Source organism: Diospyros lotus, chromosome 13, assembly GCF_014633365.1.
Source record: "Diospyros lotus cultivar Yz01 chromosome 13, ASM1463336v1, whole genome shotgun sequence".
Classification (NCBI taxonomy): Eukaryota; Viridiplantae; Streptophyta; class Magnoliopsida; order Ericales; family Ebenaceae; genus Diospyros; species Diospyros lotus.
This window is the reverse complement of record NC_068350.1, coordinates 37,149,457-37,221,545: the sequence shown is the minus strand read 5'-3', so window position 1 is coordinate 37,221,545 and position 72,089 is coordinate 37,149,457. Positions and strand designations below refer to the sequence as shown.

General features: G+C 33.3%; 4 protein-coding genes across 5 annotated transcripts in view; 3 read left to right on the top strand and 1 right to left on the bottom strand.

Annotated features, from left to right (window-relative positions):
* Positions 1–12,331: 12,331 nt before the first annotated feature.
* LOC127789358 (uncharacterized) lies at positions 12,332–13,958 on the bottom strand. Its single transcript, XM_052318334.1, has one exon. The coding sequence runs from the start codon at positions 13,803–13,805 to the stop codon at positions 12,408–12,410; it is 1,398 nt and encodes a 465-aa protein (XP_052174294.1). The 5' UTR covers positions 13,806–13,958; the 3' UTR covers positions 12,332–12,407.
* Positions 13,959–32,751: 18,793 nt separating this feature from the next.
* On the top strand, positions 32,752–36,009 carry LOC127788685 (exportin-2). Its single transcript, XM_052317254.1, is given in 3 exon segments — positions 32,752–32,891; positions 33,074–35,936; positions 35,939–36,009. Coding segments are annotated over 2 exon segments (2,919 nt in total). The 5' UTR covers positions 32,752–32,891; positions 33,074–33,076; the 3' UTR covers positions 35,998–36,009.
* Positions 36,010–46,132: 10,123 nt separating this feature from the next.
* On the top strand, positions 46,133–64,962 carry LOC127788552 (pentatricopeptide repeat-containing protein At2g41720). 2 transcript variants are annotated; one of them, XM_052316966.1, is made up of 10 exons: positions 46,133–46,606; positions 48,004–48,176; positions 51,336–51,441; positions 53,124–54,233; positions 54,328–54,430; positions 54,512–54,716; positions 57,608–57,740; positions 60,354–60,458; positions 60,854–60,974; positions 64,419–64,960. In XM_052316966.1, exons 1-10 carry the CDS (start codon positions 46,199–46,201, stop codon positions 64,550–64,552), a joined length of 2,598 nt encoding a protein of 865 aa, XP_052172926.1. In that variant the 5' UTR covers positions 46,133–46,198; the 3' UTR covers positions 64,553–64,960. The 2 variants fall into 2 exon arrangements, with proteins under 2 accessions (XP_052172926.1, XP_052172927.1); XM_052316967.1 differs by lacking the exon at positions 60,354–60,458 and having other exon boundaries at positions 64,419–64,962.
* A 2,326-nt stretch (positions 64,963–67,288) lies between these two features.
* The window catches only part of LOC127788551 (uncharacterized), an 11,502-nt gene continuing 6,701 nt past the window's right edge, over positions 67,289–72,089 (top strand). Inside the window, exons 1-10 of the mRNA XM_052316965.1 lie at positions 67,289–67,431; positions 67,592–68,143; positions 68,219–68,472; positions 68,573–68,662; positions 69,075–69,209; positions 69,337–69,455; positions 69,809–69,973; positions 70,376–70,481; positions 71,502–71,607; positions 71,697–71,810. Coding sequence (XP_052172925.1) covers positions 67,384–67,431; positions 67,592–68,143; positions 68,219–68,472; positions 68,573–68,662; positions 69,075–69,209; positions 69,337–69,455; positions 69,809–69,973; positions 70,376–70,481; positions 71,502–71,607; positions 71,697–71,810 — 1,689 coding nt within the window. The 5' untranslated portion in view covers positions 67,289–67,383. The remainder of the gene's footprint in view (positions 67,432–67,591; positions 68,144–68,218; positions 68,473–68,572; positions 68,663–69,074; positions 69,210–69,336; positions 69,456–69,808; positions 69,974–70,375; positions 70,482–71,501; positions 71,608–71,696; positions 71,811–72,089) is intronic.

Here is a 72,089-nt window from a genome sequence, read left to right as displayed (position 1 = left end):
TGGTTTATCTAAACTAAGCGAATCAAATTGATCGAACTTGTTGGTTTAATTAGGTTTTTTTCTTGTATCGGTTCAATTTAATTAATTTTTCTTAAAATTTTGATTTTCGATTCGATTTTTTGGTTTGAAGAACCGAACTAGCCGAACCGATTGAACTTTAAAACGATTTTATTTTGATATTTATAAAATGACATCGTTTTCTTCGATTTTGTGTGTTTCTATTGATTATTTTGATATTCTTCAATTTCCTTTTTTACGTTTTTTTTATTTAATTAATTTGATTTGGTTTAATCAATTACTAAATTTTAGTTAGTTCGATAACTGAAGTGACCGTTTATACACTCCTAATTATACTTATTTCAATTAACTTAGATTAATTTGGTTCTAGCTTGTAATTATGTTAATTTTGAATTAAAAACTATAAACTCGATTATAATTAAATTAAAATTATATTTATATAAAAATATAAACCAACCCAACTCATAAACACCGAACCATGAGTTTGTAGGAGTCCTCCAATAATGCATCATGCATGCATAAGGGGAGAGGTAAAGCATCACTTTCATGATTTAAGGCGGGCTTTGTTTGGAAGCAGCCCCCATGTACATCGGATATCTGGCTGAAACTACCACTCCTTGCCAAACAGTGCCTTTCTGATCGGGACTGCTTTGGATGTAGAAGCTCAACCACACCACTCCCAATCATTGTCTCATCTTCTTATCCAAACCATCACCACTTATCAAATAAGAGTTATTTAGGTTATATTGTTATTTTGGTCGCATTTATTAAAATAAATAAAATAAAATTATATTAAAATAAAATTAAAATATGTTTTGAATTAAGATATAAAATATCAAGATAAAGTTAAAAAATATTATATAATTTTTATTAAACTGTTTCTTAATTTTTTTTAAAATGCACTAAATGATATATGGGATAAGCATATTTGAAAAATATCAAATAAGAAGTCATATAACTTTTTTTTTCAAATATCGTCAGATAAGTTTAATAAACAGATTGCAAAAGATAAAAGTCTGAAATATTTTTTATATCTTAACTTTTTCGATCTATCTTAATTAACAAACACTATATTAAATAATATTTTCTCATTAACCTTATTTGTTTATTTTGTAAAACAATAAGCTTTTTATCGAGATATCGTGCATCTAATTCACTTTGTATTTCTCAATCATCTGAGTGCCTTTAAACTTGACAAAATAAGAGTTATAATATAGATCATATTTTTAGCAAAAAAAAAGTATTCTCGTTAACCCTGTTTGTTTATTTTGTAAGAATAAAAATTTCTTATCGAGACATCGTGTATCCACTTCACTTTGTATTTCTCGACCAAGGTCAAATCTAGAATTATGTTTTATCTGGGTGTCTTTAAACTCGACAAAATAAGAATTATTCAAGTTATATTTTTAGCAAAAAAAATATTCTCATTAACCCTATTTGGTTATTTTGTAAGGAGATGTTTGTTAACCAAGATAAGAGGAAGAAAATGTCAGATATGAGAAGAATTCCAGATGTTTGGCCTTTTCAACGTATTTGTTAAACTTATCTGAACATCTCCAATGAAACCTTCATGTGATCTCTTATATCTTTTTTTCAAGATAAATTTATTTGAGCTTCAGTTAATGCCATTTAATCCATTTTAAATATTTAAATTTATTAAAAGAACTTATTTATTTAAATCTTATAATTAATATTATTTAATAAAATTTTAAATTATTATATGTTTTCACAATTTTTAAAATTTAAATGACATTATTCCTTTCATTGATTCTTAAAATTTAAATTTCTATCTCTATATATATTTTATTAACTAATACAATTCCTTTCACCAATTTTTAAATTATTTTATTTAATTTTATATTTTATTATCTATTATGAAAATATATTTTGACTATTTTTAATTATTTAGATGGAATTATTGTAATTCCAACAATAATTATTTCTACTTTTTAACTCTTTTTAAATCTATTTTTGAACATGAATTCAGAAAATAAAATATTATTTTTTATTTTTATTTTTTTGACAATTCATATTACTCATAAAATACTATTTTAATCATAAATTTGTTATTGATGTTAACAAATAATTTTAAATAAATTTTATAATAGAGATATTTTGGTAAAAAAACTTATCTTGGTGCTTATCATATGCATATTAACAAACACATAAAAAGAAAAAGTACAATTATTAGTGAATTTTAAAAAAATTAACAAATATTTTGAAAGAAATCTTGAAATACTTCTTAATTTTATCTTGACCATTCTATATCTTGATCGGAAAAATATTTCAACCTTATTTTGATGCCTTTTATGTTGCTTATTTTAACAAACGTCCTCTAAAACTAAAAACCCACAACTGCACACAGGTGTCTTTCGTGAAAAGACAATCAATAAAATAAGATGGTTGTTAGGATACTACCCATCATGAGGATGCATGCCATTTGGGAATTAGGTTTCTTGAATTGCAAATTCATCAAATTGATGGATTTGGATAGGTAGGACCAAGCTACTACTAACAATGCTTTGCCATTTGTTTTTGTTGTCTTACAAATTATGGCCTTAATAGTGATGTCTTTTGGTTTAAATTGGGTAATATTACATATAAAAACGACCCTTTAAAAATTAAGGTGTTCAAATTTTAATTCAAATCGATTAGATCTTGATCCACTTTTAGGCTTCAACTGGGTTTTGATTCGATTTACATTCGTCCAAGACTAAAATTGATTGTAATTAATAGAATATTATTATTTATTATTAATATATATAAAATATATTAAATATATATTATATGCATTTTTATTTTTTTATATTAAAGACAAAAATTAATATTTAGAACCTTAACCAATTCGATCTTCGGTTCAGAATTTTAAGAATTCAAATTCCAATTTAATCTAATCTAGAGTTGATTTTATTTGATCTAGACTGAATAATACCCTTATTTAAAAATAAAAATAACCGTCCAGAGTAAAAGTCACAATCCATTGTAGGACACTTTCCCATCACAATCAATTTCTTAGGTCACTTATGGACCTCTAAAATGTCCTTTATCCTTAAAAAAATTGTCAAATTTATCCAATAAATGGCATCCTTTTCATCAATCCGTGTAAGATAAGGCGTGATTACTTTATGGATTGGTGGAAAATAGTACTTTTAGGTCGTAAATATTATTTTGGATCTCAAATCATGGATTTTTGGTTCGAGAAATAAAAATAAGAGGATCGAATTATTTTTTTTGACTTTTTTTTGATAAATATTGATTGATCATATATTTTATTATAGTTCTCTATGATTCAGAGTATCTTTCATGTCTTTTTGAGCAAGAGTTAATGTGGCTCTTAAAAATACTACTATTATACCTATCAAAGAGATTAAATGTATTATATAAGGTATAACTATGAAACGAGAAAGAAGTTAGGCTACAAGATCGCTCAATGGGACGAACCTTGAGACTTTTCTTTTACTATCATGTAGTCAGAAATAAGAGAACCTAACTCTTTCCTTTCAATGATACCTAATTGGCTCAAAATCTATAGTTGTCAAAATAATATCAAGCACGTGGGAAAAAAGCTAGTTAACCACCTAGAATCAATCCATGATTGCCAAACAAAAGGAGTCATTTACTAAGCAAGCTAGGCAACCATCTTTACCTACCTCAATCGATCTTAGTTCGAACATGCCAATAGCCACTACTTTGATTCCCATCTTTCTTCTCGAGTCAAAACGTCACTTTTGGACTAAAAACCCTCACCTGCCAATTGGAAGACAAACGAGGAAAAATGCCTAACCTAACTAGTGCCCTTCTTTATTTCCTTCGCTTGTTAAGGAGTTGGAGCAAGTCTTTTCTAATAAGTTCTTTTGAGACATGAACAAAAACTCATTTTGGACAGAAAAATCCAATGACGTACATGATGATATATCGACCTTTTTTTCCAAATCATTTAGTAATAGGGAAAAAAAAATCACTAAAGTAAAAGATACATTGGGTCACTTAGAAATCCCAAAGCCAAAGATCGAGACTCACTCAAACACACTTATGACAAATAATTTTTCTCTTTATTGATTTATAGAACTAAAGAGGAGTTCAAACTATCAATAAGACAAACGATATCCTATAAATATAAACGTACAAAATATCAATATAAAATGTCAATCAAAATATCAAATTTAAATATTTAAATAATATATGTCCATTTTCTACACTATCATCGCTTTTTACAAAAAAAAGATTAGAATAATGTGTCATTGTTTATAGAAAAAAAATGTGTCATTTGTATTTTTTATGATTATGGTTATCATTTATATAGAATTTTACATTTATATATTACTATCATATTTTTCTCCCATTTCACAAAGCCCACCTTATCTCGTGACATATTAGGTGACAACACCATTACCCTTTCCATAAATAAATTTGTCCCAATACTACCTAAGTAATATATATTATTTAAGAATAGTATTCTCTTAATAAAGTACCCTAAGATGGGACAAGTGTTTGAGGGGGCCATCCATCACACACTTGAATTCCAACATCAAAAACGAATCTTGTCTCTTGACACATAAGTGATGGGATCCCACCTATATTTTTATTTATTAATTTAATTGATTGGGATCATAAATATATTGAAATATATTCACCATACCCTAATTAAATAGTGTTTGGTAAATTGGGTTGGTGGTTGTGTTTGTTATATATGTTGTTACATTTAATAAATCATTTGATATAGATATGTGATCATTGAAAATATAAAATTAAAAATAAAATTAGTCACATAAAAAGAAGACTAATAAATATTTACACTTGTCGTCGATGAATGGATGAAATGGAGGAAGTCGGCATGAAAATTTGTGGGTACTATTCAAAGAGTAACATATGTAAATATAATCATGTATAAAAATAAATGTCCTTTTGCCCATTTGAATGTATTCTTACTTACCATTATTGAAAAATAAAAAAATAAAGATAAATTATTTAAAAAATCTTTGAACTTGTAATTTATGTAGTCAAGTCGACCCGTTTAATAAAATTAAGACTTACGATGAGAATCGTGGTTGAACGAGGACTAGAATCATACGACAATTAAATTTATAAAAATTCTTAAACCATCTAACACATACACACATTTATAAATAATTCTTATTATAAAATTCTTGTTAAAGTGTGTTTAATATAATTTATTTTTAAATAAATTAAAATAATTATTTATCAATTTTAGCACTTAAAAACTCCTATGAATTGGTAATATATCATATTTTAAAATATTTTATTAATTATTAAAATATTAAAATAAAATATATATATGGAGCTTTAACACACAATCCATATATAAATGTGGGACACATAGCCCAACTTCAAGGGTAGTGGCTCACCCTTTGCGCCCTTTGTTTGCCAACTCGCAAAGGGTGAGTGGGTTCCCAACAAGTTTCCATACAAATCTTAGATTTCCATTTGTTCGGCTCTCCCTAATTAATGTGAGCCACTAAGGTCTCTCCCAATATCAAAAGGAATTGTTTTTTTTAACTAAGAATTTATTAAAAAAAAAACCCAAATCATCTACAATTTTACCTAAAGCATACCTCAAGCATCACAGAAAAAATTGAATTAAAGCGATACATTTTAATCTAAACTATCATTGAGATGATACATTTCTCTCAACATAATAAAAATAAAAAACATGTCGGGAAAAGTATTCAGTTAAACTGCACTTGCAATCTCGAGATCACTATCCATACTTTTCTCACATTGCTTAGCATTATTAGGCTTTTAAGGCGATTTAGGTTGGTGGTTTTAGAGTTTCGAGTTTAAAATTTAAGATTTAAATTATAAATTTTAAATATTAAGAGATGGGTGATATATACGAAAATAGTGCTCTTTTATTTTTATTTTTTTGTTATAAAAATAAAATTGTAAGGTTTAAAAACTTTAATAAAAAAATTTAAGTTTTTATCAATGCAAATAAATTCATGTAATGAGTTTTATTCATTTTGTCATTTTTATTGTTAAAAGAAATTTCTAACTTCGCTATAGTTTGTAAAATTTTATGCATGGAAACAAATTTATTGGGTGTTCTTTTATTTTCTATTTTTGATGTTGATAGGAAGTTGTAAGATTGAAGTAAATTCAATAGAGTTTGTAAAATTTATTAATATAAATATTATTGTCAAAATACAATAATAAATTTATAGTTGTGGAAAAGTGTTCATCTTGAACCTCTAGTATCCGAGAGACCTGTAAAATAAAGATAGTCAAGGGTATTGGGTGTCTCCCGCTTAAGCCCTTCAAATACTTAAGTTAATCTCACCCGAAAAATAGATAAATATTCAAATAGTTTGTGTAAAAGTTCTTGCATAGATAACTCCCTATTTATAGAGGTTAAGATTAACAAATGGAGGAGTATTTACATCTTTTGGGGTTGTTTATTCCTAACCTTTAGGAAAGATCTTGAAAGTAAGTTGATGCATTCTTATTGAGTCATAATCTGAAGGGTCCCCATATTGGGGTTTGGGAGAGGCTTCTAGGAGGGTCTCCTGGGTACAGTGTACCCAGGAAATGGCTCTAAAAAGGTCTCCCAATGACTACTCTCTCATGAAGATTTTTGAAACCTCCATTTTTGAACTTCTTTCTCTTGAGTCTATCTTAGTTTGACCTATTTTCTTGAGCATAGTCATGTAAAATTTATTGAGTGTGCTTTCATTTTTTTATTAATTTTTTGCTATTCAAAGGAAATTGTAAAGTTTAAATAAATTCAATTGAATTCATAAAATTTATTAATGTAAATAAATCATTTCATCTAATAGATATGTAGATAAAATAAATGGATGTTTAATTGTTTCAATACATAGAGTGCCCTTTATAGAAAGATATATAAATATATGTAACTAATATGTTGTTGTAAATACTTTAGGTTGACATATATATATATATATATGGCTTAATATATAGTTTTTATGTCAACAATTAAAAAATATGGCATTCGATTTTTTATGTGCAAAATGTCATAATTTCATATTTTAATTATTAAAAAATATTATTTTACATCTTTACTATGAAGGAATATTAATACATGTATAAACACACTTATTTTCACTAGTGATATATGTCACATGGAAATGTAGTTGGTAATATTTGAATAGACTGACTAATTATTCTCTTTTTCTTAATAAAAAATATGAAACTATTACATAAATACTTAATTGTGATATTTTTAATAATATTTTTATAACAATGTGTCGTCTTTTGCATTGATATGACACTAAATATAATACATTAATGCGTGAATATCACCAAAAATATTACAATTAATGTCTAAATAGCAATTTTTAAAAGATATGAGAAGTATTCAATGAAGTTGCCTTCAATGATCTGTAATTAATTTTTTAGATATTTTAAATGGCTAATATGTTAAACTTTATTGAGTTAGGAGACAATACCACGTTTTTGTGGTCACCCAAGCTCTTTTTTTTTTTTTTTTTTTTTGCTTAAAAAAAATTAAAGATTAACAGAAGAAATTATAAATTGAAAAAGAAATATGTAATTAAAAAATATATGCTTATGTGTATTTAATTTGTCAGAATGTATTTAAACAACGTCGATCACCCATATATTTGTATTTGAGAATCGAAACTATGATCATTGAGGATATCGGCTAAACTCTCACCTACAACCAAAGGAACAATGCGGAGCACCTTAGTGTAGGTTGGGAAAGTTGCTCTGATACTAAAGCTAAAAGTTTGTTTTGTAAAATGCGAAAATGCAGAAAATAAGGTGTGAAGGATGAGTGTGCTAGAGGTTAAGAAGAAGAAGATATAAGTTACCATTGCCGCTAGTCATGGGGCCTAAGAGTGTTCACGGTATAGTTTGGTCAGTTTAAACTCTTTTTAACACGTCAAATCATATGTATGATTTTTTTATTACTCCAAATCTGATTTAGTCTTCATAAATCACACCAGACAACATCACAAAATACGATATGGTTCGATGCAATTTTTGCGATTTGTCTAAATAAGCTTTCTATTGGACTTGGTAGATTAATAAATTGATCTTAAAACTTTTTTGGTTAATTATTTTAACAAATTGGCAGTTTTTCACTTCAAAATTAATTTTTTTACAAAAAAAAAAAGAGAAACTGTATTAGTAAATAGTTTAAACAAACCACAACTTAATCAAAAATCAAAATGCATATTTAAATATTTTTTAAAACATGTCGTAACTATTAAAGTCCAAACACCAAGCATAATCAATTTAATTAATTTTTAAATCAACTTAAATGTTCATATCGATAAACTATATTATTTTTTTAAAACATATCGTACTCTCGATTACACCAGTTTAAATTTTTAAACCATTCTCCTAAAAAAACAGTGCAGTGCGAAGCAATCGATTTTAACTATTTTTTTAAACACTCCCAATGGGACCAAATTTATATAGTTCGGTAGTGATTATTGTACCTTAATGATAGTCTAGGATTGCACGGCCCGTCAATACTAATTTTTATATCCCTTCAAGATTGTCTCCATCTACCCAAATATGACACCATTCTAATATTTGAGATGTATTTTAGGGATTGAAAGCATTGTCGATTTTTGGTGGCATCATATTGAGATGCCCCAAGGTCAAAGATGGCCCATTGACTCCAAGAGTGTGTATGCTCAATCTTTTGAAGCTCCACAAACATGACTTACAAGACTAATTAATATTTATGATAAAAATTAATCTTTAATGATGTAATATACACGTGTCACCATCATTCGTGCGACCCTTGAACGTAATCAAATGATTTTCAACTTCATTCTAAATTCATAATTGTTATTGTTAAAATACAATAATAAATTTATTTGATTACGAAATGTCGCCGTCAATTTGTCTGAATTTGCAAAGGAATAAAACAGTTAGAGGATGCAGGAGGGTCTCCGCACAAATATGTCAATGCTTAAATCAAACACTAAGAGTTATAAATGTCCAAGAGTAGTATTTATACCAGTATAAGAAACAAACATTTTTAAGTAAGTGTCTGCTTATTTATAGAAAAGTATGGAGCAATCCAAAGTACGTAACATGGGATTAGAATTCTTATAGATAATGCCTATCTTAATTTGTATTCTTAGTTTGGTTGGGATTAGGATTTCTATGGATGATGTCTATCTTTTTAGATGATATTTATCTTGTCCCTTTTGGGGAAGAAATTTCTTATAGATGCTTGACTATCCTTTTTTTTGAAGGATTTTCAAAAGTTGGAATTATCAAGTTTACGCATTGTATGGAACCCTCTTGTATTCGAGAAAATACTTTAAAGGTACACTGGATCTTTCGTGCACCTCGATGGATGGAGTGACTGTGAGCCCTTGGCGTTGCGAATCCTTTACAGCCGTGGGCTAAAGCCACGAACCATGGCCAACAACCATGGTCTTTTGGGGGGCCACTTGCTGAAGCCACAGTCACGAGGTGTTTGGGGTTGCTTGTAGGCCCGGACCTTTCATGAGGCCCACGAGACAGTTGCCTCAAGGCCCATAAAAATTTGAGTATTTAGGGGCCCATAGATTGGAAATATTCCTATTTGTATAGGCCCATTGTCCAGACCCAGCTGCCCATCCCCTCTCCCTCTACAAAACTTTGCAACCCTTCTCCTTCTCTTGTTTTCGCTCGCTGCCGTAGCCTTATCTCCCTCGCTCCGTCACTCCTCGCCATTGCCCTTGTTCTTGCCTCTCGTTGCTCCGTCGCCTTTCGCCTTCGCTCTCTCACCTCTCGCTGCTTAGTCAACGGTCGCTCGTCCTCGTGGTTGGTGGCTCGCTGCTCTGTCACTCGCCTAGCAAGAATCGCCTCTCGCTTCTCTGCTCGATCGCTTGCTGCCTCCTGCTTAGTCACTCGCGGACGCTGGTGGCTTGCTACCTCTCGAATGTACGAGGGCCTATTTTTTCATTTCATCTCAGAACCCCAAAATCTCAGATACAACACTAGATGCTTGGGTCGCGAGGATTTCGCGTGTCTCCCTTGTTCCATCCAATTGGGTTGATAAAAATTTATTTAATTAATTTTTTTATTTTTTTCTTTTTATACCATAACGTATCAATAAATCTTTTCAAAAATGGTAAATATAATCCTCAATGAAAACAAATAATAAAATTTTCGAAAATCATTAATAAAATTATAAAAATTATAGATTCCGTGGTACAATGCAACTCAAATGAGAAAAAAAAAAAAGGGGCAGCAATTGAGTCCTGCGAATGGAGTGGTGCCACGTGGCAAGCATTATTGGTGTCGGTGGGATTGGCATATTATATACCCTGAGGTTGGATTTGATCAATCGCTTTATTATTTGTTGGCCCACACCCTCAAAAGCCATTTACTTTTCTTTTTTTTTTTTCAGAATTAAATCATCTCCCCCTCACGCTTAAATTTGATCCATCGCTTCTTTTTTTTTCTCAAACAATGATTAGATTGATTTGATTTTAAGTTTTTTTTTTAACTCAAATTTCTTCTAAGTTAAAGATTATTGAGTTTACCGATGCTGACTCGACGTAACTTTGATGAATAATTAGAACTCTTATTTTTGTTTGTGCATGCTTTTGTTGTTTTTCTCAAAAATTTAACCTATCCAACTGAACTTAATCGGGTCGACTGTCTTTGTTTTTAGAATAATTTATATAAAACGTAGACTAATTAAAGTATTCAAATCATAAATATCCCACGAACAATTGTTTATTTTCGTAATCGTATCTTCTATAAAACTATTATAATCACCACGTTACATTCACATATTTTATAATTTTATATTATTTTTAAATAATTAAAAAAAAAGCATTCGATCTATTCGATTATTCAAATCAAATAAATTGAGTCCGTATCAAATTAAAAAAATAAGTTAATTAAAAATATCAAATATTTCAAACAGTTCAATTATTGATAAGGGGATATTTTACTAAGAGCAAAATTACTATATTATCCTCAGATACTACTAACCTGGTACCGTTACATGCCTGTCTCAAAAAACGTCACGTGTCATCTAGATCTTCATCCCGTATTTGATTTTGAACGAGGTTGACTCGGTCAACCGAGATTCTCTCCAACGTCTTGTTCAGAGGTTATCTTATCTTTTCAGAGTATGCTCTACGACATCTTTAAATAGAGGTCAACTTCTACAGGCATGGATCATCTGACTACTGTGTGACTTTCTATTTTCGAGTATTTTCTTTTACTGACTTAAGCGTCGGAGTTCTCCCAGAAGATTAAAGACCCCGCCCTTGCAGGTACTTGTTTCGAGATAGATCTCAGTGATCGGTCCAATATCATCAATTATTTTAATTTTTTTATATAAAAATTAAATTAAATTAACTAAAATTATTAAACTTAAAAATGGAACCGAAATAGTAATTTCTGATGATGGAATCCTTAAAAATAATATTTTATAAACATATTAAAAAGACATTATTTTGTATATTTAACGAAGGAGTTGTCACGCTCATAGAGAGTTAGAAGGTCAACAGGGAGTGTTCGTGTCAGGCTGTAAAATGAAATGGCAGAAATAATATAATGATTGTCGAATTTGGGAAGTTTTCAGATTCAGGTGACGTGTCAAATTTTGATTGGTGTAATAAATACTAAAAGTATAAAAAAATAAAAAAGGAAAAAAAATCAGCATACGGAGTCAGAATTCGAACTCCAAGGTGCTAATTTCTAAATACGGCTAAATAAGGCCTCGTTTGGTTGGGCAAAGCTGCCACCCCCCCCCCTCTCTCGGCTTTTAAAGCATCAAACAGATGAAGCGCAGTGGAAGCACATGCCCTTAATCAATGCTCCCTCTCTAGTTGCCTCACATTCTCTCCATGACCCCCTCTCTCTCTCTCTCTCTCTCTCTCTCTCTAGAAAGATGCGAAGCAGCAGATCACGCTCTCTGCCTAAGATCTCTCCTCTTTAATCACGAAAGCTCAAAATCAACTATTTTTTAAAATTATTTAAAAAATAGTAAAAAATTCATTCCCAAGAAAGAAATTCTGGGTTGCCAGTATTTTTTATTATTGTGAGAAAATAAAACTGGAAATTAAGTTTTAACGACATTAAACAAAAAGCGCAGCCAAACGGAGCCTAAACAAAGTATTTACTGCTACGCGTGGGCGTGGGAGCGGAGCGGACTGCGGCCGGTGGATCAAATAAATCAACGGCTGTGATGCACAGTGTCCAGCCCGTGCACGCGTGAACAGATAGAAATGAAAGTGCACCGTCCGTGAGGCTTCAACATGTGACAGACAGCATCAGACGTGAATTCATTAACGTCACCGACGGCCGTGATGCGACTGTCTTGAATTTAAGGCGACAGTTGGAATAATTCAAAATTGAATATTTATACAATTTTTATTGAGATAAAAAAATATATATAAGAATTTGGAATTTTTATATCTCTATGTATTTTTGCCTTTACGTTGGCAATCACTATAGACGGAAGAATCTAATTCTAGTTTACATATTAACGTGGCAATAGTGGAAGTGATGTTATTGCTATTACCACGACGCGCCACGGCGGGCTTTGATAGAGACAAGGACGAGGCCGGGTCGGAGCTCCACCAGGTGAGTGAACTCGCGTCCGCCAGTGACTCGCCCGACTTGACCACGTTCACGTTCCTCAACACGAACTCGTTGCCGACGAGTTGGCTGAACAGGGTCGACTCGGTCACCGAGTTCTTCCTCCGTTGCTGGGTCGCGGCCCGGACTATCTCCACCAGCATGGCGCTAGACAGCCGCCGGACCCCCCGAGCGCCGCCCATCACCACTGCCGAGCTCGCCGGGTTGTCGCCGGCGCGAGGCTGAGTTCTCGCCGGGTTCCGCTTTGCATGCTTTGCGGGGGGCGCAGAGGATACGACGACGACTGTCTCGGGGCTCCGGGCCCTGACTCGGCCGAGTGGGTCGCCGAGTAGCAAAACTTCCTTCACGTCGACGAGCATTACGTGCTTGAAATTCTTGCGAACTCGGCCGAGTAGCATGGGGTAACACGCCCATCGTCGGAGACTCATCGGGACGTGGTCGAGAAACCCGGAGAGCGAGTTCTCCGGGTCGAGCTCGCCGACCAAGAAACTCACCACCGATCCGTAACTCACCCGAATCGACTCAGCTTCGCGGCCTTCACTGTAATTGGTTTTAATTCTTCTCCCCCAAATCGGCTCAGCCCATTCCTTCCCCTTCTTCCGCGACAAACCAAAATTGGCCGTGGAATTCGAACCAATGAGCTTGAAGAACGAGAGGTTCTCCTCGCGGATCACGGCTTCGAAATCGGAGGAATGGGATTGGGAGGGGAAGAGGAGGAGGAGGTCGGAAGTTGCAGCGAGAGGCGAGCGGTGGAAGAGTCGGAGAAAGAGGCGGAATTCTTGGGGCGAGACGGATTCCGAGAGATGAGCTAGGACGAGGTCGTTCATGGCGGCGGTGCCGCGGCGGTGCAGAGCGCCCATTCCCTGCAGGGCGTGGGAGGGGGTTTGGTTGCTGGGTTTGAAGGGAAATGGAGCAGTGGAGGAGAGGTGGCGGCGAGGAGAGAAGCGACGGGAGGGGGAGGGTTCGAAGGTGGAGAGAGTGAAGAGGAGGAGGGAGAGGAAGACGAGGAGAGCACAGATGAAGATGGTGGATTGGGCCTTGGAGAGTATGAGGTGGCCGCCGCTGGAAGAAGAAGAGAAGAGATTGGGAAGCTTTCTCTTGGAAGTGGAGATGTGATGATCAATGCCTTCGCGTTCGTCGTCGTCGGGGAAGAAGATCAAGTAGAAACCCATTCCCCAGCCTTCGCTACTGCTCTTGCTCTTCGCCGTGAACCTCATCTCTCTCTCTCTCTCTCTCTCTCCCTCTCCCTGTCTCTCTCTCTCCACAGAGTGACAAAGTACAAATATATCTCTTCGTCTTCTCTCTTCCCTACGTAGCTTTCTCTTTCAAAGCACCTTCCCTTCTCTGTCTAGGCTGTGCCCCTCTGTGTGGTTGTGTGCTTTCTAGGAAGGTTTAATGAATTCGTTCTTGTCAACTTTTCTTTTCTTTTTTTAATTACCTAAAAACAATTACTAATTTTTTTTTACCTAAAAACACTTACTATTTTTTTTTTACCTAAAAACGTGAAGGATAAAGGTATCTAAAAATTGGATTTAATCCAACTATTCGAATCAAATTGATCCAAATTGTTACTTTGATTCATCAGATTTAGTTAAGGGAAAGTTCGATTTGATCATTAAATATGATAATTTTATTATTTTATATTAATTTTTATATTAAAAAATTAAAATAATTAAATCAATCGAAGATTTTGGATCTAATGAGAATTATGAGGTGATAAGAATTAATGTCTAAAATTAATAAAATTCGTTATTGGTGTAAGAATCTTGACTTAAATGAGAATATTATCGAAATTTTTGAGCTAAAATCTAGCATGAAAGCCGGGTTAGGTGTCAAATTGTGGACCTGTTATCTGGGCACAGCCCAATAAATTAATACAGTTCATATTTTAATTTAAATTTTATTGATTGAGATATGATTTATATATTAAATTTGAATTATTTTTTTTTTATTTATGTTAGTTGATATACGAATCGGGCCGGTCGATCCGACTACTAAACCGTAAACAAAACCCTTGGGGGCAAAGCAAATGTCTTACCTTTCCCCATTAAAAGGGAAAAACTAAAAGAAGAAATTTTCACTTTTTTTTTAAAAAAGAAAAAAGAAAAAGAGAAGAATAAAAAAAAGGTGAAAAGGTAATTAGCGGATGAGATTAGCATCGTGATATCAGCCAGAAGTCACAGCGCAGGAGCTACTGGGAGTGTCGTAAGTTTTGTACCATGAAGGGCAGGAATGTCTTTTCATTTCTGTTTCACTGGCGACTTGGGTGTACCACGCACGGGCCACGGTACAAGCCGCGAAGCGTCGGTAGCTAAAGGACAAATGAATAAATAAGCACATGCTTTTATTTTCCTTTTATTATATAAAAAAGGGACATTTTTTACGTTTTTAATAATAGCCACATCATAAATTGATATTAATATATTAAAATATTTACAAAAAATCAATAATTTAATTTAAAATTAGCCAACGTCGTCGAGAAATGAGTGGGTACCCATTGCTATTTAAAATTTGCAAAAAAGAAAATGCTCAGATAATATAGAAAATTTTTACACAAACACTTTGATACTTAACTCGAACATTAAATATTTAAAAACTTGAAAGACGTATTAAAACTAGTATTAGAGACGTATTTTTTTTTAAATGAATATTTATCTATTTATAAAAGAATATAAAATTTTACAAAATCTACTAAAATCAAGATTTTTCTTAACATCTTAAAATACGTTAAAATTAATATTCTTATAGATAATATATATCTTAATATTCTAAAATTCACTTAGATTAAGATTTTTATAAATAATATCTATACTTTTTGTAAATTTTTTGGAGGACCTTTTGAAGGATTAATTACACTAATAATTACTCAACTTTGTATTCTGTTACTATTTGGTCATTGAACTTTAAAATATTACTTGTTAATCACTAATATTTTAAAACTATTATTGCTTAATCACTGAACTTTAAAATATTGCTTGCAAGTTATTAATATTTCAAAATCATTTCTCACTTGTCGCTCATTAGTCACTGAACTTTAAATTCATGAGTAACAGATAAGAAACAGTTTTGAAATATTAATGACTAGTAAATAACATTTTAAAGTTTAGTGACTAAACAGTAACAGTTTTGAAATATTAATGACTAACAGGAAACATTTCAAAATTCAGTGATCAAACAGTAACATATTGCAAAGTTAAGTGATTATTGGTGTAATTAACCCATCTTTTGAATGTCTAAACTATCTATTTGTGCTTTATTTAAAATCTCTCCCCAATTAAAAAAATATATATATTTTTAGCCCAAAAAACTATTTTAACCTTTCAAATTTTTTTAATTTTTTAATAGACTTTTATCTATGAGAATGAATAGAAGAATCTCTTACCTGTTGCCATCCTTACGAAACGTGGCCTTATGAAAAAACACGTGTCACCAAGTTAGCATTTAGTATGTATTTATTTATTTTTATCTCTAATAAGAAAAAAAAGAAGAGGTTGGTGGAAGTAGCCAAATTGAGTGGACCCCTTTAGATAAAGAAAAAAGAATAACGAAGGATTATACAAACAAAAGCAATAAATAAAGGAAACTAAAAGATAAGGTAGCACTATTAATTAGTACTATATATATATATATGTTAAATTAGTAATAGATTTATCCCTTAGTATATAATTATTAGCCTTATTATAATATATAGAGAGAATTCTTTATTTTATATGTTAGCTAATTGAAGAATGTGTAATGATTCCTGTGACCGTTGATATAAGAATGGCAATGGATACCTGACGATTCAGTATTTGTTTGATTTGTCAATCTTAAACGAAAAGTGTTTTTAAGGTAATGTTTGTTAATTAAGATATAAATAAAAAAAATAAAATATAAATAATATTTTAAATAATAATATTTTTTATTGTATTCGTTAAATTTATTTGTTGATCCTTAAAAAAAATTACGTGACTTTTTATTTAAAAAATTTTAAATAAATTTATCTCTTTTTCTAGATAAATTTATCTTAAATTTTACAAATAAGAAATAGTGACTCATATGTCTTCTAGTGTATTTTAAAAAATTTAACCAACAGTTTAACAAAAATTGTAGAATGTTTCTCAGATTTATCTTGACCATTCTATATTTTGATCAGAAAAATATTTTAATTTTTTATTGATATAACTTTATTTTACTCATTTTAACAAACATTATCCAGAGAGATAAATAAGAACAACAAAAAGGGTTTCTCATCACGGAATTAGTGTCTAGCTTACATAGAAATAGAAACGAGGAACGAATATAATATGAAATAGAAAGGGAGAAATGACATTTTTCAAAAATATAGAAAATAGAAATGTGAGAAAACGTATAAATAAAAAATATATAAAGATTTTTTGTAAATATAATATTTAATATAGAAAATTATTAAAAAAAATTATTTAATTTAAAAATAAATATAAATTCCATAATGTATTCAAACAAACATAAACAAAAATTCTATCATCCATAAATCATGGCTTACTAATTAAAAACAAACAATAAATTTAAGAAAAAAATTATGTTTTTTCATCACTAATCGCTTCGTGGATGGAAACACATTTTCAGATTGAAAACATATTTTTGATATTTAATTAATATTATAAAACGGGCTTGAGATGTTTTTAAAATTGTAGAAACGGCTCAAAAATAAATTTTTTCTATGTTTTGACATTTTGATACAAAAAATATTTTAGAAACGTCGAAATAACATCCTAAGACATTTCCCTTCATCATAGGTTAATGTGAGATCTTTCAATTTGAACATATTTTTAATAAAATTTATTTTATTCTATATTCCAATAATTTTGTATTTTTATCTTGTATAAAAAGAATAATTTTTTAATGTTTAGATTTTCTCCTTTTTGTAGAACTCTATTAGAACACGAAAAAGTAAATTTTAACTAAAAACAAACGAAATGAATATATTTGGTTTGGGATTTCCAAAAAATTGTAATAATCTAAGTTCAGACTCCATCATACATTGGGATGTCGCTTTTAAACTCAGAAGAAATTGATAAGGAATACTCAATGGGTGAAATTATTGAACTATTCTCAAAGAAAATTGAATCTTAGTTTATTGTATATCCTTATCCTCATGTAATAAAGGGGTGACACAGGTCTTTTATCTGATTAAGATATAATAAATAAGTCAATAAATTCAACATTTAGAGGATCCAAAACAATTTTGAGAGAATCGCTATTATTTTAATTTGACTCAACGAATCATTTATCAACTCATAACTATTAAGTTTGAAATCGCAGAGATAATTTCGAGAGTATCTTGTCTCACTCAATCTATATAAATAGCAAAACCCCCACATATAAAGGTATTTAATTCTAATTCATCTTGCTCCTTATTGGTATTCAATAGTGTTAGGTCCAAGAAAGTATGTCTACAATTAGCTTAAGATTTAAGGAAAAAGATCCACAGAACAATTTTATTGTAAAACTTGGCGGAGAGACTTGTGGGAGACTTGTGTGAAAGGATAGTCAACTAACCTCTTACCAAGCCATCACGAGACCTAGCCGAGGGGTGTGCGAGAGACTTGGTCGAAGGGCTTGCAAGAGACTTACCCAAGAGGCTTACGAGTGACCCTCAGCCCAAGTGATTGAGATCGAGATCGAGTGACCTTACTCGGAAGCCTCTCTCGATGCCTTCAAGAGAGTTACTCAATAATTGTTATTCAAAAGACTCTTAATCGATTCTTTTCCTTACATATCATTGGGATACTACACGTGAGACACTCTCCCTTACAAAAAAATTCATTGTTGTATATCTTGTACAATAACACACATTAACTTAAAGATCGAAAAATATTCTAAGACATCCAAACTCGCCTACTTTAGTAATAAACCCTCAACCATTATCATAAAAAATACTATTAATCTTTCATGTTAATTTGACATTATTTTTTTTAATATAATTTTAAATAATGTAATAAAAATTAACTTAAAACAAGTGTAGTATGATATTTTGAAAGTAATAAAGAAATGCTCTTTAATGTTGTTGTTGTTGTTGATATTATTATTATTATTATTATTATTATTAGGATTTAAGGTTCAGAGCTAGATATTTTAATTTATTTTTTATTTATTTGTCATTAAAAAAGAGGGATACTGCTGGTACTAAATTACTAATCATTATTGGTTTGACAATAAGCACTTTAAGTTGGGGTAGACAAATAGGAAACAATGAATGGGGCATGAAACTATCAGTTTGCCACAGTTAGTGGCTTTCCCATGGTGAATGATGGCAAAGAGCCTAGGGGTTGGCGGGCATTGACCTTCCCAATAGTAAATAAATGATGGGTACTTATGAGTTGATTAAATGTTATTTCTACATCTAGTTATGATATTTTTTTTGTGATATTTACATAATGATTTATAACAATATTTTAGTATTATGTTTATATAAAATGTATAACACTTATATTGTTACATCCCGAAATTTGAGATAATTCGTAATTTTTAATTTCGGTATTTGAAGTGATTATTGAATATTTGAGAATTTATAGAAAATATTTAATTCTTGGGTTTTAGGGTGATTTATTGAATTATGTGAGGTTTTATGGAAACTAACGAAAAATATTAAATTTGGTATGTTTTGGGATTAAAATAATTATTTGAGGTTATTTTGAGGAAATAGATAATTAATTATTTTGTTTGAAAGTATTTATTGAGAGAATAGAATAAATTAATTTGGATTAATTTTTAAAAGTTATTGGGGTTAAAAAATAATTTTGGAAGCTGGATGTTACCTTAAAAAAATAAATGGCAAGGATTATTACATAAGGAGGGTTGTAGGCGAAATGGTTGGAAGTGCAAAAAAGGAAGGGGAGGTCGTGAGATCAAACCCTGCGTTCAAGCAAAACAAAATCTAGGTTTTTGAACCCAGCTGGGCGACCAGGCCGCCCAGGTGTGCGTAAGCGGCTACAAGCCCACTTTTTGTCACCAGAAATGATGCTCCATTGCTGCCTTGATGCTTCCACCAAATTCCTTTCTTCTTAGCCTATAAATAGGCAATAAATGCTTAAGGAAATGGGGGAAATTGGAGAGGGAATTAAGGATTGTTTTGCCTCCATAATGCTCACCAACCTTCTTTCTCCGTGGCCTATATTTATGAATGAATGCTTGAGGGAAATAGGAGAATTTGAAGAGATAAAGGAGATTTTGGTGGTGTGGGCTTGAATAACGAGTCTATTCTTGCCAGAGTTAAGAAAAAATAATTAAGACAAATTCTTTTTCTAGTTTTTGCAAGTTCTTCTTCCTCTTTGTTTCATTTAAGAGGCAAAATCCCAATTTTCTTATTAATATGCAAGTTCAGTTTCTCCCTCTTATCAAGTTCATGTTTTAATTTGTAAGTTCTTATTCATATTAAGACAATTTCTTCTTCCTCTTTGTTCCACTTAAGAGACAAGATCCAAGTCTTTCTATTAATGAGCAAGCTCTTATCCCTATCTTGCATTGTTATTTTCCTATTTTACAAGTTATTTCCCTTTGCTAGTAATTTATTCCAGGATTTACATTTATACCTATTGAATCTCAAATAGGGTTTTATGTCACCCTATCTTTCTTTGGGAATGATGTTTTATTGTGAACATACAAGGGTTTGATGTTGTCTTGCATGAATGTTGTGTTATTGTGCATACTGTTCCGTTAATTGCATGTCAGTTATATATGAGAAGTTATTACGAATATGCATGTTATGATAATGCATGAAGCATATACATGAAAATGGTTTTTAAAAATATATAAAAGCCTCATGATGCGTGCAGCGGATGAGTCTGCAGGATATATCCGCAGAGAAAATGTTGAGCTCAAAGTTGGACTTCGGTCCCAAGTTTATGTTATGGACTTCGATACCAAGTTTACGTTATGGACTTCGGTCTCAAGATTTCGGACTTTAGTCCCATGTTTATAATTCTAAAAAGTATTACATACGAGCATGGATGCATGTATCATCATTTTATCATGTGAAAGTACCTTAAATGGCATTCATGTCTCTTTTGCTTCTTGATGCCCATTACTCTTATATTCGCTTTCTTCCAGTTATACTTGCTGGGTCTTATGGCTCATATTTGCTTACATCATTCCAGGTAAGGGTAAGGCTAAAGTAGAGGGTGAGCCAAGTAAATCAGGATTCACGGGGTAGCAGTGTATATAGAGCCGTCTCAATCAAATGTCCTTGGGGAGTGTTTTGTGGTGTGTAATATTAAGTTTTGTTTGTTTATGTTGTACCCCTGAGGAGATATGATGGGTTCATGAACCCTGATGTGGTGAGTAATATGGGATTATTGTTGTTTATGTAAGCATGTGAACACTATTGTATTGTCTATGAGTAAGAACGTATGAGTATGGCTTATGTTGTTAATGTCAATAAGGATGTGTAATGTTTTAATGAGTTTTAGCATTTGTGTCATCTTGTTGTAGGTCCTTAGCTAGGGGCCTACATATATTATTAAAAGTTTTATAATTAAATGTTTCGATAATATTTAGGCTTTCGTAAATGGGTGATTTATGTGTGTGTTAGATAGAGGTAATTTAATAATATAAAATTTCATTTTTGAAAGGTCGTAGGTAGAGGCGTACAAAAATTCGGTTTAACTGAAATAATCGAATCGAACCAACCGAAATTACTAGTTTAATTTGGTTTCAGCTAAAGATCGATTTGGTTTGGTTATCAAATTTGGCAATTTTGATTATTTTAATTTGGTTCTTTTTTTATTAAAAAAATTAAAATAACTAAACTGACAAAAAAAATTGATTTTTTTGTTTTTTCTTTGGTTTTGTTTAGTTCATTTTTTTGGTTTCTTTTGTTTTTTTTATTTGTTTGGTTTTTTCGATTTATTTTTTGGGTTTTTTCATATTTGTTTGATTTTTTTAATTTTCTATTTATTTGATTTTTTGATTTATTCGATCAATTTGATTTGATTTTTTACACAATTTTAGTATATTTGGTTTTTAGCATTTTGGTCAATTAGTAACCGAACCGACCGGATGCTCACCCCTAATTATAGGTCATTGAATATAGGATACTAGAGTGTTTGGTTAAGTTTGAGGTTAGGTTCGAATAAATGTGATTGAATTGATTTAATTTGAGTTTTTTATTTAATTTTATTCTTTTATAATTTAATTGACATTAGGTTGCATTTGAGTTAAACTATGAAAATACTATACTCAAATTTAATGCAAATTAACAATGATATTTTTATAGTTATAAATAAACAAAAGACATCATATTATATAAAAATTTAACCAAAAAAATTGTGGTATAAATCAAATTATGGAATTAATGGTCAAATTGCTCATCCAAAGTAAAATAATGTGGAAAATATCGGTCCCTTGTAATGGGGACAGCCACAAAAGATTGAAAGCAACCCTACATTCTTTCACCTACCAATTTTTATTACAATGTGGGGTAGGGAGTATCTAATTTAACACATATTTCATGTCTCCCTTGTCTCAAACCCCACCTAGGATTAGACCCCATATATATATATATTCGTCCAAAAACAAACAAAACAAAAAAGGGGCCTTTTTTGGGGTTTCTTAAATGTCGATTCAAGTTGAGGTAATAGTGAAGTAAGACATTGTTAATAAGAATTGTAGTTTATTAGTAGACGATAGTGTTAGTGAGACTAACTCTCATGTCGAGTTTGAGTCTTGTTAGTGTTAATTGTTCTCAAGAGTGCTAAAAAAAATAGAGTGGGAGAAATAAGATATTACAATTTTTGACATCATCACCATTTTGCCGACAAAAAAATAGATAAAAGAGACAATAAACATTGATAATGGGTGTGAAAATGCCAATAATAGCATCACAAAGAGTTGTGATTGGGCACTAATTTTATTTTTTCCCTAAAACGTCATTCTAGATATGTTGAAAATAATATAGAAATGCTTAAATGGTCCTAGAAAATTAAGAGGGCCAAATCTATGTTTTTATCTTTGTACTTTTATGTTTTTTTCACGTGGTCAGTTAATCTTTTTATTATTTCGATTATATACCTAAACTTGATTTTTGAGTTAACTTAATTTTTATGTATTTTAACTTTTTTTTGTGCAACAATTTAGACTTTTCGTTGCTTCGATTACACCTCTGGACTTACATTTTTAAGTTAATTTAATTCATGTGCTTTCATGTGTAAAAAATAAAATTTGAATGATCACATAAAAAAAACGTAAAAATATAAAGATAAAAATATAGATTTGATCAAACTAAAAGAGACACTAATAAAATTATTGAAAAACTAAAACTTAGTGAAAAATCCTTAAACATATTGCGGGTGTGCCTCGGGTGAACCCATATGAAAACTATGTAAAAAAAATTCTTAAAACATAGATCATGGGTGTGCCTCGGATGAACCCATATATTGAAACACCCAAGAAAAGAAACCCAAATAAATGCTGCTGTCTGGCTCTGGAAGCAGTGACTAAGATCTGGCAATGTGTGATGCAACGCAACGTTTCAAAGGATTCCAAGTTTAAATTGGTCGCAGGGTGTGTAAATGTTGCATATTGAATGTACAAAACATCTGTTGGGAGTGTGAACTTTGAGGTTGGTTACTGTCCACTTCAGCTTTTATTGCCTAGGCCATGCATGCTCTGCTGCCCTGTCTCAACCCACCCACCAACCATAGTCTCTCGCATAGAGGTGGGTAAAATTTTAATTCAATCCAAAATAACTAAATCAAATAGATACAGAGACGGATTCAGAGATGAATCTGAGAGAGAGCTGACCTCATATTTATAGGTCGTGCTAGTACTCCTTCTCCCGAAATGGGTCGAATCCAGGAGCAAATCTGGAAGGACGTTCGGACTGGCACGGGCTACAACCATTGCCTCCCCACCCTGGGATCTACCCCTAAATGGATAGAAATTGTAGGTTTGATTTGATTTAAGTTAAGGGTCAATTCGATTTGATTTTTAAATTTGACAATTTTAGTTATTTCAGTTAGGTTTAGTTTTCTTATTTAAAAAATTAAAAATAATCGAATTAATCAAAATATTATTTTTATTCGAATAACAAATCTTTTTAATTAAGTAATATTTTTGAATTAAAATTTGTTTATAAAGGTTAATCGAGTAAAAGTTGTTCTTAATTAAATAATATTCTTTTTATTCGAGTAACAGTTATTCTTACTCGAATAATACTTATTTTCGATGTTTTTCAAATTTTTTAGTCAATCTAATTTTTTCGTATTTGTTCGATTTTTTTTATTTTCAATTTATTTGATTTTCATATATTTGTTCTGTTAGTTTAGTTATTTTAGTTTTAACACTTCAGTCAATTTGATAATCGAACTAACCGAATACTCGTATCTAGTCTCGTGCGTGTGTGTATATATATATATATTAGACACTAAATTATGATACTTTCAATGATATTTATGTATTAATAAGTGAGAACTAGTGGCGAGGGATTTATAAAAAATATATTTATTTGCACCTTTTCGTTATTGGTGTATAATTTCTGGTAACAATAATTTGTTTTCGCTGAAATTTTCTTTGTGGAAATATCATGTGCATAGTTCCAACCCATTTTTAAATAGATTTGGATCCGCTCTTGTGGGCCAAATCTAGATCGAATGGGTCTACTTCAGATGTGATCCATTGACAAGTCTATCACTTATAATGCATGGGAATATCTCGGCAGCAACGTTTCGTCGTTTTCAAAATATTTTTATTTTTAAAATATAAAAAAATATTTTAAGGCTATTTTATTATATTATAAAAATATCAAAAATATGTTTCTATCCACAAAGAGCTTAGAGACGAAATTTTTCGAAGCTTTTAGAGATGAAATTTTTGTTCTCTAACTTAAATTTTTAAATTTAATATTTATTTTTAAAAATAAGTATTCGATTCTTCCAATGGAGCACTTAGCTGTCATGAATGACAAAACTTATTTTCATGTTTGTTTCAATATATTATGGAATTTATGTTTATTTTTTTTATTGAATAGCTATTTTTATATTAAAAATTATATTTATAAAAAAGTCCATATATTTTTTTATTTACATATTTTCTCACATTTCTATTTCATATTTTTTTTGAAAAATATCATTTTCTTATTTCTATTTTTACGCAACCTAGTCTATCATATCCCAATACACTCCACCATAGGGTAATATGCCCATATAAGTCTACGATCGATTGGACTTGTCAAAAAACTCACATCCAAACGTAGCATGCTAAATTGAAAGAAATGAAACGATTTTATTAAATAGTTTAAAAAGTGTAGTATTTTGTTAAATTTATATTTTCTAAAAATTTCTCATCACATATCTATATAAGTACTTTATCTAAGTCTATATTTCTTTGTTATTTGAAACATGAATGTTGAGATAATACATAGCGGTTGCGAAAAAAAATAAAACATAAGTTTTAATCTCTCTACATTAATTAATTAATAACGCCACTAATAAATTCACTTAACACCCAAATTTTAATCTCTATACATTAACTAATTAATAACGTCACTAATAAATTTACTTAACACTCAAGAAGAAACTGTTCTCTCTCTCTCTCTCTCTCTCTCGGGATTTTAAGAATCTCCCATTGCACATGATCACGTTAGTGTTCTTAAACACATAAACTAACAATTCCTTAATGTTTTTTTAATGTTATATTATGTTAGGTTTGGATTTTTGTTGGGCCAAGTAGTTTGTTTTTTTGTTGCTGATTTAAAGGAAATGTTTGAACTCAAAGCTATAAACAAGATGAACCTTTTGTCTAGAATAATATTATAAATCGATTCTCATCACATACTCACGTAAGTTTATCTAAGTTTATATTTCTTTATTATTTGAAACATGAATGTTGAGATAATACATAACAATTACAGAAAAAGATGAAATAAAATTTTTAATCTCTATATATTAATTAATTAATAACGCCACTAATGAATTCACTTAACACCCAACAAAGAAGCAATGGCTCTCTCCCTCTCTAGTGTTTTTGAGAATCTCCCACTACATATGATTAAGTTAGTGTTCTTAAACCCAGAAATTAACAATTCCTTAATTTTTTTTTAATGTTATCTGATGTTAGGTTTGGATTTTTGTTGGATCAAGTAGTGGGTCTTTTTGTTATCGTCTTAATGGAAATATTTGAACTTGAAACTATAAACAAGATGAACATTTTGTCTAGAATAGTATTATAAATCGATTCTAATCACATACCCATATAAGTTTATCTAAGTTTATATTTATTTGTTATTTGAAACATGAATGTTGAGATAATACATAACGGTTAGAGAAAAAGATGAAACGGAAGTTTTAATCTCTGTACATTAATTAATAACGCCACTAATGCATTCACTTAACACCTAACAAAGAAGAAACTGTTTTCCTCTCTCTCTCAGTCTCCCTCTCTAATGTTTCTGAGAATCTTCCTCTCTAATGTTTCTGAGAATCTCCCACTGCACATGATCAGGTTAGTGTTTTTAAAACTAGAAATTAACAATTCCTTATTTTTTTTAATCTTATTTGATGTTAGGTTTGGATTTTTGTTGGGCAAGTAGTGGGTTTTTTTGCTGTCGTCTAATGGAAATGTTTGAACTTGAAACTATAAACAAGATCAACCTTTTGTCTAGTATATAGTATTATAAATCGATTCTCATCACATACCCATATAAGTTTATTTAAGTTTATATTTCTTTGTTATTTAAGATATGAATGTTGAGATAATATATAACAATTGCAGAAAAAGATGAAATAAAAGTTTTAATCTCTGTACATTAATTAATAACGAAACTAATGGATTCACTTAACACCCAACAAAGAAGAAATTGTTCTCTCTCTCTCTCTAGGGTTTCTGAGAATCTCTCACTTCACATGATCAGGTTAGTGTTTTTAAACCCAAAAATTAACAATTCCTTAATTTTTATTTTCTCTTATCTATGTTAGGTTTGGATTTTTGTTAGGCCAAGTAGTGGGTTTTTTGTTGTTGTCTTAATGGAAATGTTTGAAATTGAAACTATAAACAAGATGAACATTTTGTCTAGAATAGTATTATAAATCGATTCTCATCACATACCCATATAAGTTTATTTAAATTTATATTTCTTTGTTATTTAAAATATGAATATTGAGATAATATATAACAGCTGTAGAGAAAGATAAAACAGAAGTTTTAATCGTTGTACATTAATTAATAACAAAATTAATGGATTCACTTAACACCCAACAAAGAAGAAATTGTTCTCTCTCTCTCTCTAGGGTTTTTGATAATCTCTCATTGCACATGATTAGGTTAGTGTTCTTAAATAAATTAATAATTCTTTAATTTTTTTTCTCTTATCTATGTTAGGTTTGGATTTTTGTTAGGCCAAGTAGTTGGTTTTTTTGTTGTTGTCTTAACGAAAATGTTCGAAGTTGAAACTATAAACAAGATGAACATTTTGTCTAGAATAGTATTATAAATCGATATTGGGTACATGGTCTAGTTCATCTCTTTTTCTTAAAAACAAATTTATAGTTATTTTAAGAGAATTACAAGAAAATTGATCTTTCACGATGACTTGACTTAGAGTTGGTCACGAAAAATTAAAATTTCATCACATGATATTTTTAGTGAGAAATCTAGGTGTAATGTCTTTTCTTCGCTATTATGTTTTATATGATTATTTTTTATACAAAAAATGACTATCTTGAACTATTTTCATATATTTCGAGTTTGGCATACTCTTTCTCGAAGTTATGCCACTGCATATAACTATCTATAACAATTGAGATATACAGCTCTACAAATAGCTAGTTATTCATAAGTAATTAATAGGTTGTGTTCACTAGTCAAGATGATAGTTTAATGATAAGTAATAAGCACGTGATATTGAAGTCTTGTACTCAAGTCTCGTGAATTTAATATTTCATGCCTAATAATTTCAACTTTTCTTACCAAAAAAATCTTTCGTGAATTTAATATTTTCTCTCTTGTGGGTTTTAACTTTTAACTGTTCTTTTTGTCCTAATTCTCTACTTTCAGGGAGGGATCAATGGCTTCCAATCAAAAGCTTCAATCAACCAACTTTCATGTCATCTTCTCACTACTTCTCCTTGCTCATCTAATGGGTAGCCCTTTTGTTGTCACTTTCTTTGCCTCTATTGTTGCAATTCTCCTCGAGTTTTCATTCATTTGAATGAACATTTTTTTATGTAGGAACAAGTGGTGATCTTCTTGGGACGAACTGCTTCTATGCCAAGTTATGCCACACCGTCGCAGATTGCATGCCAAACCTCTGCGAGTACTTAGCTCGACCATTTGGGCTTCCTCGTTGCATTCGATTTGGCAACCAGAACCATTGTTGTTGCATTCAGCCCTAGCATGGTTATTGGCATACTTTGGGTGTTTATGAGTTTGAATAGACTTGAAAATAATTAATGGATTTGAGTCAATTGGATCGAGTGACTTTTTCAATTTAGTTTTCATTTGGGTTGTTAGTTTGGTTTTAGGTTCAAATTTTAATTTGGGGCCATTGATTGATCATGATCAGGGGGTTTATGGTTCGTGTGAACTTAAAATTTGACTGAATCAATGAATTTTGGGTTGATTTGGTTCAGCTTTCTCAATTTAGTTTGAATTTAGGTTTAAATTTCATCCTACGACTAATATTGACCATGATAAGGGTGCTTATGGATTCTTATAGACTCAAAAACTGATTAAATTAATATATTTGAGTCTATTCCATTCAAGCTCAAACTCGACTTTCTTTTCTTAGTTTAATTCGAGCTTGACGCAAATTTCAATTCAATTCTAAGTTCAAAATTAGATTTGATTGGTTGTTTGTTACATAACATCAATCTCGACTTTGTTATGTTGTAGTTCTCAACTATTGATTAAGCTCCCAATCAATTCAATTCTTGATCGTATTCAACTGTCGAACATTTTTTCTTTCAAGTCGAAGGTAATTTATTTAAATTTATATTCAAATAATAATATATCAAACGCATTTTGTTTTATAATTTCATTAGATGGAATCAATTATATGAAATTTAGCTTGATAATAATAAAATAATATTTTTTATTATCACTATTATGTATTTTAATTACAATTTTGAATTTCATGTTTTTGCATAAATTGATCCAAATCTTAAACTAAACCCATGTGATTAACATCTAGATAAACAAATTGGTTGAATAAAAAGTGAATTTAAAATATCAAAATCAATAGATCAGGTAATTTTGTATAAAAATTAATTTCATATATAATTATAAACATCTTATGAATTTTCATAGACTCGACTTAAATTGAGCTTTTCATAAGTTTTGATTGTTCTTTTTATAAGTTATGAATGGTATAATGACTTTAGTTCGAGTTGGTGCTCGAGGCTATCCAAAATTATGATCACCCTTATTTGTTATATAATAGGGAGACGTAATACTTCTTCTAATCTAATATAATTAAATTATCTTTATATATATATTATGATTATTTTTAATATTTTTAGTCTATATGGTTTTTGATTTTTGTACTAAAAAAATCGTGATAATACATATATAGGAAAAATTGTCATCTAGTGTTTCCACCACCACCACGACTTTTCAGATAAAATCACATTTTAATTTTCTCTCCAAATTATTTGTGTCAAATTAAATTTTGATAATAAATTCAAATTCGAAAATCAAGACATATTTTGAACACTTTTTTGATGGTCACATCTACCTAAAATCAATTATATTTGTGAAATTTTTTGAATTTAAATCATTATGTGACCAATTCATTTTTTTTATTTTATATTTTTTAATAATAAATATTAACAGGCATAATTCATTTAAAATTAATAGCATATATCATTTTTTTTTTAAATTAGAGCAGACTAGCCAGCCCAAGTGATTGAATCATGAGTTAGAGGAAAAATGACTTCGAATCGAATAAAAAAAGTGATTTTCAAAAACTAATTAAGCTATAGTTAAACTATTAATTTAACTGTCGACTAAACGAATAAGAGTGGTTCAACTGATTCACTTTCAAGGGTTGGTAGCTCCTTAAAATATTATCGTTTTGAGCAACATAAATAGCTCAAAATATTGTTTTTCTGCGAACCCTAGTGCCCTCAACACACTTCAATGATCCACCACTCCAAGCTTCTTCATTGACTATTGTTCCCTTTTTCTTCATTTCCAATATTCCACATTTGTTTTTTCTCTGATCTTTCTTCTCTTTTTTTTTTTTCTTGCTCTCTTATCTTCCAGTGTTTTTCTCCTTCTTCGATCTTTCCTCCTTCTTCTTCTCTAATTTTTCATTGTTCTTTTTCTTCTCCAATCTTCCCTTCTTCTTCTTCCTTCCTTCCTTCCATTCATCTACAACGATCAATCTTCTATTTTCTTTTCTTTCTCCATTCATATCCAGTTATCGCTAACCTCTCAAGTATGTAATTATATAATATATTAGTATATTATCATTAATTATGTATTTTTATATGTATTTTTTATGAATTTATTTATTTAATAAAAAATAAAATAATTCAACCCCAATCCGGCCATTAAACCGTGAACTATTCCCTTTTTCAGTTCAATGTCTAATCTAATTCTAATAATATTAGTAGATATGTTAAATCGTACTGAGCCAGAAGTAGTTTTCAGCCCACAGAACGGCCCATGGGCCTATGTGGCTCACATGCAGTGTTGCAGTGGCTACAAACAACGCAACCCCTTTATTAAAAACTTGGGCCTAAGAGGGCTGTGACAAATGGACAGTGTGGGCTGGACCTTAGGCCCGGCCCATGCAGTGCAGGTCGGGCTGATTGTTTTTCATCAACTAAATGGGGTTTTCTATTAAATTAGTATTGTTTTAGTTTTATTTTTACCCCATTAGAATCGGTTTTGTAATTTTTACTAAATTAAATGTCAGATATATTCCGAGCCTACACAAAGAAGACCCTCTAGTCTAAGTGGAGCATGGAAAAAATATAAGGCTGCGTTCTTTTTGATATTTTCAAATCATTTTTAATTTTTTACAATAATAAAAATGTACTTTTTTTACTATGTTTAAAAATATATTTTTAAAAATAAAAAAAAATTATAAAGAAAACTCAAATTAACAAAGTTTTGAATATTTTCATTCAAAATAAACTCTAAACTAAAAATATATTTATTTATTTTTTATTCATATTTTATTATTGTAATGAAAAAAAATTACAAAATTCATTAACTTTAAAATTTATATATTTTTTAATAATATATTAATATTAAATATTTATAATTTACTTGATGATCAAAGTTTATTGAATAAAATATTATTAAAAATTTATTTTCAAAATTTTAAAGAGAATGTATTTTCTAATTTTTTGTTTTAAAAAATAGTTTTTCAAAATGACAAAGAGAATACGTTTTTTATTTTTTAAAAATAGACTATCAAAACATAAAACTGAAAATGAATTCAAAACTCAAAACTGAAAATTAAAAAGTAAAGAAGACGCAACCTAAACTTTGTAAAGGCAAATATACTCTAAGTTGCACGGAGACATAAACGATAAATGGATACGATATGAAACGAAAACAGGAAAATGACATTTTATAAAAAAAATAAGAAATGAAAAAAATGAGAGAAACACATAAATAAAAAAGATAAATAAATATTTTTGTAAATATAATTTTTAATGTAAAAATATATTTTTTAATATAGAAATAAACATAAATTTCATAATACATTCAAATAAATTTCACAAACAAAATTTGAGAAAATTTAAATTTTTTGAATTATAGATAAAATTTTAGCATATTTGTGGACAAAAATGTATTTTCGATCTTTTTTTAATATTACAAAATAATTTTTAAATATTTTCAAAATTACAAAAACAGTTCATAAATATTTTTTTTTATATTTTAAAAATAAAAATATTTCAAAAACATCGAAATAACACCCTTGAAACATTTCCATGCATCATAGAAGATACATAACATATATTTATTTTTTCTATAAGTTAAATTGATAGATCTTTTTTAAATATCAGGATAACATCAAATATTATTTTAATAAAAATTATCAAATTCATGGCCTCTAACATATATTATTATTTTAATAAAAAATTCATACCCACAAACACCGAGTCAACATATCTTAGATATTACGCTATATTATATGTTCATGATAATGTGCTTACAAAATAATATGGTATTATCTCTGAATGTTGGTCCACCATGTACCAAATAGTTATGATTGTGTCACACAATTCAATAATTTGGGATTTAAGTAATCTTTATTTTACTTTATTTTTGTGTTTAAATAAATTTGAAATTATTGACGAAACACAAAAATAAAGTCAAATAAGTATCAGGTAAATTTAAAATTGTTAAATAAAGAGAAATAATCTTAACCATCGCCCTTATGACATATATCAAATGGTTGGGCCACGATAAGGTGGGTTTTCACATTAGTAGATTATGAGTTCAATTTATTGTCTTGCACAATGAGATAAAAAATTTCATCTGCTATTTACCTCTTATGTCGAAATTGAGGACACGAGTGACGGGAAATCACGTAATGACGATAATCCCAATAATCTTAGCCATCATATGTATGAGAGAGTCCAAATAAGTGCATCGTACTTAAATATTCTCTATTTAAAAATGTTCTTTGTACACGTGAATTTAATGTTTGTGATCGTATTTTGTATTAATGTTTTGTATTATGTATTATATTAATATAAATATACAAGACATTAATATAAAATATCAATAAAAATATTTAACTTAATTGTCTATTAGATTGCAAAAAAATTAGAAACGAAAAATAAGTATGATAAGAAATGTAAACAAGGAAAAAATATTTTTTAAAAAAGTAAAAAATGAAAAAATCAGAAACACGTAAATAAAAAATATATATATTTTATAAATATATTAATATATAATATAAAAATTCCTCTATATTATATAAAATAGAGAAATTTTGTCTGTTTCTATTTTTTTTTTATGGAAACGGATTTCAAAATTAAAAACGAGTTTTTGATATTTTTTTAAAAATTATAAAATAATTTAAAAATATATTTTTAATATTTCTTAACGTTTTAATACAGAGAACGTTCTGTGTAACGGGGAGAAAGATTTTTACTATTATCAGAGTAAGGTGGAACCTCCACGTAATGGAAGGAGTTGTTGTACACTTTCTATCAGTAGTGACAATTGCCCTGGCAACAGCCACTTCGAGCTTTAAAAGTTGAGGGTCCGTGAATCCCTCGCTTCGCCTCCTCGTTTGAACTCCCTCTCTCTCTCTCTCTCTCTCTCCATCTCTCTCTCTGTGCAGAGGGTTTTCGACTTCATTGCTCAATCTCCATCATCAGGTAAATCTCTTCCTCTCTGCTAGCTTCCAAACTCATTGTATGCATCTATATAGACACGCATTAATAAGATGTAAACGCTAGTTTCTGATCAAACAAAACCCTAGATGTAGACATACGAAGAAGTGTTTAAGCATTCAAATTCAAACCCTTACAGGAACTTTTGAACTTCGTTTTGGATGCAGGTAATGGAGTGGAATCCAGAAACCCTGCGGTTTCTCTCCGAGTGTTTTCTCCACACTCTCTCTCCTTATCCCGAGCCGCGCCGCCGAGCCGAAGCCAGCCTCGCTGAGGCTGCCGACCGCCCCAACTATGGTCTCGCCGTTCTCCGACTCGTTGCCGAACCCACAGTCGACGAGCCCGTTCGCCAGGCGGCCGCCGTTAACTTCAAGAACCATCTCCGATCGCGGTGGGGTTCGGACCCCAATGCTCCGACGCTGCCCCCGATTTCGGATTCCGAGAAGGAACAAATCAAGGCTCTGATTGTCCCCCTCATGCTCTCCGCTGCTCCCCGGATTCAGTCCCAGCTCAGCGAAGCCCTGGCCGTGATCGGCAAGCACGATTTCCCGAAGTCGTGGCCGGCTCTGCTGCCGGAGCTCAAATCGAGCCTGGAAAAAGCAGGCGAGGCCTCTGATTATGCCACTGTTAACGGTATACTCAGCACTATTAATTCGATATTTAAGAAATTCCGGTATCAGTTCAAGACCAATGATCTGTTACTTGATTTGAAGTATTGCCTTGATAATTTTGCCGAACCCCTTCTGAAAATTTTTAAGCGCACTGCGGCTTTGATTGATAATGTGGCGAGTACGGGGGGCCAAGCTGCAACCCTGCGGCCTCTTATTGAGTCACAGAAGTTGTGCTGCAGAATATTTTATTCTCTTAATTTTCAGGAATTGCCTGAATTTTTTGAGGATCATATGGCGGAATGGATGGTTGAGTTTCAGAAGTATCTTAGCGTGAAGTACTCTGTACTTGAAGATGGGGGTGGTGATGGGCTTATTGTTGTTGATGAATTGAGAGCTGCAGTTTGTGAGAATATTAGCCTTTACATGGAGAAGAACGAGGAAGAGTTTCAGGGCTACTTGGGTGGTTTTGTGGAAGCTGTGTGGAATCTTCTTGTTGCTGTGTCTGCATCTTCAAGTCGCGAGAGGTTAACAGTGACTGCAATCAAATTTTTGACTACAGTAAGTACGAGTGTTCACCACACTTTGTTTGCCAGGGATGACGTTTTGCAACAGATATGTCAGAGTATAGTTATCCCAAATGTGATGTTGAGGGATGAGGATGAGGAGTTGTTTGAAATGAATTATGTGGAGTTCATTAGAAGGGACATGGAAGGAAGTGATCTCGAGACAAGGAGGAGAATTGCTTGTGAGCTTCTGAAGGGAATTTCAAATAATTACAAAGAAAAAGTGACTCAAATGCTTTCCAGTCAGATACAAAGCAGTCTGACTTTGTTTGCTGAAAATCCAGCAGTGAATTGGAAACACAAGGACTGTGCAATTTATTTAGTTGTCTCCCTGGCAATAAAAAAGGCTGGTGGTACATCTGTCTCCACTGATCTGGTAGATGTTGAGAGCTTTTTCAGATCAGTCATTGTGCCAGAATTGCAAAATCAAGATGTGAATGGATTCCCGATGCTAAAGGCTGGTTCTCTGAAGTTTTTCACTATGTTTAGAAATCAGATTTCAAAACCAATTGCATTGGCATTGATCCCTGATGTGGTTCGCTACCTTGAATCAGAATCAAATGTGGTTCATTCTTATGCAGCTAGTTGCATTGAGAAGCTTTTATTGGTCAAAGATGAAGGGGGCAAAGCAAGATATATGTCATCAGACATCAGCCCATATTTTTCTGCACTCATGACCAACCTTTTTAGTGCCTTGGGAAAGCCAGAGTCTGAGGAGAATCCTTATGTAATGAAGTGTATCATGAGGGTTCTTGGAGTAGCAGATATTTCTCGAGAGGTTGCTTCACCTTGTATCACTGGATTGACTTCTGTACTCAACAAAGTCTGTGAGAACCCAAAGAATCCCACCTTCAATCACTGTCTCTTTGAGGCAGTTGCTGTTCTTGTCAGGCGGTCCTGTGAAAAGGACCCTTCTCTTATTTCTGCCTTTGAGGCAAGCCTGTTTCCGAGCCTCCAGTTGATATTGGCAAGAGATGTAACTGAATTCTTCCCATATGCATTCCAGCTTCTGGCTCAGCTTGTTGAGTTGAATCGACCCCCGATCCCACAACACTACATGCAGATCTTTGAGATTCTCCTCTTACCCGATTCATGGAAAAGATCTGGAAATGTTCCAGCCCTTGTTCGCTTGCTCCAAGCATTCCTTCAGAAGGCACCCCATGAACTTAACCAGGAGGGAAGGTTGACGCAGGTACTGGGGATATTCAACAAGCTTGTTTCATCTCCTAGCTCTGATGAACAGGGATTTTATGTGCTGAACACAATTATTGAGAACCTTGGATATGATGTTATTGCACCCTATATGGGACACATCTGGGCTTCCCTATTTACACGGCTCCAAAATAGCAGGACGGTGAAGTTTGTCAAGTCCTTTTTGATATTTATGTCACTTTTTCTTGTCAAACATGGTTGCCAAAGCCTTGCTGATTCAATAAATGCTGTTCAGCCCAATATATTTCTTGTGATCTTAGAGCAATTTTGGATACCTAATCTGAAGTTGATCACAGGTTCCATTGAGCTTAAGTTGACAGCAGTTGCTTCAACCAGACTTATCTGTGAATCTCCAATATTATTGGATCCTGCATCCAGTGGACTTTGGGGGAAACTGCTGGATAGCATTGTTACTCTTCTTTCTCGACCAGAGCATGATAGAGTTGAAGAGGAACCAGATGTTCCAGAGTTTGGGGACAATGTGGGTTATGGTGCCACTTTTGTACGTCTATACAATGCTGGGAAGAAGGAGGAGGACCCTTTAAAGGATATTAGGGACCCAAAGCAATTCCTAGTGGCTTCGCTGGCAAATCTCTCTGCTCGTTCCCCTGGGAGGTATCCCCAAGTTATCAGTCAAAATCTTGATCCGCAAATCAATCAGCCTTGCTTCAGCTTTGCAGCTCCTATAGTCTCTCAATAGTTTGAAAAGGATGCTATCTCAAGGTATAATTTCTTCTTTGCATCATAATGAGCTAGTCTTTTTGTATTCCCCATATTTTCAAATGTTGGTTTTTGCCAACTTCTTTATCTCTAAATGTTCCACGTTTGAGCTGCATTTACCATATGGGAATTACCTGAAGTCCAGAGATTATTTTTATAGAAGCGGCATTTTAATGAATGGTTGGATGATTGATCAACACATTTTACTGTTTTAGGATGTACGAATTGACGACGCCCATTGGGTTAAATCCCATGAACAACATATTGTTGATATTGAACATATGTAGTATTCAAGCACTATTCACCATTTTGTTTCCTAGAATTTGGTTCTTTGTAGCTTTGTCCATACCTTGAGTTGTAGCTTTTCTGTTTTCAGTGAGAGGCATCATGACACAGCATGTAGAGAACCAACACACGAATGATACTCTCAAAGCAACAAGTTTCAAGCACCAAAACTTGGTCTTGAGTAAGAGAAGAAAATTGAATAGGTTGCTGGAAAATTGAAGTAAAAAAAGTTGTTTACAAACCCTAAAATCTAAGTACTTATGGTGTTCGGCCACCCCATAGTAGTATTATAAATAAAAACCAATTAGAGTCCTAATAGAATAAAACCCTAAAATATGAAGTAGAATAAAATCCTAAAAGAATTTAAAAAATATGAAGTTTTGTCCCCTATTTGGGCCAGTTTTTGAACGGGCCAGTTTGGACTGGGTCTTGAATGGGCCCTCCATCTTGTCTCAAATAGTGACCACATCATTCACCTCCACTTGAAAAGAATTTGTCATCGAATTATGATCGGGTATGACAACTCCACATTCAGCAAATACAAAGAAAGATCGACAATATCAAAGAATTTGGAAATACCCATATAATTAGGCAAGTCCACAAGATAAGCATTGTCATTGATTTTCTTTGTAATCTTGGAAGGACCATACTTCTTTGGCTTGACCTTGTTTTGCTTTCCTATTGGAATCATTTCCTTCCTCAAGAATACCATGACTTCATCTCCAACCTCAAATACCCTGTATTGCGATCTTGTACTTCTCATTGGTTTTGTGCAACTTTTGCTTGGCATCCTCTTGAACCGCTTTAACTTGATCGGCTAAGTCACTAGCTGGAACACTAAAACCTGGTACCTTTGGAAACTTTACCAAATCCAATGCATGATTAGGAACTTTCATGTATGCAATGGAAAATGGCGTCCTTCTTGTTGAACTATGCATGACGATAGTTGTCACTACGGGTTCTCTCACTCAATATTAACTCAATCTTTAAAGCCAAGTTCCTTGGTTCTGGCACACTCATAACCATCTGAATTCCAATTTTATCACGAACAGCAGGCTTCAACCATTCAAATAACGGGCTGCTTGTTGATTGTCACTTTCTAACAATTGATTTCTCTTCGCCAACCTCAAGAACTCAGAGGTATACTCATTCACACTTCTCATGCCCTGGGCACATCTCTGATAGGCATCAAACACGTATTGTTCGTAGTTAGGAGGCAAAAACCTACCTCTTAACAATTGTTTCATTCGTCTCCATGTCTGAACTGGATGTTGGCCTTCCCTCAATCTCGTCTATCTCATTTGCTCCCGTCAAACAAATTTATCTCCCTTCAATCTATAAGTCACTAATTTGACTTAGTCTGCTTTCATCTGGGATCTTCATGTATTTGAAAAATCGATCAACTTCAGCGATCCAATCCAGGAACCCCTCAATATCAAGATTTTCACTAAAGGTAGGAATATCAACCTTTAGTTTAAACTCATTGTTTCCCCAATGGTTATTATGCTGCACATTCCTCCTAACCCCTTTATCGCCAAGATTAGCCATTACAAGACCAAGATCATCTTCATCATCACTATCATCCATCATTGGTGGTCTTCTAGGATTAACAGGGACAGGATTAATGGCTGATCTTCCCGGGTTAACTCCTCTGGCGTGATTCATTCTATTATTCTGGTACTTGTAATCATCACCTCGTAATAAAGTACCTAATTGGTTGTTGATTTGCTCCAATTTAGTGTTATTAAAGGCTCAAGGCGCACTAAGGCTCAAAAGAGTGTTGGAGCTTGAGGCGCAAGGCGTAAGGCGAGGTGCTCGCCTGATGGAACTAGACGCATGCTTACTAAAAAAAAACGTAAAATATATATTCTAGTTGAAAAATAAGGTATAAAATAAGTCCTAACTTCTAATAACATATTTATAAGTATATGTTATCAATGAAATTAAAAAATTCAACATATACTAATGAAAAAAACAATAAAAAATGTCAAAAGATGTAATCTAAAAGTCTTTAGGTCAACTTAAATTAAATCTTAAAACAAATTATAGGTCTTAAATCTTAATCAAGATTAACTAATTATGTATTTTAAATAATTTAAAAATCATCCTCATCATCAAGATCAAACATTTCTATATTTTCATCATTAAAAGTATCATCTTTAATATTTTCTTCTACATCATCTTCTCCTCTTGTTGGATGATTTCTATGGTTTAGAAGTGATGATAGTTTCATACATTTTTTTGGTATGTAATATACTAGGTTTGAATTTGCATCTTTCTTTGTATAATGAAAACTCAGCCTCTGTGGTGTCTATAAATATTGATCACACCAATAGAATGTTGATCATTGGATATTAAGTGTAGTTTGATTTTTTATTACTGGAATAATATAATCTTAAAGAAAATGGAGACTTGAACAGCTTTTACAAAACATTGTTGAAGCCACTATTTAACTTGGGCCTATGAAAATATAATTTTATTTTTCCCTTTTTGTCCACTTCTTGCATCTGGAGATCATAAATGATATATAGAAGCCTAAGAAAGATGGTTGCAAGTATGGGGGTGCTGTTCTGGTTACTTAATGTTACATTTTGTTATTGCATGCCTTGAATTTGTTCAATTCTCCATATCCATCTTCACCAACACAACAACATATCCAGCCTTTATCCCACTATGTGAGGTCGGCTACATGAATTCTAGACTTCCATGTATTTCTGTCTTTTGTCATATCCTCATTTAGATCCATATATTTCTCCATATCCATCTTCATTTAGTTCAAATTCAATTGGAGCATTTAAAGTAGTAACATTTTTATGTATTATCAAATTTGTAGTTGAAGCAATAAATTTAAACTCTAAATAGTAAAAAATTAAATAGAGTAACAAACAATCAAATAAAAACCTTAAAAAAATAGTTAAAAAGCCCAAGGCATGCCTTAGCCTGAGGTGCCTTGGGCTAAGGTGCGCCTTGTAGGTCTGCGCCCACCTGGAATGCTTTCAGGCGCCTAGGGTGCGCCTTGAGCCTAGGCACGTCTTTAATAACACTGCTCCAATTGTTGTTGCATATTGCGAGTTATTTCTCGTTGTTCTTCTATTGCTCTCTAAACTACAGGCAACCCCTAATCACCATTGCGAGGTTGGTTGCTACCGCCGTCAAGATTGGCCATTTGATTAGTTGATTTTACCGCTCTAATACCACCTGACGCAACGTGTAACGTGTGTGTAGAGAAGTAACACACGAATGATACTCTCAAAGCAACAAGTTTCAAGCACCAAAACTTGGTCTTGATTAAGAGAAGAAAACCGAATAGGTTGCTAGAAAATTGAAATCGAAAAAACTGTTTACAAACCCTAAAATCTAAGTACTTATAGCGGTCGACCACCTCATGGTAGTATTGTAAATAAAAACTATTTAGAATTCTAATAAAAATAAAGCCCTAAAATATGAAGTAGAATAAAATCCTAAAAGAATATGAAAAATATGAAGTTTCGGCCCCTCTTGAACGGGCCCTCCATCTTGTTTCAAACGGTGACAACATTACATCACTCTTGCAGTTTCAAATTGGCTTCTTGTTGAGTTTAGATCTACACTGTTCTAAAACGCGGCTTAGGCGGCCCCTGGCCACTGCAAATACATGCAAATCAGCATCCTAGGTGCTGTGCTCAATTAATCGGGCGCTGCCTGGGTTGCCTAATTTTAGAGGAGAAAACCCAGCTTCTTCACTCAAAAGTAGTAGATGCTGCTGCTGCAAATGACGAAGTCTTCAACGGCCAGAGGGGGACTCGGTCTAATCCAAACAAATGCGGATAAGGCTTGAGAGTGTGCTGTGTAAGCAGCCTCTTTCTCCTTCATCTTCTTCTTGGCGGCTTATCTCCGCTTCACACCTTCTATTAATATTTATATATATATAGAGAACGATTTTGTTGGACCGACGTACAGACGGACGAAGGCTGGAAGAAGGAGAAAATTGGGGCTCTCACGCACTACTCGCTGCTCTTCCTTGATGTCTCTGGCTCTCTCTCTCTCTCTCTCAGACTCCAAGCAAACATTAAATCTGGGATATTGGATAAGCTTTGAAAAAGCTTTGAAGTCTTCTTTGGCCACGCGTAAATAATTAGACAAAATATGCCTTTTGAAATATTTTATTTCCAGCAGTATGTGCATTTGAGATAATATAAATTTTATTTAAATAATTTTCCTAGGCCCCTCTTTGGCGGCCTAGGTGCAGCATTTTAGAACACTAACTTTCATTTAGTTTGATGGTAAAGAAGTTGGTGGTGAAGGGTAAAATGTAGCTATACTTTCTTATTTTGTTCAGTGCATCCATTTTTGGAATATTGCCTCCTCATGTTATTCGATGTAAACTGAATCATGGCAATATCCCACTGCCCATGCCACCCATCTATTTGCTAACCTAGGGGAGTTGTTTATGTGAGCCATATAATTAGGTAATGATTCACATTCCCAAAACTTCACTTTGAACCTATTATTTGGTCAAGGTACCATTTCTTCCAGTTCAATGATTGTTCAATCAGAAAATTGCTTTCAGAAAAAAGAGAGAAAAGCATGAAATGTGAGAAGGGATGATATTCCATGCCATCCTCTTTAGCTGGCTTGCTTTTCCTTATCTCCTCATCTGTTCATTTCTCACCTAATCAGTTCAAATGTTTTGAGGATGGCAATTCTGAGCAGATCATTTGCATTTTTGGGTGCAAATGCAATTATAACTGTGAATACTAGTTCAGATGTTCTAATCCTATGAGAATTTGTTTAAAGTTCCAATACTGGCTTCTATATCGTAGAGTAGTAGGGTCATTAATGTGGGGGGTTTCAATGATATTTGGCTTTCAGTATAGGACTAGCTTGGCTTGTGGGCTTTTACTTCCAAGACTTCCTTTCCACAATACATAGCTTGCATGCCAGGGGCATCAGTGTAGCATATTTCTCTTGGGGCTTCCTCTGGACTTATCACAGTGGGTTTATGAGACACTTTGCCCACTGTTACTGGGTGCTTGCAGAGGCTTAGGGGCTGTTCAGTTGTGGAAGACTGCCCCTTTCCAGAAAATTACTCCACGGAAAATGGGAAACTAGAAAAGTTGTTCAGATACAAAAATTCTCTAAATGTAAAATGGAGATTTGGAAGATGTAGTTTTCCAAAATTGAATTGAACTTGGAAAACTACTAAAATGAGTTTTCTAAGTTTTCCTTGTTAATTTGGAGATTTGGAAAACACAGTTGTCCACAAATCATCTAGATTGGAAATTAAGGCATCTCTCTTTTCTTGAACATATATTCTAATTTTCTAGATTGCAAATTAATTTTTTGTATTTCTAATTTAAACATGTTCTCCAAATTTTCTATAGGAAATGAAAATTACATATTTTATAGAAAATTGAAATTAGAAAACTAGAAATCATTTTCCACAGCTAAACAACCCCTTAGACACAGTACTGGTACAACAATATATCAAGCTTTAATCTCACTACACGGGGCAAGCTACGTGAATTCTACCTTGCCAATCATTTTTATTTGTGGAAATATCTTTTATAAGGCCTTCTTTTTGGTATTTCTCTCTCTTTTGTTAGAAATTTGCTTTGTTCCGTCCACTTTTGACTCACAGGAGTTTCTACTGTTATTCTTCTCACAAGATGAAATCATATTAATTGCATATCATGCATCTTATCTTCTATAGGCCCCACTTTGACTTATTATGAATAATCTAATTAATAATTTTATCTTTTCCTATATGGCTGCACATCCATCATATATCCTCATCTTTATTATGCTCATATTTTGCATATTTTGATACTTTTAATGCCCAACATTTTATGCCACACAAATAAAGTTGGGCTTATAGTCGTTTTATAAAATTTTCTTACTATCATATAAAACACCAGGCATACTTTTTATTTTAACCATCTAGCTTTAATTCTATTGGAAACATCCTCATTAATCTTATTATCTTTTGGATAATTGGATGTTTGATCCAATACATCTAAACTGTTTTTTCTTTGGGATAACTTATCTATGCTTGATGTGTTTAGTGAGTTTGTCCATTACTAGGACAAAAAGATAAGGGCTTAATTAAATTTTTTATGTAATTCAATTGTAATTGAAGCAGTCTTAATTAGTATCTCCTCTACATGCTCCTACACTTGTTTATACTCTAGGATACATGTCTTTAACAGTCTTAATTAGTATCTCCTCTATATAAACAATTTGAACTTCTTTCTTCTCTAAATCCCTCTATAAGACTTCTTTAAGGACTCTGTCATAAACTGTTACTAAATCTTTAAGCACCATATGTAAATTCTCTTGTTTATCGATATACTTTTTTTCATGTGCCTTAGCAAATATATAACTTTCATTATTGACCATATATCAAATTGGTTTTCAGACACTTTGGTCTCTCTCCAAAAATTTCATAGTTTGACTAATTAGGTTGATTTGTCTTTAATTTCCACAAATTTTACCATCTACTTTTTTCCCCTTATAAATAAACACTAAAGTGCTCTCTCTCCACTTTCTCAGAATCCTTTTTGATTTAAAGATCACAATAAATAATTTCATTTACGAAAAAAGTGCTCTTCTCCCATTCATTTTCATGTTTCTATCCGGTTATTATATGTTTTTTTGACGTACTTTTTCATGTTTTTTGTTTGTCTTCTTTTAAATGTTTGTTTTATTTCATTGTGACAAATGTGTTCGTATAACATGTTTAATAAGATGCCTCAACAGAACACTTGTTTCTCCGCCTTCATTGAATAATTTTGAGGAATACTTCTTTTCTCTCTCTTTAATTGCTCCCTCATTTTTACCAGTCCCTTCTGCTTTTCATTTTTTCATACATTTCACTTGGTTACTAGGACCTTACTAGTGTCCTAAATAAGTAAGCGATTGCTCATTTTAGTCACGCATATGACACCTACTTTACATTGCTGCAGATTTTGGCTGAGCATGAAGAGAGTTTCATTTGGTCCAATTTTCGAAAACCCCCAGGGCATACTTCACACTGTTGACAAATGAGTGATGCAGTCGCTTTTACGGAGTGTCTCTTTCGCTGATCAATGTTGCAGATTATGTTTGATAGGCATCTTTTTGAAGGTGGCATTTATATTTATACCACATTAAGCTTCACCGGTTACAATCGAATCTCTCTCTGTCAGGCCCTTACGATAAAAGTCTTCTTGTTCGACATTGTAGCTAAGAGTTCCAGCAAAGTTCACGTGCTAGTCTGGTTCGTACTCGTGGCTGTTGCTGTTTTGGCTTCGACTTCCATTCTCCTTTTTGCTTCCTTAGTTCTAGACTAGGTGCATCATTTGTATCATCTGAGTTACCAAGTGAACAAGAAGGTGGAAAATAGGCTTGTGTGATAAAAGGGATGAATTTGTGCGCTGAACGTTGGGTGCTTTTCATATCTCAATTAGAGTGTATTTTTCCCAGATGTACTTGCCAAGCATTGTTGTTGATGATGATTCTCTCAATGAAACAACGACCATGTGATTGATATATCAAGGATTATATCTTGGGCTACGCACATGCATGCAAATGACAAAAATATCTCTTGTGTCTTACCGTTTCGTGTTGTCTCATCATCTTTGATGAGAGGTAGTTTTGTCATTTTACATGCATTGTGTAACCTATGTAGTTTAAAGAGTATTAATAGCATTTTCTATGAAACAAAGGCCAAATTCATATATATATATATATATTTTTGTGTGTGATCACCTGATATTTTGTTGTTTTAATTATATTATTGAATTTATATTTTTGAGTTAATTTAATTTTTGTATTTTAATTTTTTGTGTGATAATTTAAATTTTTTATTATATTTATATGTTTTTATTTTTTAGTTAATTTTGCACATGTATCTTGATGCGTAAAAAAGGGCAAAACGAGATGAGTTCATTTAATTTTTTTTAACGTGTCAAACTATATAAATTAAATTAATTAAAAAATATAAAAATGTGTAACCAAAACAATGAAATATTTGTATTGTTACATGAAAAATTATTAAAGTTAGGAATTAAATTGATTTAAAAATATAAATATAAGAATGTAATAGACATAACAAAAAATTTGAATAAAACAGGACAAAAATATAAATTTGGTGACAAAAGAAACTCACATTCACTTTCTTTAGAGAATTTAATATTGCCATTCATGCTGCAGCCTCCTTAGCATGGACAAGAAGTTGTTTGGGAACCAATTCCAGCTGATGATAGCAACATAGGATAGAAGCAATTTTGATCCTTCAGATAGCTCAATGGCCCTTGGCTTCAGAGTTCAGACAGACAGACCACCTAGTTTCTTTTCTGGGGGCCAATTTGCACCTACTTGTGGGAATTATTAGAGCCCAATGTTTAAACATTCTTGTATAATACTAAATTAAGATGGGAACTTAAATGGTTTTCAAAATCATATTTATTTATTGAGTAATGTTAATCAATAATCATTGTCTTAATTTAGGTTACATGGAAATAGATACGAAATCAAAATGAAGAAAATAATTTTTTTTAAAAAAATTAAAAAACAAAAATACAGGAAAATGGGTAAATAAAAAAAATATAAGTCTTTTTATAGATATAATTTTTAATATGAAAAATAATTGTCCAATCAAACATAAATATACATTTCATAATTTATTTAAATAAAAATAAACACAAATTGTTTATATCTTTAACGTACTCATTGTGATAGCAAAGACTGAATTTTTTTATTTAAAAACATATTTATAATATATTTTTTATATTATAAAATGACTTGAAAATATTTTTTTGGTGTTTCTTCACATTCTAAGATGAAAAATATTTTGAAAACGTTAAAATGATACTGTTTCTGTGTTTTCACACATTAAAGGTCTTAATTATATGAAAGACAATAGTTAAAGACTCAAAAGTATGGTAAATGTACATTATTTTTGGATAAAATGTATGTATGATATTTTGTTTTTAAATAAAAATTAATTTTATTTGTTGATAATACAAGTATTGTGTTGTGACATTTTATTGGTCAATAAATTTGTTTTAAAATTAAAAAAAATTATAATAAAATATACATTATTTAAAAATAAGGTGTTGAGCCATCTATAATTAAAAGGGTAAATCATATAAAACTCTCTTACACTTAGAGTCATATGTAACTTATTTCATATACTTTTGATTGCATCGAAATGTCCCTTTATATTTTTTAAATGTTCAATCAATCACCATCCGTTATTATTATATATAATTTTGTGTAGTAATCTATATAAAAAATACAAATTTTTATATATAGAATTTCAGCAATGAAATATAAAATTTTGCGATGATCAATTAATAAATTATACAAAATTTTATATAATAATAATAGATATTGACTGATTGTAATATTTAAAAGAAAAATGCTATCGGTACATCATTATATACATTTTTGACTATACAATGATACTAAAATGTCTAAAATACTTCTCATATAAGGCAATGAGGTGAGGCGATAAGACGTTGTGAAGCGGTAAGGCTCATAACTAAAATATCCCTCATTAATGGTGGTGAGACGACACGGTGAGACGCGAGAAGTATTTTTATCATTTGTGTGCATTATATAGTCTAAAATATACACAAATGATTCACAATGATACTAAAAAGTGTAAAAATGAATCTTTTGGTGTAATAAAAAACATAAAAGAATAAATTACACATGACCTCAAGAAATTTCATATAATTTATCTTAATTAAAACTAAACCAACATTAATTAATGGTACAAAAATAAGTAATATTTTATGTGCATATTTTGTTAATTAAAAATAAATTAAACATATGTTAATGTCATTCATGTTCCTCTGCTAACCGTCACTGAGCACTCAGGCTTTATCCCCTCTCTCTCTCTCTCTCTCTCTCTCTCTCTCTCCCTCTGATCTCAATGGCTACCTCCCAAAATCCACATCCGTTCAAACTCAACCCTCCGAACAACTCGAGGGGACCTGCAAATCCTAGCACCAACCCTAATTTTAGGAGAACCCTACCGGTAGTGGTAGTAGCTCGCAGGAAGGCGAAGGACGAAGAAGAAGTATGGAAGCACAAGAAGCAGGGGTACGTAGACTACGACCGAGGCGAGCACCAGGTCCGCCTTCACGTGGCCGGCCTCCGCAAATCGGACGTGCCGAAGCGGTACAGGCTGCGAGTCGACGGCGACCGGTTCCAGAAGGACTGGACCCTCGGCGAAGTGGTTCGCAGGGTTTTGGAGCTCAAACATTGGGAGGACATTGAGCGACTGCTCAACCATTGGGTTGGAAGGTTTGCTAGAAAGAATTTTCCCGTTCTTATCAAGGTAATAATCTATTAGCATCTTTCTCGTTTGATTATCAGTTTATTTTTTGTAAACAATGCGAGTAGTTGGTAATAATTTAATGTTTTGCATAGAAGTAGTTGGGGAAAATTACATGCTGCTATTTCTAGGGGCGGGCGACGATTGGAAGTTTGGAACAGAGCTAACTTGGTAGGGCTTTGAGCTTTAGATTTTAAGTTTAAAATTTTTCCTTCTAAATGCATGTATTCCTAGTGATTTAGGATTTAACATGGTCAAACGGTTCTTGGTTACTCACTAGGAATACAGTCATCCTTCTCGTTGTTACTCAGCCGTCGCAACAACTAGTGTGCACGGATTGGAGAAGGATGGGTGTCTTGGTTTTGGGTCCGATACGTTCTAATGAACCAGTATGCTGTATTTATTTTTTCTTCCGATGAACCAACCATGTGCATTTTTTGGGTTCATCGTGAATCCTGCACTGGGTTAGAGCAGGAGAGAAAGAGGGAGAAAATCACCATTGCCATTGTCGCCTTGGCCATAGCGGGAAAAGAAGGGGGAGAGAGAAAGAGAGAGCAGTACGAGGAAGAGAGAGAACGGAAGATGAGGGCATTTTAGTCATTTAAAAATTTAACTGGGACTAAGTAAAGACAAGGGGATTAGTGCAACAAAATTTGTGAAGTCAAGATAAGTAGTTGCTATTTCAGAACCCCAGGTTACCGCTTGCATTTAGGCCAAATCTCAAGGGTACTAAGCATATTTTTCTCAAAAGGAAATGGAGAATAAAAAAATACTAAATAAACCTGTCAATGGATGATTGAACAGATTTTAAGAAATAAAAGAATGTTAGTAAAATTAAGAATTATATTAACAACAACAAAAAAAAAATCTCAGATGATAAATTTATATATTAAGCTATTCATTATGATATCATATTCTAAATAGACGCCGCCGCCTAGAAAATAATTCATCATTCTTTGAGTAGCACCCAAGAGTTCAAGAGTTCAACTAGCTGAAGTAATTCAAACTAACATTTATTTATAAAATTTTGAGATGAGACGCATATAGGCATAGGGTTCTATATCACATTGCTTTGACTTACTGTCGGTCTGACCTAAGACCCAAGACAATCTTGTTGGGTTGCTGTGGTGCCCCAACTAAGACATGAAGAAGAAGGAACCAAACAACCCAACTCATGGTGGTCAGGTTGGTTCAGTTTTGGTTTCTCTGAACACTCAGCCTCAAAGGTTGTCTTGTACTAGAGGCCATACCCATTTTTTTATTATTACTAGTTTCCCAGTTGGATTTTGATGTGACTTTATTGTGCATAGTTGGAAAGGAAGAAAGCTATTCTAGTAAGAGAGAATATTATATAAATTTTTGCAAACTTACAAAAAACCATTTTTGCATTTTGCTTGTAGGAAATAACTCAAACAGGTTCAATTGAGCACAGCATTCATGTTTTCCGCTGGATGAAGAATCAAAACAACTATTGTGCTCGGAATGATATTTACAACATGATGATCAGGTTACATGCCAGACATAACCGAACAGACCAAGCACGTGGTTTGTTTTTTGAGATGCAAGAGTGGAGGTATGGTTGTTCTCCATTTTCTGTATATGCACTACTTTTTCCTTGGATCTCATATGAAAAAATGAATCCTTTTCTGAAGTTAAAAAAATGGTGCATGAAAATAAGTGACTCACAAAATGCAACAATGTAGCTGGGGACTTTAATTTAGCAAAGTTTAAACATCCTGCACGGCAACTTCTGCAATTCACACCAGCACCTTCAAGCTGTCTACACCTGTACTCTGCCAATACACCAACACAGTGCACTCTATAGCTAAGTCTCATGCATTAAGCACAAGAATAAGAGAGAAAAGCTCTCAGTTATCAGCACTCTCGCTTGTATAGGTACACCCACAGCTAAGCTCATGTTGGAAATATCACAAATTTACTCAAAAGGATAATTCAAGTAACAGCTGGATTTCTCTCCTAATCTTATGGCTGAAAAATAGGAGACTAAAGGATAAAGTGATAAGGTGATTTGAAGATTAGAAAACTCCAAAAATAAAGGGGTAAAAGCGGCAGATAATTCAAGATATCTCAGCAGTTTTTTAAATTCTTGTTGTTGTATTTTATCTTCTAAACATTCAAATATGTTCCTAGAATGTAGGAGATAACCTAGGTGTTGTGTATAAATACCCCATACTACCCGAGAATAGATCAAGCAAGCAATATACAGTTCTTTCAGCTTGTTTCATCTTCTTCTACAGCTCATAAGGACTATTTTACCCCTCTGTCATCCTCACCATTCACTTTTGATGAGCATTTTTGTCATTTTTATTGTTATTTCCCTTTTCCATATTTGCAGGCTCCTTTTCTCCAGAAATCATCCACTTTTTCAGTTCCATTACAGGCCCCATCAGGATTTGTTCCCCTGCATATGCATGAATCAGCCAATGCATTATCCTGTACAACCCTTTTTGGCCAGCTTTTGTATATTCTTGTGTTATGCGCACACTTGCTCACTCTCTTAGCCAATTATCTGTACACATCTCAGCCCAAAGCTAGCCAAGCGTACATGTGTTCCCAGGTGACATCTATGTCATCGTCACACACACATACTTATCTCATCCCATATGTAGCTAATCCTTTAGCACCAAGTCAGCCCCTTCTCTGCAGTGGCTGTGAACATGTATGTACTGCTTCCTTATGGTAGCCAATCCAAATCTCACTCAAGTACTAGACATCTTACATACCTTCTGTATGGCCAATTAGTGCATAAAAAGAGTGCATAGAAAGGGCCCTGAATAAAGTTTTCTACTCATGTCCCTTATCACTTATCAGCTTTTCCCTGACAGAGGTTATCCTTTTATTTCCGCTTCAATTTCACAGAAAGCCATACTCACCTTATACCCACACAATAGCACCTCAAAAAGGGTTCATATAATTGCCTCAACTCCCCTTACATTGGGTTCTATTAAGTCTCTAAACTTTTTGCTATCAATTGGATCCTAAGGCTAGCTTACTATCTCATTGTTTTATTTGATATATAATCCTCTAAAATGAATGTAAATCATCAAAATTTGCTCTTCACAATATGCCAAACAATGTATCAAAATTGCGTGTTAATCCCATTCATGAAGGTCATTAAATGGGCTCTCAAAGTTGGCATTAGGTGAAATCTCAAAATCATTCAGACAGCTCCAACAGTCAATCTGACGGTCAATTTTCCCCTTGGCATTTGATCTCCTGAGCATTCTGTCTTCCAGAGTTGACCTCAGAGTTCCTAGGTTGCATGTCCTAACTCCTGTTTCAGTCAATTCATTGAGCTGTTCAATCAGTTGACTCTCCAAGCTCGATTGACCTTCTTGCATTATCACCCTGACAATTGATCAATCAGTCGATTGTCAATTGACTATCAACTATTCTGTTAGAGTCGATCTCAGAGTTGACTCATAGCTCAACTTTCCTTTTAACGACTCCTGAATTTTTTTTTTTCAAAGCCATTATTTTACTCATAATTGAGCTTTGACAGACTGACAATTAACTGCAATTACGCATATAATTAGGGGATGAAAATACAGGTAATTGCAATATAGATTATTGGTGAGCTAGAATCCATGTAGTCAACCCGACCTAGTAGGTTTAAGGCTTGGTGGTGTTGTTATTCTTCTCCCTCATAAAAAAAATTGAACAAGTCTCTTGCTTACATGGTTGTGGAGTTTTCCTGGAAACTACTTTTATGGTTAATAATTGATTCCACAAACTAGTGGTGCCTATAACAAACTTGGTATAGTCATTCTAGCTAGCTTTTAATTAAGTATCAGCTGACACTTCAGAAGAATTAGACTGGATAGCTGGCTAATTTTGGTTCAAGGAGAACACTCATCTCCAGCCTTACCCAATTGGTGAATTGTATCTTTAATGTTCTATCAAATTTTCCAATTAAATTCCAGTATTAGGAACAAGAATTGCTCAAATCATAACTTTGTTCCTTATTGGTCCCCCCCCCCCTTCCCCCTGGGCGGCTTCTTTCTCTCCTCCCTTGTTTCCTGGAGACATTTCATAGGCAATGATAAACAATAGTGGTGGTAAGCCAAATCACAGACATCTGGATAAAGGGCTTTGATTATTCACATTTATATTTATATGTTGTGAAGAGTCTAAATGTAGTGTCTTAAATTTGGTAGGTTAATCTAGTTTTTGCTGTGCTAAAATATGGAGAATTTCCTAGAGAAGAAGGCCTGCAAAAATATTTGAAAGACCTTAAAGGAGAAGATATTGGTTGCAGGTTTATTGAGATATCTTTCTTGTTTAACTTATAACCTATTGAGAAATGAAGAAGTCGAGTTCATTGTGAAACTTATAATTAGACCAAGCTGCATCCAAGGTTATATAAAGGAAAAGAAAGAAACGTTGAGGTGCTTCTTGTCCTGTGGACACATCCTCCTGTAGGTGGATGTTTGATTCCTCAAAGTGAAACATGATATTATAGATCTATACATTTTTTCCTAGGTAAGTTAACATGGACCTTATTGTGGATTTGGTATGCTTTTGCCATTACTTTTTTTTCTATTCATCTTGATTTTCTTTTGAACGCTCATTCCTTTTTCACTGTTACTGTTTGTTTGTTTTTTATTTTGTTTCTATTTTCTCCTGTTCTTTTTGAAGGATGGAGATCAGTGGGTGAATTTTCTCTGGTTACATTACTCTTAAGTTCTTAACAATCGTTATCTTCTGTCAGGTGTAAGCCTGATGCTGAAACTTACAATGCCCTGATCAATGCGCATGGTCGAGCTGGTCAATGGCGTTGGGCAATGAATATTATGGAAGACATGCTTTGTGCAGCTGTGTGTATTTGTACTCTTCTTCATTATCAATGTTAGTGTTTCTGTTGTTACATTTTTTTTCCAGGCTCAGATGGTATCTTTTGGTGAAAATAAGTTTTATAATTCCTTGGAACCCTTTGTCATTGCAGTCAATTTTATTATTGCTATCATGAATGACATAGTTCTCCTTTATCATCATTATATCAGTTATAATATACCTGCTGGAGTTATGATGGTATACACAGTGTTATAATTATGGTTATTTATTGAATTTGAGTTTTTTTTTTTCTACTGGTCTACAGGCCCTGATGCACATTAGTTGGAAATTGAGATCACTCTAGAATAAGAGTATAGGAACAGGCTGTTTATTGTCTCTAACCCTGTTTGTATAGGCTCATTCACACAGTTATGCTCAATAATTCCTGGAGCTTTGACTTCAAACTTCTATTTTGATCACTCAGTGCCTCTCCTCCTTCCGTAGATACCCACAAGGGCCCCAGTGAGGTCACTGCATACCCTGGCATTGTCTTTCCCAAATGAACATCCACGGTAGATCCGGTTCATACAAGATATTCTTTAATGGCTGTACCACTAGTAAAGACAAGAATCCCTACATTAAGTGATTCATATAATGACCCACTTGGTGAAAGATAATCCTTTCACACTGCTGGACAATTCAACCATTTCTATGTCAATATTATTCAATCCATAAACACGTGCACGCACATCTCCAACTAGCACTGAAAATGGTAACCAATTGTCAGTTTTACTTAGTTATTATCAGTAAAGGTTGCAAGAAGTGGCTTGAAAAGTTAAAAATAAGTGGGTCATTATATGAATCACTTAAGTTGCACCAGCGGCTGAGCTTTGTCACTTTGTTTGGCTAGTTGCAGCAAAAAAAAATGATTGTGAAAATTTCCAGTATCTCTTACAAATCCCTTTGGATTTTGGAATTACTACTCCAATTCAGTTTTTAAGTAAAAATGCTTGCAGTGGGGTAAAATTTTCTTCTTTTTTAGGGTTAGGATCAAAGTAATGTTTCACTGGGCAATATAAGTACAACCAATAATGTAACAGGCCAATTTATTCAAAATTCCCTCTTTTCTAGAAAGTAAGGGGGAGGCTACCTACAAAAAAAACCCTTCCCCAACCCTGCAGATTGGGGAGCCTTGTGCAGTGGGTATACCATTTTTCGCCCCTCTTTTTTAGGGTTACGGACAAAGTTATGTGTTGCATTGGGAGATAGAAGTACAACCACAGTAAATTAGCAATGCCAGTTTATTCCCAGAAAAAGGAGGAATTAACATAGAATTGCCTCTTGAGGCATTAATAGTTATTAGAACAGAGGTCGCTCATTCTTAAACAGATTTCTTTGGAAGAAAGTTGAACTGTCTCTTGTTGAACTTTATAGCAGTCCTAGGTTTCCTACTAGCTTGAGGTTTTTGAATGCATTCAATAATTTGTTTAGTCATGCTGTTCTACTGTTCATGGTGGTTGATTATTTATTAACTATGACAGCATCACTTTATAATTTTTTTTTTTTTTATCATAGTATGTAACTATTCTAGCATCAATTTCCTTCCTTTGTCTTCTTATGGAACATTGACCATCATCGTTTTACTTGTTGCACTATCTGAATTTAGCAGTGCACCTCTACTGCCATTGCTTTACTTATAGTTGTGTGACCATGATTAATTTTGCAGATTGCACCAAGTCGATCAACATATAACAACTTGATCAATGCATGTGGATCTACTGGAAACTGGAGAGAAGCTCTACGAGTTTGCAGGAAGATGACAGAAAATGGAGTTGGACCTGATCTGGTGACTCACAATATTGTTCTGTCCGCTTACAAAACTGGGGCTCAGTATTCAAAGGCCATATCCTATTTTGAACTTATGGAAGGGACAAATATTCGACCAGACACCACCACCCTTAATATTATGATACATTGCCTGATAAAGCTTGGTCAATATGGGAAAGCTATTGATATTTTCAATTCTATGAGGGAGAAGAGAGCACTGTGTTGTCCTGATGTTGTGACATACACTAGCATAATTCATTTGTATTCTGTTAGTGGGCAGATAGAGAACTGCCAGTCTGTTTTCAATACCATGCTTGCAGAAGGTCTGCAACCCAATATCGTTTCTTATAATGCTTTAATAGGTGCGTATGCTTTACATGGTATGAGTGAAGAGGCCCTGTCAGTTTTTAACAAGCTAAAGAAAAATGGTTTTCGGCCAGATGTTGTGTCTTATACATCTCTGCTCAATGCTTATGGAAGATCTGAGCAACCTCAAAAGGCCCAGGGAATATTTGACTTGATGAAACAAAACAACCTGAAGCCAAATGTGGTAAGTTACAATGCATTGATTGATGCCTACGGATCTAACAATTATTTGGCCGAGGCCATTGAAGTGCTGCATGAGATGGAACAAAATGGGGTGCAGCCAAACATTGTGTCAATTTGTACCCTCTTGGCTGCTTGTGGGCGTTGTGGTCAAAAGGTCAAGATTGATTCTGTACTTTCGGCTGCTGAGTCACGAGGCATCAAGTTGAACACAGTTGCATGTAACTCTGCCATTGGAAGTTATATGAATGTGGGGGAGTATGAGAAAGCTCTAAAAGTATATGGATCCATGAGGGAAAAGAAAGTCAAACCTGATTCTGTCACGTATAATTTGCTAATAAGTGGTTGTTGTAGGATGTCAAAGTATAATGAAGCCCTTGAGTTTCTTGAGGAGATGATGGATTTCAAAGTTCCCTTATCAAAGGAGGTATACTCATCAGTGATCTGTGCTTATAGTAAACTGGTAAGTGTTTGTCAAACTTATCTCCAAGTAATTGCTTCTGTGACTTGAATGCAATGTCTTTATCTGAGGTCTCCTCCCCCCGTGTGATCTTCAGGGTCGACTTGCAGAAGCAGAGTCCATGTTCACCATGATGAAAATGTCTGGTTCTCCTGATGTTATTGCATATACCACAATGATACATGCCTATAGTGCTGCTGGTAAGATAGTTTGATTGTTATGGATGCCAGGCATTGACAAGAAATATTCTAATGCTAAAAGTAAGCATTTTCTCATCGCAGGGAATTGGGAGAAAGCATCTGCATTATTTCAAGATATGGGTGTGAATGGTGTGCAACCAGATGCCATTGCATGTTCAGCTTTGATGAAAGCTTTCAATAAAGGATGCCAACCAGCAAAAGTATTGTCTCTTGCCGAGCTTATGGAAAACAAGGGCATCCCCTTTAATGATGCCATTTTCTTTGAAATGGTGTCTTCCTGTAGCATGTGAGTTAATTTGATTTCAATCTTCTGCCAACAGATAGCTTTAGTACATAATATCTCTCTCTGACACACAAACACTGTAACATCCCGCTCGAGCGATAGGAAGAATCGGAACAACTTACCCTGATGGGCCTACACGAACTTCCCAGGGGGGTCACCCATCCCTGAATTACCCCAGGTTAAGCACGCTTAACTTGGGAGTTCTTTGCCAACATTCAGCCCAAAAGGTATCCAGCTGGTGTTGTTTCCTTTCTTACACTATCCTCGATATATACTAATCTCTCTGGGCTCTCGGGGTATTACAAACACAGAGGCCTGGTTTATTTTCCTCATCTTTGTGCTGTTCTGGTCTGCATTTTGTGCACAACATCATGATGATAAATGTGAATTGCATTTATTAATGTAATTAGTTCCCTTTTCTTTGTTTTTGGGGAAAGGTAATAGTATTTGCAACGAAGTATTTTATTCAAAAAGAAAAATACTATTCACGACAAAGCACCTTAATTGGGGAAACTGTTTACAGAAGGAAAATACATAAAGCTTGCGAAGAAAGAATTTCTAAAAGGCTAACTAAGAGCTGAACAGAGCAAAGAGAAGACCTCTCCAACCCAAAACTCATTAGAACCAAGGTAGTTAAAATTGGGATTTTAAGTGGGATCGAAAAAGTGTTCATAAAATTGGATCGTAAAATTGAATGATATAATTGTAAGATTTTAGAGACAATTAAAAATACTCTTTAATTTTTATAAATATATGTTTATAATAACATAATTTTATAAAAAATAAATTAATATCATTTAATAACCTGATTATTCCTTATTATAACTCAAAATATGATGCTTCCAAAATATAACTCAAAACTAACATGTTGGTATAGGCAATTTAGAGGCAAAATATAGCTTAAAATTCTTTAGAGGATGATTCCAATATTCTCCATTAGATTTAAGTTGCAATTTGTACTTGAAGCGTAAAATCGTTTGGGGATCTCTGAAGTGTAAAATTGTAAAATTGTACACCTAAAATCGGGATTTTATAGGATTTTACCCCAAATAAGATTTTACATGGGATTTGAATCGTTTGGGGGTCTCCAAAGCGTAAAATTGTATAAGTGGAATCGGGATTTTAACAACAATAATTAGAACATTTTCCTCAATACAAAAGGATGGCGTTTCAGATTTTCAAGCATCTCCTATTTGTCCTAAGATGTTCTCTTCCTACAGTCATCCTTGTAATAATCTAGCTGTATTAGGATGTTACATCATTTTTCCCCCTTGTACCATTATTGTGGATATGGAAGGAAAGTTGATATTTTATGAGATACAGGACCCATATATTCATTCCAGCATGTAGAATCACACCTCTCTCTGTCTCTGACATCCCCATCTTTTACATTTTTATATGTTTATGTGCATATATAAAAGGAGATTCGAACTGAGCTAGGTGTCTATTTTTATCAATTTGCTTGTAGTTTATTTTAATCAGGAAATTTTTCGTATTCAAATTAATATTAAAAGGGGAAATTAGCGTACAAGGTTCTTGCCATTGTGCAGTATGAAGAGTCACCTTCACATTCAAAGAGGGCATTTCCATGGTTCAAACCCATGACCCTAGGTTGCTATGCAGCAATCTTTTATGGCTGCTTCAAGGCCACCCCTGTGAAAATTGATCTTATTCGTCTTACTTTCTCTGTCAGTTTCTATTAATACTTGAGGAGAAGCAGGTTTGAATGATTTTTTATTATTTTAAACTCTGGTTTGTGAAGCAGGTCAAGAAATATTATTTTGGTTATGCCAACTGCTTTTCATAAAATATTATTTTGGTCATCTAAAACAGCTTTCTTATGAAACAGATACATAAAAACAAATTGTCCTTTGGTTTCTGACTTCATTGTTGCTCATTACCCTCAGTGATATAGTGTAACGCACATGAGGGATCATTTCATTACTGTGTGGAGATTTGTCCCTATTAATTATATCCAAGCTCTTAATGATCTTCTTGACAAATATACCTGACTTAAAGAGCTTTAAAATTCCTTAAATTACTCCAAATCACCCTGCAGCCCAAAATTGCTACCAGAAAATGAAATGGAAGAAAATGCATCAAACTATCTATTTTGAAACTTAAGGGTCAGTCCTGGTGGGTTATGTAAGAGTAGGCAATATAGTAAAGGTGACAAGAGAATGAGTGCATATTAATGTGCCACCAAGGATAAGATGAGAAGTGGCTGGCAAAGAATCAAAGGAGGAGGGAATATTGAGAACTCATCAAGAAAAGGGCATGGGATTCCCACACAGGTGGGGGAGTGAACCTTATCAGTGAAAAGAAGGGAAAAAATGAAGAATGTCATGTGCAGGTCAAGGCAACTGTCATGAGATGCAGAAAATATAAAGAAGAATGAGAAGGATATCAGGTCTTTAATAGTTTATCAAGTATAAAAAAACAGCCTGAGAAAATCCCCTAATCCTGCAAGCCCAACTCTGTGTCTGCTTCTTGTTCTCGGGTTGGAGTGAAGGGGCTACCGTTGAAGGCATTGTCTCAGGTTCTGATGCATCCCAATCCCTTACTAGATCCAGGCATGATGAGTCCAGTAAACTGACCTCCAATAACGTGTATGCAAAGTCTCCCTTGTGGATTGACAGATAGAGATAACATTTTAGTGAGATTTTTGTTATTACCTGGAGTAGCCAACAGAAGGACTCAAATCCTACATCAAAGTTGAGCAAAATGATTGCCATTTACCACAGATTAAAATGCCGGGATGGGTCTCTTTTTGGTTTGATTAGATATGTTTTTTTCTTGCTCTCTCTCTCTCTCTCTAAATGATAAAGTTTCTCACTGTCATAGATTCTCCTTGTGTCCCATTATTTGCCAAGACTGACACATTTTGACTGAAGGTTACGAGATTGGAGGACCACGGTTGGTCTGATCAAAATGATGGAGCCTTCATTCCCTGTCATTTCAGTAGGACTTCTGAATCAGCTTCTGCATCTTGTTGGAAAATCTGGGAAGGTTGAGACCATGATGAAGGTGAAGTATGATCTTTGACAACTATGAAAGACAAGTTTGTTGCAATGCTTACAGATTTCCCTCTTCTTCATGTGCTATAGCCTGTTTGGCCTTGCGTGAGAAGCTAGAAAAATGCTTTTTCCAGAATAAAAGATATTTTATTAGTTTTTTGAAGTGTTTGACCAAATTTTTTTTTTTAAAAAAAAAAACACTCACACACACACTCTTCTACTTTTACTAACAAGAAAGGCTATATTTGTCTATCAAAAAAAAAAAAACAACAGAAAGCTGTATTTCTGCTGTGAAGTAGAAGCAAAAATTTGGAGCTTCTGCTATGAAACAAAAGCAGAAGCAGAAAATTTGTTTTAGACAAAATTATCCCCAGTTAACATTTAAAATTACAAACATTACATTTACCATATAGTATGGACTGTGGACAACATAAACATTTTTGTTGATATCATTTATGGTAATTTTATTGTTAAAAACACATTTTTCAATCACTAGTCAAACACATATAACAACACAAAAAACATTTCTCAAATGATCTAGCCGAATGCTAAAGTGTTCTTCCTTTAAATTGATTCTCATGAAAGTGTTTTTTACATAAGTGATTCTCACGACAGTAGAAATTTCATAGTAATGCCTAACAGGCATTAATTAATGCAGTTTTTATGTCTTTTTGTATTACTTTTTTGTTCTTGTGACATGTTAGAAAACTTTTACTTCCTTTCTCTTAGAATGGTTGGAAATCCATTTTGTTGGATATGGATAGGAAATAGTGAAATTAATCCTAATAGTTCCACATAATTTAATTGAAATGCTTTGAAGCTGATTGAAAGACTGCAAAACATTCTAAAAGGACAAGTTATTTTAACACCAACTTTGAATATCTATGAGAAGTCATTTCAATTACTTTTTTCTTAAAAAAAGAAAGGAAAAATTTAGGACAGAAAATTCCTAAGAGGAGGAAAATCAACTTGTGAAGTCACTAGTTCTCTTTCTTTATTTTGTAGATGCTTTGCTTTTAAAAGTATTATTGTTACTTTATTCTTTGGTTGTTGCAAGAGTCTAGCCTTTCTTTAATCCTGGACCAACCAATTGCTTTTAAGATTTTTGTTTATGAGGTTCTTATATTAATTTTACTTTTATTGGACTTTAATCTCAAGTTTTTCTTTTCTTGAAAAATATTCTTTTGCCATGTTTCCATAAAGGACTCTTTCTTTACATTAGTAACTGTTTTACTTTGTTGAATGTGATTAATAGTTGTCATGTTGTAAATTTATTTGGTTGGTACATAAAGCATGGACACTTCTGTGAAGATCTTGAACCATTTAGGAGAATCATATTGGATGCTCATTGCAAACTTTCAAATGCTTGTTGGACACTATTGTAAATATATCTTGTTATCTTTATTTTATTTTAATCATGTCTATCATGGCATCTTGTGTGTTCATTATCGAAACAAACGAGAACTAAATTACTTAAAGCAATTAAAAAATTAAAAATATTATAGATTTATCATCATTAGACTTACACCTTTTAACTTTGACTGGTTAGAATTTTGAATTCCAGAACCTTATATAAATAGAGTTCTCTAAAATATAATTTAAGATATATATATCATATAATGTGTACATGCCTTGTCATATCCTAATTTTTTAAAGATTACTATATCGAATTGTCTATTTCATGGTGCCTTGTCTCTTTATGTGTACCTGTTGGTGCTTGTTAGGTTGGAATATTAACATGTTTAGAATGAAAACTTATGCTTGATAAGATTAATACGTTTTATGGTAATTTAATGTTTCCTATTCTGTATTAAATTGTATAGTTTATCACTGCGGTTATGTGAATACATCCATACATCTCAAATATGTTCCTAGGAAACTATTGAGCCTCTAAAACCATTTAGAAAGATTCATGTTTTTCGTTATCAAAAATTTCCTTCCAGACTTTATTAACAATGCTTTTGTATCTCTAGAATGGTTATGTTTTGAAGCTAATGGCAACAAGACATTGAAACAAAATTTTAATCATTCATCAGGAAGGGCATCTGTTTTAAAATTTTATCACATTGTTCATTTGCATGGATTTGTACTGTCAATATGATTTTTACAAGTCAGTTAACATTTTGAATGCCATACCACTGCCCCTAACATAGTTAGGATAAGGTTTAGTTAATGATGATTGGTCTAATGAAGCTATTCCATAATCATATTATAAAGGATAATGCTATTGGTACACCTTTGTGTACACTTTAGGCTATACAAAGGTGTATCAATGACAAAAAAGCCCCTCATGAGGCGCATAGAAGCGCGTGAGGCACATGTGAGGCGCAGGGCATTTTAGTCTTTATACCCCTTGATGTAGCCCAAGATGTACAAATTTGTTGTACATCTAGCATGATTCTATTATAAATTGTCAGCCGAATTGTTATATCTTGTTTGGCCATTCTTATGCAGTTATGCCTTGCACCAGGACTCTATCTAGTTTCTCATAATTCAAATTGAAGCCGCCCCCCCCCCCCCCCCAAAAATAAATAAATAAATAAATAAATAAATAAATAAATAAATAAATAAAAAATAATTACAAGTTGTAACAAGTTCCTTCCCTCTTTTATTGCATATGCAGTTATTCTATAAAATAGTGGCAACCAGTGCAGAAATCAGCTTCTCTACTTATTCAATTTTGTTGAAGGACCTTTTGGCTGCAGGAAATTGGAGGAAATATATTGAGGTAATCTCAGTATTGAATTTCTGACATTCTACCTTTTATACCCTGCAAAAGGGACTAATGTCAGAATGTGTCACCTTATTTCTTTGATTTACTTCATTTGTAATTTGGTGATAAACAACAATAACAACATAGCAAGCCTTAATTCTACTAGGTGGTCAGCTACATGAAGTCTGGCTTGCAAATCATTTATATTTATGGCTGTATCTTCTGTTAGGCCTTTATAATTCCTATCATACCCAACTGTCTCAAGTTTTCAAATATTTTTCCATTTTCATTAATTATAAGAAAGTTCTTGTTGTATCTAGAGCTTCAAATATTTGTGTGTGGAACAATTGGTAGTTGGGAAAAAGCTTAGTTGAGTTAAATTAAAACAATTCAGTAAAATATCCATGTAGGTACTGCAATGGATGGAGGATGCTGGAATTCAACCATCGATTGGAATGTATCAAAGTATTTTGTTTTTTGCACAAAATAGTGCTGGGGCTGATTATGCTGCTGTTATACAAGGAAGAGTTGGTATGGATACTTTTCCTGAGATAAATTTACAAGAAGATGAATTGTTTAGAATTTGCTTTTATCCAATAAATTTTCAAGAAGTGACCATATAACATATTGTTATCACACTATATTCTGTACATAACACAAAGTTATCTTGAAGCTTCTTAATGTATTTTACTGTTCTAGGTTATGTAGATGCTAGTTTTAACACCTCCACAGAGTGCATATAAATACAGAAGTAATAGTTATCTCTAGCAACTAGGCAATGAAAGTTGCATGCTCACAAACTCTCCTATGTCATGTAAAACACCAATCTTATGTGATCTCCTCTTTTTGCAAGTTATGCGCAACAATGACAGACCTAAAAGAAGCAATCCAGACAAATTGACTTTGTCATAGACCCAAAGCCGCCTGTCCCTGTCCAAGTGGGAGAGTTTGGGGAAACAGCTCACACATGGGCACATGACTACATGAAGTATCAAACCAGAATTTTGTGCTAGCTGTTGCCACCTGGAATGGGATTAAGTGAATACTGCATTTGAACTCGCCTGATCCTTCACCCGTACAAGTTAGTATTAGACCATCTCCATAGACAATCATATTATGCACTACAGTTTTTTTGAGTCTGTTGGCTATTCCCCTCATAGCCAACATCTATAGCCCCTTGTCTAGGGGAGCTTTATTGAAGAGGTTGAGCTTCTAATGCCTGTACATTGGCCCCAACTCTAGGTAGTGGATGGCATTGTTGAATTGCAGATCATCTTAAAACTCATCCCCCAATATCCATTCCAAAGAACATGCCCATGAGGTTCATCTAGCCTATTAGTTAGAGAATACGGATTGTGGAAAGAGACATCACACATGTTGGAAGGCTCAATAAAGGACTCTTGATTAGATCAAACATACTACCCTTAGATAAGTATGGCCAATTCTAAGAGGCAACTCTATCCAAATCTTCCTACCATCCCATCCAAATAGCCTTTTTGCTTTAAAGAAGCAACTTGGCGTGTACCCCCCAATAAGTACATAAAGAACTGAGTTTTCAATCCAAAATGCACCTCAATATCAGCCGCATCCTTCAGACTTTCACAAGAATAATCTCACTCTTAGCCAAACAATCATATTATCCAGAGATTTAAAAACACTCCCATGGCACATAACTTCCTATTGCAGGCCACCAAACAATAGGTTGCCTATATTCTCAGAAAGAAGATGCAACTTTGAAACCTTGCTATCCCTCCACTTCCCAACAATGACTTCTAACCTGATTGTTATCACAACCTTATGGAACATTAAATTAGGAGTCTCCATCCCTATGATAAACAAAAAGGGCAATAAATAGTCCCTTCCCTCTAGCATCTGGAGCGACAAAGAAGCCTATTGAGACTCCCTTTACCAAAATGCAAAAAATGAAAAGGATGATCAATGAACACAAAACATTACCAAACTGCTCCAATTCTTGTCAAAAGAATGTATTTTCCAACATGCAAGAGCAAAAAACCCCAGCAAAACATGTTATATGCCATAATTTATAGACAGCCAGGGGGTGTCACTCTTAATTCAGGAGCCTGGAAATACATTGGGCATAAACGTAGCATTAAGGTCCCGACCCAACCCCCACACAAATATTTATCAACTCTAGATACTATTCCTGATGATTGTTTTCAACTTAAAATGCAAGGCTTTATCAATGATGTTATGCCCACTACTTGCTAAGCTGATAGGCTTTAATTTCTCCTGCTATTCCCCTTCACTAATTCTTAGATACTAGGCCTGATGATCATTTTTGACCTGTGGAGAGGCTTTAGCAATGATGTTATACCCACTACTAACTAAAGTAATGAGCTTAAAGTCTTTTGGTTCTCCCGATGGGGCACTGAAGCAAGGAATTCATGCTCTTGTTAAACTGATGGAGGCATAACATCACAACCTACAGTACTCCAACAGGGCTGGATGAATGCCATAGAAAAGCAATCCAGACTTGGAGCACCAGTGAGTGTGCCACCATTCAAATTGTTTGAGGCTGCAAGCACTTACTTTACTGTGAAAGGACTCTCAAGCCATTCTTTATAATTTACAAAAACCGACTGAAAATCTGGATCTCCCTAGAATACTGTTAGTAATAGCTTCCTTCTCTCATTGAACACTAGCCTTGCAATATGGTCATTTCTTCCACATTCTATGAACGAAGCTAGTGTTTCTGCCCCTTGTTTGATATACATCAATCTCTGCTTATGTTTCCACAAGTATACTACTTATATGACAGTCCCCACTTCCCTACTTATCACTTTCCAACAGATGCTGCCCAAGGACCCAAACATACAACAAATAAAGCTCCAAACTGTACGGAAGGGTCCTTGCTACAATGAAAGGTTATATTTTTCTGTTCTCTCCAAATCTACATCAAGGCATGAGGAGCCAAAAGCTAGCTGATATTCCTTTCTAGGATAACATCCCTAACAAACCAAGGTAACGCCTATTCACACACTATTTGCACAATACTATTGCCGGTAATTTTTGCAATTCAACCATTTCTCACCATCTGAAAGACTAGTTGAGCTGCAAACTAGATTTAAGCTCCATCGGTAGTATGCTAATATTCCCTTAGTCATGCTGTCCATTCATATAACTCTAATTGCCTTGGCATGACTAAGCAATCATTAATTGCCAAAATGGACTTTGCTTTGAAAACTTCCGCATGGGAAGTGATGCGGGCGTGAAGGAAGTAAATTGACACTTCCCTTGGTTATTTCTACTGTACTTTGGCAGTTTCCATTTTTGGGGTTTTGACTACATGGTTTGATCAGAAACGGCCTTGCGAACAAAACTCACCGCCTTTGGCCGTGATGCATGGCGTTTTTTGGCCAAATTTGGTTGTTTAGGCCTCCAAATTAGCAAATTTGCTATTTTAGGAAAGATTTGATTAGCTGATAACTTTTTGTAGGAAGATCTGTTTTGATTGCCGTCTGCGGCATTGATCTTGTTTCAATTAGCGCTTTGATTTTGTTTATTTAGTTTCCAATTTTCTATTTTTGGAAAATTTTGTTATTCGTGGAGTTCCTATATAGTGAGGGTTCTTAAGAATGTAAAAGACAATTCCTGGATGAATAAAAGTTCGGAGAAAATTCTTTGTTTGTGATTTCCAGTTTCTCTACGCTAATTCGTTGCGTCAGGAAGCCACAAATTTTTTTAGATAGAGGACCCAAAAATACCTCTATATGTTTCTTCCATAATCATGACTCTATGTTTATGTAAAGATGGAGGGTTTCTTTGTCCATTTATATCTATTTCATATTTGTATTCTTCTTTCATTAAATCAGAATCCTGTCCTGAGTTCCTGATGTAATTTTCAGTTTGGTATTTCGTGTGCGCCAATTCTTGTGTTTTATTCTCTTTCTGAAGTTTTCATGCGACGAAAGTAAAGTATGATATTTCAAATGATGATATTTGATGACTTAACAGAGTCCTTGAAGAGAAAATCCAGGGATCAAATTTCAACAACCAACCTTCAAGACTCCTCCCTTCCGACAATGACATTGATCGAATCAACTGTGGAGCAAGAAATGGACATACAATCCCGGCAGCGTGCAGCTTGAAGGGCTATCAAATTGTTGAAAAGAAGGCCCAAATTCAACTGACAAAAGCTGAATGCTATTCTGCTTGATGATTTTGGTCATGAAGATACATCCCCGAAACACCATCTACCCTGCTTGCTTTGCCAGATTGCTTTAGGTTTTCATTCTGTAGGGTGTTAAGAACAAACTTGGTGGCCCGGAAAATGTCAAGTATATGCTGTTGCACATAGTCGGATAGCAAACTTTAGACTTGTATTGTATGGACTTTTGTTCTTGTGGATTTATATGCTTATGGGATGAGCTTCCCGAATACATGTATTGGCTCTTGTAAATCTAATTCTGTAATCCAAGTAGCTAACTTATCAATGCTATGATCAATACTATGATGGATGAAGCAGCCCAATTTTATACCAATAGTTTATTAGAAAAGTCTTAGTATACTATTAGTTGGGTTTACGATCTTAGTAGTGACATTTTGTAATGTATTTTTAGGCTAGAATATGTGGCGTTACGAGTGGTATTTGAGCTAACTCAAGGACTCGAAAAGTATTATGAGATGAACTCAGGTCATGTTAAATATGATTTTTTGCCTTGGCAAGGATATCATGAATTAAAAGGAGTAAATTTATCATAATTCAAGTATTTTATTTAGGGCTTGTGGCATTGAAATGGATTAGTAAAATTGTGAAAAAAGAGAATTTTGCTCCAAGTCTTCCCATATAGAATATTTCTTATCAACACTCAAGTTCTAAAAGAGTTGTTGTATTTAAATGAAGTTTCAATGGCACTGTTTTAATGGAAGGCAGGAGGGTCTTTTGACAACTCTCATCGGTTGTCCAAAACGATAGCGTTTTGGGCCATGAGTTGGACGGCCAAAACGGAAACTGCCCTTGTCGTTTCATGAAAGCATGCCTTCTCTTGTCGTTTTGCCTGCTTTTTCTCTGATCATCGATGTTGCCTTTATATGCTGCAATTCTCATTGTTGCTTTTCTCTTTATATCTTCTACAGTAGCTTTGAGATGATCAACGCAAAGCCTCCAATTTTATTTCCTCTGTTAGGGTTTGTTTCATTCTCTATATTTTTCCTTTCTTTTTGTATAGTTGTGATACAAATGTTTTTTTCTAGGGTTTGTGCCTCTAATATGTAAATTTGTGGTTATAGGGTTAATTTGATTAGATAGTTATTTTGTACAGTGAGATTTAAAGAGTAAGGTTTTGTATATAGAAGTTGTAATCAATCTTTCCCGATAGTATAGTGAGCTCTCTTTGTTGAAACTCAACGTGGATGTAACATTCATTAATGGGTGAGTCACGGTAAAAATCGCTTGCCTATTTGTGTTTTATTTCTACTTTCTTGTTCATTTGCATGCTTGAGTTATTAAAGGCACTATGAATGTTCTTGACTTTATTTTGGTTTCTATTTTGAGAAGTGGCCGAGACAACGTGAATGTTCTTGGCTCTATTTTGGTTTCTATTTTGAGAAGTGGCCGAGAGTTGTCTTGACCCAACAAGAGTTTTAAGAAGAAAACTTTGTTTAAAATTTAAGTCATTTGATCGATAAACTCAATAAAAGAAAAATAAATGTATAACGTAAATGGGGAAAACATATCCTGAATATCCATCAAAATGTTAATATAAGAAAACTTTTAATTTTTTTTTTTTGTTTAAAACATAACAAACAAGAACTATTAACAATTGATCGACATAAAGGAGATATTGAAATAAAAGATCAATGTTATAGATAAAATTGTATAAGTGAGATAAGTAAAAAGTACAAACAAAAAAAACATGAGAATAGTATTACTTTTACTAGTTAAATATTTTGTTTAGATATATTACAATATTTAGTTAAGATATAATTTTTCTTGAAACGAGAACATCAGAATTTTTCTAGTCAATTAAATGTTTTGACACACTTAAGCGACGCAAGTAATAATATCTTCTGAGTATTAAAAAATTAACTAACATAAACCTGTCATTATAAACAATTTAACTTTTTAACACTAATGCAAATCATATTATTATTACCACTAAATTATTGTTCATAAGTAAATTAAAAATGCTATTTAAATATTTAAGAGTGATAGTGTGACACTTTTATATTAGTGTATTATATTATGTGTTTAATTAGATAGCGTTTAATAAAATGAACAAAATAAGAGAGTATCAAAATAAGGTCAAATACTTTTCGGAGCAAGATATGAAATAGTCAAGATAAGATTGAGAAACATTTTAAGATTTTTATCAAGTTATTTGTTAAATTTTTTAAAATACACTAGAGAACACAAATTTTCTTTTTCTTATCTATAAATATCAAAATATATTTAGGGGGGAGATATACATATTTTGAAAAATCAAGATAAGAAATCACGTGACTTATTTTTCAATAATCACTAGATAAGTTTAGCAAACATAACATGTATATCTTAAAAAATCAAATTAAGAAGTTATGCGACTTCTTTTTCAATAATTATCAGATAAGTTTAACAAATATGTTAAAAAGATCAAATATCCGAAATACTTTTTATATCTGATCATTTTTTTCTTTTATATTGGTTAACAAACACCCCCTTGTATATATAATTTGTACATGTATATAGTATCGTTCCGTAAATAAATATATTTAATGACAAAAAAAACCTCGCCCAAAGTGGGTCCGGTTAGCGTCTAATGGAAACTTCGAATTCCCTTCCCAAGTTGTTTATTGCCACCTTTTCAAACATTTTCGTCAAAACTAGCCGTTACCATTTGCTGCCTCGGCTCTCTAGAAAGAGCTCTACAGAGCGCTCCCTCTCTCTCTCTCTCTCTCTCTCTCTCTCTCTCTCTCTGTGCAGAGCACCGCAACCCAAAAGATGTTCACTGAGGGCCTAGACCAAAGCGCAATCAGCTGGGTCAAGCAGGTAATCACACTCCTCCCTTTCAAGATTCTTGAACATCTAAAGCATATACATTCGCTTTTTTTGATTCTCTTAATGGACAGAAACATGGGTTTTATTGGTTTTTTTTTGTTTTTCAATATGGGTTTCAATCTTAAATTGAATTGGGTAACTTTACTTGCAGGGCTCAGAGGTTGAGCAGCACAGCGCTCGATCGCCGTTAACAGAGAAATTCGATCATGAATTCATTGTACCCAGATCGCCTTTGTCTTTCGCTACTGGAAATTATACTTCTTCCCACCTTTTGCCTCCCCTGAAGTTCCATTCCAGTCTGCTCGGGAAGCATAACACTGTGAATCTGGAACTGGATAGCAACGATGAAGATGACGGTGATGATGTTGATGAGAGTGTGGCCTCGGCTCCCGATGAGTGGGCCGGGAATTTCTCTGAGGAAGAAGGTCCTGGATGTAATGACATTGAGTCTCTGGATGAGAAAGAAGTGTTTGATCCAATATTGAACACAATCTTCAACCAAAGTACAGTTTCCAGATTGGAGGCCAGAGGAGGGTCTCCTTTAAACAAAGGTTTGTTGATGGGGGACCTCCGGATTGATGTTCCTGAAAATCACAGAAGATTCACAGATGGCGGGTTCGGTTTTAGTGGCGGTGCACGTCAGAGTACAGTGGCAGGTGGAAGCTGCCGGCTCCGAGAGAGAGTTCAGCTACACAATTCATATGTAACTTTTGATCCTATGCCACAGTGGACTATCAGTTTAGGGATTGGAGTCTAATTGGTTTGATGATTACTGCAGGCCACTCCCACTGGCATGAGGAATGATGGTGCTGACTTGGGAACTCCTAGTGCACCCCCAATTATCGATACTGGAATTGAAGGAAACTCTGAAGCTGAAACTGAACCAAGAGAAGATTCTGGAGCTCTGACAGATACAGATAGAAGTATTGACGGGAAGCGCACATCTAAAGAATCGACAGATCATTTTAATGTTAAAATAGATGCCTCTTCCAATTGGCAAGTAGACTCTCCAAAGGATGAACGTGTTCAAAGGTTCCACTAGACTCCTCATGAACCTTTCAGCATTAATTTTATGCCTTCTGAATTGTCTGTTTCTGGATAAAATTTGCAGTGTATTTTGTATACTGTACAGGGAAAGCGAAGCAGTAGCTGGAGAAATGGAAGCACCAGTCTCTTATTGGCAAACCAACTCACTGGATAATTTTCCCTATTATAACACCAGGTATGCTCTATACTTTCTTTCCCTTGGCTTTCACCCTAGTTTGGCATTTTCTCTCCAAATTATGCTAAGGACTAGGAGGACTTTAAATGGGTCTGTATCTCAAGCAACTGGGGTTAAGGCTTTGAGAAGTTCTTTGGCACCAATCAAGCAGACTCTACAGACAGTTGACAGCTCGTTTAGTAATTATCTGGAGTTAAATGAATTCAAGACTAATTATTCAATATGGATACTTGCCTTATTTAATAGAAGCACTTACGGGATCTAGTAGGTACTCTGAAATTGTTGTGTGAAAAGTATGCTGAATCATTTGTTTTATGTATATAATCATTTCCCATTTTGAAATCAAAAGAAACTCTTTTAGGATATAGATCATGTTACCATTCTAAGATCTAAAATTGTTCCTCTCTTGCAGTGGTCAAAATGCATGGCAAACTCTAATTGCATATGATGCATGCATTCGTCTTTGCCTAAATGCCTGGGCAAGAGGCTGTACAGAGGCTCCTGAGTTCCTTCGTGATGAGTGTCTGGTTCTCCGAAGTGCCTTTGGGTAAGCTAACGTCTGCCCGTGAACTATTAAAGTCTGTTACCATCAGTTGTTATGGTGGCTACTTTACAGTTTGAATGTGAATTCTCAGATATAAGTAGGGATGACTCCCAATTCTTTTGTGTAATAGGCTACATAAACTGTTATTACAACCCCGAGGTGTCCGATCAATGGGAATGAACGATACAAATAAAGAACAAGCATTCCCTCTCAAAGTAAAGAAAATAATTGGAAAGATTAGAGTGGAAGGTATGCTCTTAACTTCTTGAATCCCAACTTTCTACTTTACTTGTAACACATTTATACTGTAAGCTATATACAAGGGCAGGGGACTCTTTGCAGAAACTTGTCCATTCAAACTACTTTACTTCTAGTGGGTATACCATCTGTTTGTACCTATCAGGCAATTGTGATGATTCAGTTTTTTATACATTGAATATGAAATTTTATGAAGATAAGAAGTTTGTGTTATGATAATAAATAAGACCTACTTGTTCCACAACCTATATTGACATTGATAATTAAGCACAACTCAGTCTTCTGTTAGTATATCTTTTTTAAGTATGTTTATATCCTAAAACTGCAGTATTATTGCTTGACAGTGAGAAAGCTGCGCATAATACCAAGGCGGAAACTTAAGAGCACTTTCTCACAACGAAGTGCAATCTATATGCAAGTGGGAGCACATTATGTCCGACATGTTTCATCACTTGTGAAAACCAGCATGAATTCTCTTAGAATTGCTTCATTTTCAGCGACTTCTGAAGGTTTGTCATTCTTGAACAAAGAATGTTCTTTTTGCTTTAACTTGATTAGCATATCTATTCTTTTATTAATCATGCTACTTGGATAAGCATTCAAATGTAGTACTTCTTTAGAAGGAATACTTAGTCATGATTAATTTACCATCCTAGATACTAAATAGATGATACCCACTAGAAGTTTCCAACTGGACCGCACTTAATTTCCAAACAAAAGCCCTTTTAAGAAACCAAGGATCCATAGGTGTGCAAGAATCCTTGGGGCAGGATTCTTAGTCCCACTCTATGTGCATTACAGTTGTCACTTTTTGCTTACGGAGTGACTTCTAACCAAGTATACTTTTGACGATTCATGTCCAAGCTTGATTGCCTCAGTTATATGGATTTAAATTTTTATTGTGTTTGCAGAGCGACTGTCATGCCTATTTTACCTGAAGAGTTCTACAGAAGATACTCAAGCTGAACCAGGTTCAGCCATATGTTTACGACCTGGAACTGGTGATTACCATGAATTGTAAGTAAACATCAAAATTTTCAGTCTGAACATTGTTTTTAGTAGATAAAACTATTCCTATGATGGACTAAGAGGAAAATAAAATCCACATAGTAGCAATAGAAACTAGTGTTCTGTCTCCTTGATTATTTCACTAAACGATTACAAATTTGTAAGTTTCATGCCTGTCCAAAGAAAGAGTTAGCTGTTATTCAAGTTAACAAATGATGGCCAGCTGATGAGGAATTGGGATTATTAAATTTTAATGTTTGATATTAGGATGTTACTTAGATTTATCTTATTTTATTTAGATTTTTAGATTTTATCTTTTATTTATTTGTTAAGATAATTGTAGTTGAGAGCAATTATCTTTTAGTTAGAATTTCAACCTATAAATAGGCTTATAACGTAACCAGAGATTAGTCCTTTTTATGATTTGAATACAATTGATGGTTTTCTCTCCTTGATTTCTCTCTTCCCTTCTCTCTTTCTTTCTATTGGCTCTTGCTTCTTCTCAACTTTTTCTTTTTTCTCTTCTTCCCCTAAACTCTTCTCTTTCTCTTCAAAGTTCTACCATCTTTTAACTATCTGGCATCAAATTGGTTCTCTTCTCTTTTCTCTCTCCCTCTTTGTGTTCTTGCTTCTTCTCAATTTTTTCTTCTTCTCTTATTCTTCCCCTAAATTCTTCTCCTTTGCTTCAATATTCTGCAAATTTTTTAGTATTCATCATCACTAGCATCTTACAACTTGAATTCGCCATTATAATCTCTCTTGAGTAAATATGATGGCCTCTTACCAAATAAGAAGTTGGCATATTTATATAACCTTAAAAAAAAGGATAAAAATAAGAGGTAGTAGGCAATAACAATGACAACAACAATCACAAGCCTTAATCCCACTAGTCGGCATCCTTAAAATGTTTGCTTTTTTTAGCTTTGCATGCCATCTGCTCAATCTTTTCTTGGGTAATCTGGAAAAGTAAGAATGCATATGTTTGTGAGATAACAGGAAGGAAGATCTAACCATGTACATGGATTTCAGTTTCCCAGAGAACCAAGGTGATGCACTTTTACTAGAAGTTCACGATTCCAAGAAAGCTGTCCAAGGTCGAGTTACGATTCCAGTTGCATCCCTGACTGACAATCCTGTATGTATCATCTTTATATATTAAAACAGTGGAGCTTTTGCAAATGTGTTATGACAAGTTAACTCATCTAGTTACCCCTAACCATGTAGAGTGATAGAATTAGGTGGTGGCCGATTTACCACGATGATCATGAATGCGTTGGAAAAATCCAGCTCTCCATCAGTTGTACAATTACATGCGATGAGACTGCCCAGGCCGTCAAGGTTTGACTTTTTGAACTGAATTTCATTCAGTAAAGCATCAAGCTGAAGCAAATGAATGTTCATTTCCTCTTTTTGCTGAAAAAAAAATAAATCGGACAGATCATTGAGAAATAACATAATTCACTTGAATGTATTGGGTAATGTTGATGCCAATTTTTCTTTTTATGTTGAAGAATCACAAAATTATATTATTATAACCCAATCCCATATCGGTAGTTTACTTAGGGAGGTCTTGGGTATATTATTTGGTTCCATGAACCCAATAGTCACCTTAAGCTA

Excerpts from the sequence above, each read along its gene's own strand:
- LOC127788552 (XM_052316966.1), top strand. The coding sequence starts at position 46,199 with ATGGCTACCTCCCAAAATCCACATCCGTTCAAACTCAACCCTCCGAAC. Across the intron at positions 51,442-53,123 it reads AAGACATGCTTTGTGCAGCT|ATTGCACCAAGTCGATCAAC; the intron begins GTGTGTATTTGT and ends TTAATTTTGCAG. Across the intron at positions 54,234-54,327 it reads TCTGTGCTTATAGTAAACTG|GGTCGACTTGCAGAAGCAGA; the intron begins GTAAGTGTTTGT and ends TGTGATCTTCAG.
- LOC127789358 (XM_052318334.1), bottom strand. The coding sequence starts at position 13,805 with ATGAGGTTCACGGCGAAGAGCAAGAGCAGTAGCGAAGGCTGGGGAATG.